Below are 72089 nucleotides of genomic sequence, written 5' to 3'. Positions count from 1 at the left end.
ATTTGACAAGGTTTTAAAATATTTTTGCTCTAGATATACTTCAAGAAAATTAATCTCTAAGAATAAATAAGGTCAGTTATGACCATGGACCCTTTTCACTATTGTTATGTTCACTAATGTTGTGTTTTACACCTGCTCACCCAAAATAAAAAGCATAAAATATTAACTACATGGAAGTGAGCTATAGTGAGTGAAAGCATGAGTACCTGACTTTTGCAGACAGAAATGTCCCTTTTTCTAATCGGTATCATAGGTAGGGAGACTGTAAATGTAAAGGTCAAGTAGCAAATTCCTTCACTAACTGCTTCATAGGTGAGGATTGGTGCCACTAACAGTTTGGTGGTAATCTTCATCTAACTTCTGGAATTACATGTGGTTTGCAAAGACTAACCTATGGCCATATAGGAAAGGCCTGAAGGGCTTATTTTCATTTATAAAGTGGTTTTAAAGGCACAAGGTTTTTTATCCTAATGCATTCTATGCAATAAGATAAAATACCTTCTGTTTGCAGCAGCCCCCTTAGCCCCCCTAATACTTACCTGAGCCCATCTCGATTCATGGATGTTGTATGAGAGACTAGGCTATCTGGAACTCTCCCTCCTAAATGGCTGAGAAACAGCAGTGGGCACCATTGGCTCCCACTGCTGTCACTCAAAGTCAGTGAGCCAATGAGGAGAGAGAAGGGGCGGGACCAAATTGTGGCTCCATGTCTGAATGGACACACGGAGCTGCAGCTTGGCTCAGGTGCCCCCATAGCAAGCGGCTGGCTGTGGGGTCGCTCAGCAGGAGGAAAGAGCCAGGAGGGCCGGCATGGGACCCGAGAACAGAAAGATCTGTGCTGCTCTGTGCAAAACTACTGCACAGAGCAAGTAAGTATAACATGTTTGTTATTTTCATGCAAAAAAAAAAACGAGACTTTAGTGTTACTTTAACAGGTTGCTTTGGCTTGCTTTTAAGCTGCTTCACGATGTCTTTAAATTAACCAATATGTTGATCTATTTGGCTCCTGAATAGATTCAATCTGCTTTTGCATTTACATTGACTTGTATAGTGGTTTCAAAACAGCTTAAATGCCAACAAAAGACCATTAGCCCTTAAAGTATATCTAAAGCCATTTTGGATAGAGTAGAAAATGGAAAAATCTAGAATAAATGAGAGAAAATCTCTTGAAAGGAAGATAAATCTTCTCTGAGACAATTGTCAATAAGTGTCCCCAATGGAAGATTTCAAACAGTTCTGGTGTAAACTCTAAATTTCATTTTTTTTTTCCCTCTTACTTTTAGTCCTGGAGATAATATTCATGAGGGTAAATATAGGTGATGAGGCTCCCCAGCTAGAACAGCGATTAAAACATGTCAGGGGGTTCTACTCCTTCCCTACATTATCCAAAGTGAATATGGCTTTAGATACACTTTAAGCATTGCCAAATAAAAACTACAATGCAAACTGTAATAACAGCCAAATTATATTGTAGATCTTCATCACCCTCCTTTGCTCCTTTATCTTTATTCCTCATCTTGTAGGTGTGATTTAAATTATATGGTATTCAAAATGTTCTATGTCAAACTGTCAGCACTGACACCATTGCTACTATATAACAAAGCTGGGCATCTCACTGTTCTCAGAGCTCAAAAGTGCCTTATCTGCAAAATGCAAGGCTGATTGTTTCTGACTTTTTTTTTATAATTTTATAGCGTGCCACTGTGAGTCTTAAAGCAGGCAGTCTTTACTTGTTTGGAAAGTGTACAGTAGTCAGTGTTCTTTCTAAAGGCAAACATTTGTTAGATTTTCTTTAACCTACCAAGGCACATTTAGTAGTATCCAACTGTTGGCAGACCATTTGCACTTTTGTAAGCATTGGGTGGCCGTCTTCTTCATTACATTCGTAGTAGCTGCATTTGTCACTGGGCATACTGTATGTCTGACCAACCTGAGACAAAGAGGCAAAGTTTTCCTTGTCAGTTTATTTATGTCTAAAGGCAACACAATATTCCAAACTTAGTTTTGGATAGTATATCCAAGCTTAAACAAACCTATTCAGAATTGTAGTTATATCATGAGTAGGGTTAAGTGTATAAGAAAATTCTGGTCTAAACATTTTCAGATGCAAAACCTTACTCCCTGTAAATCTATAGATACATTACCATTTATTCTGGGATGGATAAACAAAAAATAATAGATGGCATGGGTTAACTTTTTCTGGACACATGACAATTTGTTATGTGATCTCAAATGCAACAGAGGACCAATGTTCCCGCAAAGCTGCTGATTGGCAATTTCTGCTTGAATGTCATTAGAGGAAACACAATTAACTCTTTGGTTCCACTTTATTTATCTCACACAGAAGGGTTGATTTACTAAAACTGGAGAGTGGAAAATCTGGTGCAGCGGTGTACAGTAGCCAATCAGCTTCTGAGTTCAGCTTGTTCATTTAAGCTTTGACAAAAAGAAAACTTGGAAGCTGATCCCTACACAGAGCTGCACCAAATTTTGCAATCCCCAGTTTTCGTAAATCAAGCCCAGAATGTCAACATTTGAGTATATATCAGCTTTAAATGGAAAATTAAAGTATGGCTTTTGTACTGTAACCACAGAATGTAGCCTCTGCAAATGTCCATAAAATCCGTGCTTCCATTGGTACAAATATCAGAAGATATCAAATATCCCAATGTAAATCAGGCTGACATCACAAGACACCTGAACATTTCAATGACCTTTACATTTAGGCTGGGTTCACACTTATGCAAATTGAATGAGGGTTTCCCTGCATCCATTTTGCATGATAGGAGATTGTGACCGGCTCTCAATGGAGCCGGTTCAAACATCTCCATGGCGGCTGTGGTGTGGATTGCACAGGGGGTCATGTGTGTCTTTGGCTTCGTTTCAGGTCTGAATTCAGCCAAAAATTCGGGCTTGATTCATCCCTGAAACAGAGAACAGGAACTAACTGGACCCGTGCTGTGAGCCGCATCCGCATTAGGTGTAAACCCAGCTTTAAAAATTGAAAAGAGTTGACAGGGTTTTGTTCTTAATAAGTTAAACTCGGTACCCTATTAATATGGGCAAAAGTAATGGCAGTAACAAACTTGAAATGAGCATTTTTGTCATTCCCATAGTTGGGCCTTGGGAAAACTGTTTAAAATGAGACAAGATACTAAACGTACTGAAATATAGATTTCGGGTTTGCATGCAAATTATTTAGACGTTTTCCAGCATGCATAGTTTAGAAGCCATACTTTTGAATTGCCCTTTTATTATAAAAAGTAAAAAAAGAACCTGTTGTAGCCACATCATCCATGGTGGCCACCAATGTCTCCAGCACAGGTTTGTCAGCTTAAAATGAACATTTTTATTGAAATAGAGAGCCTGAAAAAGGCAGTAAATATTTCGGCAAAAATACAAAAACACAAGGCACACAAGCCTCACAAATCAATACTTTATGTAAATAAAGACAACCTAAAATGCATCAGAAGACTTTATTCACTAATACAGGATTTTTATTTACCGCTAGGCTGACATCAGTATTCTGCTCTCCCTTCATGGTACATTGTTTGGCCACACACTCTCCGCAGCATTGTCCACTCATTTTAGTGTATTCATAGCCCTGTGAAATAAAGCACACATAGTAAAGATATTTTTAAAAAAAGAATATTACATTTCTGATGAGTGGCCATTTGTTTACATGATTATCGAACTGCATCAGTTTTGTTTATTTTATATCTACCTAGAGTTTAGATTTCAACGTTTGCAGAATATGCTCTAGACTATTTTCTTACAATTACTTTCAATTGGCTAGATATCCAATGAAGATAGGCCCCTTGACACGAGTTCCTGTACTCACAATACTGCAGAAACAGGACCTCCAGTGTCTCCCTTCTCAGTCAGCTTCCCTGGACCTCTGGGTTCAGTTCCTCAAGACCACTCCTCCAGCCCTCAGAATGACCTCCTGAGGCCCCATGGCACTTCTACAGAGGAGGAGGCAGAGGCCCCCTCCCTCTAGGGCTGCGCTCCCCAGCGAAAGACCTTGAGCACATGTGCTCCTAGCTTTTATATAGTATCCCAACATGCACCGAAGCGTCCTGCCCTCTGCCAATCATCAGGACTGTATCAAAAGCCCATGCACCCATTCGTCAGGTTTCCTCCTACTGTCCAATAGGCCTCCCTATTGGACCAGCATGAAACACTCTTTGGACTGAATGAATTGCATACTGAGCAGCACAATGAGCAGACCGCACCAACAGATCCTGCTCTCTGGTAGGCAGAGAACCATATAGATTTTCCTGCAGCCCCTCTGGTAAGCAGACAGAGCTCAAAACTATCCTTTCTCACTAGCACCTACCTAGGAGGGTGCTACAGGTATTTTAGGAAAAGTTGTAATGCATGTAAATCACCATGCATGTTTAGGTACATGGACTGAAGTTTTAAAGGTTTCCTTCAGTGGACTTGCATAGAAACATTTAGAACAGTACACAAAAAAGGCATTAGGGACTTTTTTTTTATTCCAATGCACCTCAATGCAATGTGGAGTGCACTGGCTCGGTGTAAACGTTGGAATTTCTATCTCTATACATTTTACTTGTGCTGGAAAATGCATGACTGTTGTGAACAGGCTACATCAAGGTAATAAGAAATGTAGCAATTGTTACAGGTATCACAAGCTAGGTTGTCTAGATCCATTCCCTTTATTCAAGCATGATCTTATTTTCCTTGTCATTGAACCATTAAAAGCATTATCACGCTGTGTTTGTTTATTATAAAAGGTTTTCACAGTAAGAGCCCATTCACATTAGCGCGACTTGTCAGGCGACTTGTCAGCCTGATAAGTCGCGGTATGTCGCGGTCCATTGAGTAGTACAGGACCCATTCTAATAGGAGCGAAACAAGTCGCTCCGACTTAGAAAAAGGGTCCTGTACTACTTTGGGGCGACCTCGGAGCGACTTGCATAGACTTCCATTATGTGAAGTCTCTGCAAGTCGCGCCAAAGTAGCGGTGCACAGCGGTGCACGCGACTTCACAGGTCGCCCCCCGAAGTCGTGTCGCCTCAATGTGAATGGGCTCTTAATAATTTGGTGTTTAGTATTCAGGCATAGGCTATTTGTAATTATTAATTAATAAAAGTTGCTTTCCTGTGTATTACAACAGTTAAATAAATTCTTACGGCATTGCAGGTAGTATTGCAGACAATTGGACTGCATTTGATCGAATAGAATCCTGAACTCATGTCCATATCGTAGGAGCATTCACACTTCTGACAGGTACTAAGTGGCTGTGGAATAAGTGATCCACGCTAAAAAAAAAAGGGGGGAGGGGGAGAAAATTGTATTTTTTATTATAGATATAAACACTCAATTTGTACAGTCTTATATATATGAACAGATGCCTCAAGAAACATTGTGAATTTCACAAGACTTTATTTTCAGTGTCAACATACTATTTTACTTGCATGATATGTTTTTGTGGGATTCATTAAAAATGTGTAATTTTCTATAGCATTTAGTATAGCATTTAGTCTTGCTCTAAGTCTTAAGGCCCGTACACACGATAAGAAAATCAGAAGGGAAAATTTGTCCGACCACCGATCTGCCGATTTTCGGATTGTTAGTATGGTGCTTTCGAAAGCCACCTCCGGCTTTTCGGCTGACAAAATCCTGATGTGCAGGCTATAAAATTGTTGTTGTCCGTTATAAACCATCTGATTTTCGTCTCATTAGTACAGATTTTGACGGAAAAAAATCTTAAGAGCAAGACTAGGCATAATACTGGGCAGATAAATGCTGATCATTGTAAGCACCCCTGTCAGTGGTAAATGGCTTGTCTCAACATCCTAACTGCTACATTTGCAGGAGAGCTTGTTCTGTTGAAAAGCAATAGACTTCCTTGCTAGATCACCATGTGAAAATAAAGGAAAGAAAGCCATTAAAAAAAAAGAAAGAAAACGAATGCAGCCATCACATCTAAGAATTGGCAAACTGCTAAATAATAAATGTTTGATTTTGGGTAATACCAATGTCGCAGCCAATGAGCAATCATCTTTAATTTTTAGTGTTCTGGTACAATCAAAGGTAAAATCCTGTTAGATGCTTTGAGCTACTATACTTAATTACTTAACTGTCCTTGTGTGATACCATACAGTGTCCTAAATATTTCAAACTGCATTAAATTCCATTCCACCAAACAGTGGTCTTTTACTTATGGATGGTGTTTAATTAGTCACTACAACAGCAACTCCCCTTTGCCTACATTTCTTGACTCTTTTCCTGTCCTTTTTTGGAAATTTTGGGTGTACCCACCCTAGGGTGCCCCTACCCCTCCTGTTGCATTTCTTATAACATCAAATAAATTAAAAAGCTTTGAGAGCCTGAGAACCCATTTGTGTTTGTGGCAAATGTGCAACTATGAAGCACACTATTTTTTTTCAGTACCTGAGAGATCTAGGAAAGGTTTTGTGTTAAATGCAGTTGTAGTGTTACCACTATTACCACCACTGTAAGTAATGAGTAATAGTCCTTGTGTATAAGGGGTTTTACTATCTTTGGAACTGCTTCTCTTTTCTTACAATCCAATGGGAATACAAAAATAGCTGTAAGGAGGTTGAAGCAGTTGAGAAGAAGGTCTGCTGTAAGTCAAATGTACTTCTAAAGGCATTCAGATGCAACTCACAAGCATCTCAAACTAATCTCTAATATAGGCTAAATGCACCTGAAAGCATGCTGCTTTTGCCCATGGATATAAGCTCTTATGGTAGCAGCCGACATTTACAGCATTCCCTTATTTTTTATTTAAAAAGAAAGCCAACAAATCCCCCACAACATTAAACAGTTAGTGTGCTTCTGATAGGGTGCACCTTATTTGAGAATTATTCATTACCATAATGTGATTATATGAACCCCCACTCCTGGCCATTGCTAAGGTGCAGTTTCTAATTTCTTAATGAACTAGAATCTAATTTTTAACCATTGGCAACAAATATTTCCCCAAGTCTTTATTAATCAGCCCTAATGTTGCCACCACAAAACAGCTATTTGTTTTCAATTAGTAAAGATTGTCACTTTTTAGATTGTATTACCTGGTATACATCATTTTCATACACACAGACAGTGTCCGGTACTGTGAAAAAATACACAAAAAGTTGTAAGTAACATCTTAACAACTATATAATGTCTAATTTTTTTTTTTTTAAATTAAATTAGAGTTTGTTTGTTGCATTTGTAAAAAAATCTCCAGTCTAATTATACAGAGAAGAAAAAAAATGATAATCAAAAAAAGACAGCTGAAAAAAATAGAAATTAAACTTATGAAATGAATACAAGTTCCACTTCCAAGCTGTGAGCATATTATATATGATGCATAAGCCACTGTGGGACTTTTATCACATTGCAGTGCTTTTCAGGAAGTTAGAAGTAGGGTATATTGAACATCCTGGATTTTGGTATTTCTAAAGTGATCTGTATCTCATATTTCAGGATTGAATAGCATTGTTTGGCAGAAAATCTTCCATCGGTTCCTCATGTAGACTTTAGTGAGGGTGTATTATCAATCTGTATTTAATAACCAGTGCAGCACACATTAGGTATGTGTATGAAAGCATGCCAGGGGGTCAGTCATTGGATCCAAACAGCTATAACAAAATCCAGTTAATTTGCTTGGGATGCCTCATGTTTTTCAAAGGAGAGCAAGAGGTGTATCTCCTGTGCCACTAAGCCATTGTGGGTGGAAATGGAGAAAGCTAATTTCCTACTATAGCTTGTGAGCTAAGAATAGAGCTCTGGTTGCAGTACCTAAGTGAAATTTATTCTATCCCATTTGGCAAAATACACTGACCCTGTTACGTTGCCATAAATGGAGAAAGGATAGGGTCACTTTAAATCCTGGATATACTAAAAAATCTAGTTTTCCATTTACTTGGAAACCATTTACATTTCTTCCACTGCTTGCACAGATTGTTACCTTGAACACTGTAAATCTAGCAACAGCTTTTTGGCCAGGAATGTTTCAGAACTGACCTTCTTTAATACTTGGATGCAAGTTTCTTGGGGAATATCCAGCTTTTTTGAAAGTATGCTAGTTGTTATCTACTCCATACTCATTCCAGCATTGGGGGGTCATTAACAACTCTGCAGGTACTAAAGGAAGACTTATGTATACACCTGCAGCACTACAGATTTAAACTTTTTGAAACTTTATCTAGTACTATTCTTTGATATTATTTAATCAGAAAAAAGGATTTTAAAAGTTGGTATTTAAACGTAAGTGGTTTGCATTTTTAGTAGATCTCACATGTCATCTAGTAGTATATGTAAATTTAAAGGAGATGTCTGGAATGTAAATAAAAAGTTACTAATGTTACCTAAATGCTCTTTTTTATTTTAGAGCTAGAACATTTTGGGAATTAGGCATTAGGTCTGGTGTACAGCGTTCAGTTTATTTTTGTGAATATTATCCTATTGTATATGAAATATTCTGTTAGTTGTACTGGAAAACAAACAAAAAATACTGAGCCAGGATCATAATTTGATAAAAAACATCAAAAGTACATACCGCAAGTAATGTTGACACAGCAAGCACCAGGAGGCAAGAAAGACACTACTCGGTAGCCAGACCCACATGTTGGCATTTGACACACGCATTCATCGCAAGCTAGATGAGAAGAAGAGGAATACTTTATTTTTTCCTGTGATTAAAGCGGATTTCTGGCATCGGAAACTATTTTTCACTAAAAATACCCCCGGGACAGTCAGGGCTAGTGCATTAGACAATGGATAGCCTCTGTACTGTCCCAGGTCGCACTTACCTTTTAGAAGAAATACTTACAGTGGGTACGGAAAGTATTCAGACCCCCTTAAATTGTTCACTCTTTGTTATATTGCAGCCATTTGCTAAAATCATTTAAGTTCATTCTTCTTCCTCATGAATGTACACATAGCACCCCATACTGACAGAAAAACACAGAATTGTTGACATTGTTGCAGATTTATTAAAAAAGAAAAACTGAAATATCACATGGTCCTAAGTATTCAGACCCTTTGCTGTGACACTCATATATTTAACTCAGGTGATTTCCATTTCTTCTGATCATCCTTGAGATGGTTCTACACCTTCATTTGAGTCCAGCTGTGTTTGATTATACTTATTGGACTTGATTAGGAAAGCCACACACCTGTCTATATAAGACCTTCCAGATCACAATGCATGTCAGAGCAAATGAGAATCATGAGGTCAAAGGAACTGCCTGAAGAGCTCAGAGACAGAATTGTGGCAAGGCACAGATCTGGCCAAGGTTACAAAAAGATTTCTGCTGCACTTAAGGTTCCTAAGAGCACAGTGGCCTCCATAATCCTCAAATGGAAGACGTTTGGGACGACCAGAACCCTTCCTAGAGCTGGCCGTCCGGCCAAACTGAGCTATCGGGGGAGAAGAGCCTTGGTGAGAGAGGTAAAGAAGAACCCAAAGATCACTGTGGCTGAGCTCCAGAGATGCAGTCAGGAGATGGGAGAAAGTTGTAGAAAGTCAACCATCACTGCAGCCCTCCACCAGTCGGGGCTTTATGGCAGAGTGGCCCGACGGAAGCCTCTCCTCAGTGTAAGACACATGAAAGCCCGCATGGAGTTTGCTAAAAAACACCTGAAGGACTCCAAGATGGTGAGAAATAAGATTCTCTGGTCTGATGAGACCAAAATAGAACTTTTTGGCCTTAATTCTAAGCGGTATGTGTGGAGAAAACCAGGCACTGCTCATCACCTGTCCAATACAGTCCCAACAGTGAAGCATGGTGGTGGCAGCATCATGCTGTGGGGGTGTTTTTCAGCTGCAGGGACAGGACGACTGGTTGCAATCGAGGGAAAGATGAATGCGGCCAAGTACAGGGATATCCTGGACAAAAACCTTCTCCAGAGTGCTCTGGACCTCAGACTGGGCCGAAGGTTTACCTTCCAACAAGACAATGACCCTAAGCACACAGCTAAAATAATGAAGGAGTGGCTTCACAACAACTCCGTGACTGTTCTTGAATGGCCCAGCCAGAGCCCTGACTTAAACCCAATTGAGCATCTCTGGAGAGACCTAAAAATGGCTGTCCACCAACGTTTACCATCCAACCTGACAGAACTGGAGAGGATCTGCAAGGAGGAATGGCAGAGGATCCCCAAATCCAGGTGTGAAAGACTTGTTGCATCTTTCCCAAAAAGACTCCTGGCTGTATTAGATCAAAAGGGGGCTTCTACTAAATACTGAGCAAAGGGTCTGAATACTTAGGACCATGTGATATTTCAGTTTTTCTTTTTTAATAAATCTGCAACAATGTCAACAATTCTGTGTTTTTCTGTCAGTATGGGGTGCTATGTGTACATTCATGAGGAAGAAGAATGAACTTAAATGATTTTAGCAAATGGCTGCAATATAACAAAGAGTGAAAGATTTAAGGGGGTCTGAATACTTTCCGTACCCACTGTACCTTGAAAATTTCTTCTCCAGCGCTGCCATCTCAGGTGTGGGCAGCTGAAGCCAGCGCGTCCTCTTCTGCATCCTCTTCCGTGTCCTCTTCGGTCCCACAATGCCCTGCACCGGCCCAGCTCATCACTTCCGGGGTAGGCGAGTCATCCCTGCACAGCTTCTGGGCATGCCAAGAAGCTGTTTAGCAGGGAATGACGTGCCTGCACCGGAACTGACGAACGGGGCCGGTGCAGGCGCATTGATTCCTGGGAGCGATGACGTTCAGCTCCCAGGAATCAATGCAAGCAGGAAGTGACGGCGCGATGAGTGGCCGCAGAGGGAGGAAGTGGAAGAAAGGTAAGTATATTTTCTTCAATATCAAGGTAAGTAATTACAAAAAAAAAAATCGGGACTATCCATTTGTTTTTTAGGTGACACTGAGCAAGCCGATGGCCCAAAGTGGATTTTGAGGCCGGAACTCCGCTTTAAGGTATTTGAAAAGTAATAAAAATAGCATACTTTATGCTAAATTGAAAAGGCCAGTTCACTTTCCTTTATTTTTCCCTAATAATTCAACAAAAACACACTTCTTAAACCTTCATGTCTACACTTACTGTATTGCTCTAATGTATCTCTGGAGACAGCCATGGTTGCCATGCAGGACGCACTTCAGACATCCCTGCTTTGGTTCATCTCCATACATGGTGGATTGACAGGGCTAGGTTTTTTTTTTTCTACACAATAAACCTTATTTGTGCTTTCTTTTAAACTTACAGGAAATGACAAATGAACTCAATTTTAGGCAAGATCAACATCTATTTTCCATACTTGCTAAAATGTTCTTTGCCTAAAAGAAGAATACTAAGCAGCCACCACTAAGGACTGATCAGCTGCAACATAATACACTTTAAGGGTCCTTTCAGACAGGCTTTCCAGCCGGCAGACTCTGTTCTGCTCAGCGGGGATCGACCCACGATCCCCTCTGAGTAGGTGGATGACAGCTCCGTCTCCACTTACTTTGCAGAGACAGACCTGTAAGATCCCCGATCCCCTCTATGGGAGATCAGATGAAAACAGACCACCTGTCTGTTTTCATCCGATCCTCCAGACGGATGGAAAATAGGGTTTACATCCATCTGGATTTCACAGACCACATCGGATCGGAGAGCTGCAGGTGCCAGCAGACATATCACCGCTGACATCCGCTGCCCCATAGAGTTACATGGAGCATCCGATCAGGTCCGCCTGAAAAAACTGACAGGCGGACCTGATTGGAAAGCCTGTGTGAAAGGGGCCTAAGGATGTATAGTTCCTGAACGGTCGTTTGTAAGCTGTTGCTTAAGCCGAGTACACACAATGAGATTATCAGACGAATGAGTGTCCATTTTTTTTTGGATCCTAATCTCCATATCAAAAAATGAATAGGTTACTAAAGTGCAAAAATTCTCCTACGACAGAATACATTTTTTTAAGTGATGGAATGTGTTGTAGTATATTTGTATTGTATTTTCGGGTGAAAAATTGTACTGGTTAAACTATCTAAAAGATCTCGTAAAATCTGGTATCGTATGAGAAAATTTGTGTTTGTCCCTTCGGAAAATTTCAGATGACAACTGTGTACTAACGATCAGATTATTGTATGATTGCAGTATTTTTTGTCCAATATTTTGATCATGTGTATGGGGCCTTTATACTTACGAGTAGTGGGAGAGGATGTAGTTGATACAGGTGTTGAGAGGGTAAATGATGTGTTAGTTGTTGAACCAGTTGTTGAGGATGTCGTTGCTGAACCAGTGGTTGAGGATGTTGTCGTTGAACCAGTTGTTGAGGATGTCGTTGATGAACCAGTTGTTGAGGATGTCGTTGATGAACCAGTTGTTGAGGATGTACTTGAACCAGTTGTTGAGGATGTCGTTGATGAACCAGTTGTTGAGGATGTAGTTGAACTAGTTGTTGAGGATGTCGTTGATGAACCAGTTGTTGAGGATGTAGTTGAACCAGTTGTTGAAGATGTCGTTGATGAACCAGTTGTTGAGGATGTCGTTGATGAACCAGTTGTTGAGGATGTCGTTGATCCAGTTATTTCAGTTGTGGTTGTTGGTACAGTTGTTGACACTGTGGTTGTTGATGCAGTTGAACTAGAAGTAGAGGGTGTTGTTGTTCCTGAACAATTTTCAACAAATTTCTCTGCTTTGCATTCGCTGCTGCATCTTGCATAATATTCACAGCCATTTAGATCTGCTTTTCTGTAAATAATATCACCTTAAAGACAAAAAAAAACTATTTGCAAACATTAACAATAAAGTACATGGATCTTAATATTACAAAACCCCCTATCTTTTAATATGTATTCTCATGAAATGATTAGGTTGACCAAGATACTGGAAAGTGCATAAGGGCTATACATACCCACCTTTTAAATAATCAGAATCTATTTGTGGGCGGGAAACAAAACAATACTATAAATAAATTGGCATGGACCTGCTTTTATGTTGCTATTCTTTGCTTAAGAGCTTGAGGATACTGTAGTCACTGTTTAAAGTGATATAAAATGAAAAACCTAAAATGTATTATATTGCAGCTTACCAATCCTTAGATGTGGTGACTGCATTTGTTTTTTTTTTGTTTTTTTATGCTTTTCCTTTTGTTTTCTTTTTTCTTCTTTTTTTTGTTCTAGCCAATAATGCATCTCCTGTGTTAGGGTGCTTACACTCTGAATCAGGGACCCCAGACTACGGCCCTCCAGCTGTTGCAGAACTACACATCCCATGAGGCATTGTAAAACTCTGACATTCACACTAAGGGCTTTCTGCTGCTAAGACAAAACTAATTTGTCACAATTTTAAACTGCGTCTAATGCAAAAATGTTGTTTTTTGGTAACCTGGGATGAGTTTAGAACTTCTCTCAGGTTTTTATTCTTATCTGCGTCACCGCTGGAGAGATTTACTATCCCCCACACCCAAAACCCCTTTTTTGCTCCTGGTCCCCATTGTCACCAAAAACGGGAGAAAATCACTGTAACAGGACTATAAGGAAAGTCTTCCAATGGTAATACCTGTTCCAGTGATAACTTTCTAACCTTCTTCTTTCTCTGTCCTTAGAGTGCTATCTTCTGACCTTCTGTTATGTTTTTACATCTACAGGACAGGAGGTTATGAAACTCAACAATAAGACTCAGATGACAAAAAAGCGACAGGGGTTGTGTCAAAAACAACAACAACAAAAAAGCTTTAATGCCAGAACTGCACTGGACAGTAGATGTAAACAAATTCAAAGGAATATCACAGGAGGAAGCACTTTAAGCCTCATGTATAGCCTGGACATAAGTTCTCTAGGGGGGTTTACAAACTTTAAATATTAGTTAAAACACATTTCATATTAAAGTATCTATTTACAAATATTACAAATCGCAGGTGGTATAGAAGGAGCCACACCCTATTATTGGTTACAATCACAAAGACACTTAGGGCTCTTTCACACGGACATTCCGTATGTCCGTAAATCACCCCATCCGTTTGCGGGGGATTTACGGACATAATGAATGTCTATGGGATTGCGGATGTCAGCAGATGACGATTCGCTGACATCCGATTTTCGTCCTTTCAGTTCTGTTCCGTTTTTTGGAACGGAACAGAACCCTATTTTTGTTCCGTTTAAAAACCGGAAAGGATGCAAAATCGGATGTCAGCGGTGTCATCCGCTGACATCCGCAAATGCCCATAGACATACATTATGTCCGTATATCATCCGCAAACAGATGGGATGATATGCGGACATACGGAGCGGATGACACAAGTGTCATCCGTGTCCGTGCAAAAAAAAAAAAAAGAAAGCGCCGGAGCGGAAGAAAAAAACTGAGCGGCCGTGTGAAAGAGGCCTTAAGCACTTGGGCTTTTAAGGCACCAAGCATCAAACAAATAAAAACCACATATCAACATACATAATTTTATTTTTTACATAAAACACCTATTAAAAAGCGAACAGATTCTGATAATCATTATTAAAGGTGTACCCAAAACAAATAATCAGCCTTCTACAGACTAATTACAATTGTAAGTCAAGATAACCAACTGCTTTGCCCAGAATGGACCATATATAATGATGTAAACAAAAACATTCTTCACACAGGGGGAGGAGAAAAGGGTCACCAATCAGCTCTATGCATTTTGCAGGCAAAGCCGCTTCATTGTAACATTGTAACTCAATATATGAAAACAAAAACTGTACGTTTTTACAATAACAGAATATAAAAATATAAATACAATTGTGCATCATATTTTCTTTACTGTGTCTTTTTTTCTTACCATAGATGCATGTGGTTATCCAGGCATAACCATTAACCCAAGACCCCCTCCCTGAGAGGGATAGTCACGCCGGGGATCGTGTACATTCCTCAACGTGAAGCATACTAGGACACCCCACCAACCTCCAACATTTGCAACGTCCCCTACATGGTGGTATAAAAATATGTAGTATTCAACAAAATACTGTGGTATGTATAGACATCTCTAAGTATATCACTACATGTACTACAGTATGTAATACCACAAACTCAGTCTCAGGAGTTTATATTACTAACAATGTATAAATCAAATGCACTAATAATTTCCCATTAAACTATCTAGGTTACTGCTGGATGTTTACAACCAAACCATATAAAATATATTGTAAACATCTATCTACTGTAAACTCACAACAAGAATACCTATGGTGGTAAACTCAATAACAACAAGAATCAAGCAGTACATCAATAGCTTAACTCTCAATCTAATATATAAAACATGTATAATAACTGCCAAACCTCAGAGACAAGTGCTAAACTATGCATACAAGATAGAACAAAATTTACTTACAGGATGAAACAGACTTTTAAACCCTTTGCATATCAAGAAGATATTCAAACACAACCACCATCAGAGAAATGCAATATTGCTGAAGGAAAAGGAAATGAAGGCCCAAGATTAACCCATATATACTCCCACTGGGGTCCACCCACCGACATCATCAAATGGTGCCGATCATGTCACTTCTGTGGCAGACATTATGACACATGCTTGACCACGCACCTCAGATGCCAGTAAACCAACCAGAAGGGTGGATCAACGAGCCAGCACAATTGCCTGAGGGAAAGGAAGGAATTGACACAGTCCCACCACCCATTTCGCATCTAGGAAGGCCCATGATCCTCGCCATTTGATGATGCTGGTGGGTGGATACCAGAAGGAGTATATATGAACTGATATTGGACCTTAATTTCCTTTTCCTCTACACATGTTGCATGTCCTTGATTGCGCTTGTGTTTGAACATCTTCCTGATATGCTAAGGGCTTAACAGTCTGTTTCATCCTGTGTATATATGTCTTGTTCCATCTTGTATGTATATCTTAAAAATTGTCTCTGGGGTTTGGTAGTTATTATTCGTATTTAATCAATTAGATTGGCGGTTAAGCTATTGATGTACTGCTTGACTCTTGGGGATTAATTTACTATAACTGGAGAGTACAAAATCTGATGCAGCTCTGCATAGAGACCAATCAGCTTCCAGATTTTTAGGCAAAGCTTAAAGCGGAGTTCTGGGGAGCCTGGGGAAAAAGAATTAAAAGTCAGCAGCTACAAATACTGTAGCTGCTGACTTTTAATATAAGAACACTCACCTGTCCAGGGATCCTACGATACTGGCACCCATTGGCTCGGGGTGCAGGCACCAGCATCTTCACTAAGGGAAACAGGAGGTAAAGCCTTGTGCCTTCACAGCATGTTTCCTACTGCGCATTCGTGAGTCATGCTATGCTTTCTGCCCAGAAGACAGCGGCGGCGGGGGGGGGGGGGGGGGAGAAGGGGCCGGAAATGTCATAGATCGCCGGACAACGATGGCAGCAATCTTAGCAGGAAGTGCAAGTGGGTACCTGGTTTTGGTTTTGACAGGTATCCGCTTCCCCTTGAAAGGCACCAAATGTGGCAGCGGAGGGGGGAGAGAGCAAACAAGCGGAGCTTCCCCTTTTTGTTTGCTCTCTTCCCCTTTTTGTGGAGCTCCTCTTTAATTGAAAAAGCTAAAGTAAGAAGCTAACTGGCTACCATGCACAGCTGCACTAGATTCTGACTTCTCGAGTTTTAGTAAATCCCCTCAGTGTTATTGAGTTTACAAACACAGGAATTCTTATTGTGAATTTAGATAGATAAATATGCTATATACGCTATAGATAAATATACGCTAGGCGGTTAAAAGTCTGTTTCATCCTGTATATCGTGTTCCATCTTGTATGCATATTTTAGTACTTGTCTCTGGGGTTTGGTAGTTATTATACATGTTTTAAATGTTTGATTGAGGGTTAAGCTTATGATGTACTGCTTGACACTTGGTGTTATTGATTTAACCACCGCAGGTATTGTTATTGTGAGTTTACATATTTTTTTAAAGTCAGCAGTAACCTAGATAGTTTAATGGGACATCAATAGTGCATTTGATTTATACAACGTTAGTAATATTGACTCCAGCGACTACGTTTGTGGTATTACATAGTACCTGTGGTGATAATATATTTAGGGATGTATATACATACTAAAGTATTTTGCTGGATATCACATACAGTATATCTATGTCACCATGTAGGGGGCAAATGCTGAAGGCTGGGGGTGGGGTGCTGATGGCCCAGTCTGTTCCAGTATGCTCCAGTGATCTTGCATTGGGGATTGTACATGATCCTGGGGGTGACCCCCCCCCTTCCCTTTGGGCTGATGGTTATACTTGGATAACCACATACATATGGGGAAAGAAAATTTGACATGATAAAGAAAATATAATGTGCATTTGTATCTATATTGTTATATTCTGTTATTGTATAAACTTACCATTTTTGTTTTCATATATTGAATTACAAATCATGTATTGTTCCAGATGAAGCAGAAACACCAAGAGCTCTTCTCCTCCCTCTATTCTTTGTGAGAAATTTATTTTTTACATCATTATATATTGTCTTTTTTGGGGCAACCCATACCCTGGCGGTATGATTATGTCAGGAATTATGTAATATATGCATTTATATATATAATATAAAATGTGTTATGTGTTTGTGTTTTGTGCAACGTTTTGAATTTCCCTCCCAGTTCTGCTCCCATGCAGCATTGCTGCTGCAGGGAACGGAACTAGGAAGTCATCAGACCGACGGACTCTCGGCAGGGCTCTCGGCTGGCGGTCACAGCAATGAGAGATCATCGCTGGATCGCCAGGAGAAGGTAAGAGACACAGCTGCGTTCTCTGCACATCTACCCCGAGCGTGACTCGGGGATACCGATCCTGGACTAAAAAATCCACCCCGAGTCACGCTCGGGGATACCGCCAGGGAGGATAACATAGTTCTAAAAACTATACCAAATGTAGACTTTTCTTTAATTATTGATAGTAGAAAATAAGCACATACCTGGTGAAAATAGTGCTGTATTTACTTGGCAGAAGCAGTGAGTTGTACTAGGAATTGTTGAGAATGATGTAGAAGACAATGTGGTAAAAGAAGAACTAATTGTAGTCTTTGTACTTGTAGTAGATGAAAGAGTAGTAGACAAAGGGGTAGTTACAGAAGTAGATGATGTCATTGATGTAGTAAATGAGTTTGTATATATTGGAGATGTGGTCGTTCCAGAAGTAGAAGTAAGGGTAATATGTGTAGAGGTAGTAGAAGAGATTGAAGTTGTTGCTGGTGTTCTGCTTGTGGTTGATAATGTGGGCACAGAGGAAGTAGTGGTTGGTGTAGATGTAGTGGGTGGAGTTTTTGTGGTAGTGGTGGTTGTGGAGGAAGAAGTAGTTGTTCCACTTGTGGTTGAAGGTGTAGTGGGTGGTAGTTTTGTTGTGGTGGTAGTGGAGGAAGTAGAAGCAGTTGTTGGTCTTGTGCTTGATGATGGTGGCACAGAGGAAGTAGTGGTTGGTGTAGAAGTAGAAGTAGTTTTTCCACTTGTGGTTGATGATGTGGGTACAGAGGAAGTAGTTGATGGTCCTCCTGTGGTTGAAACTGTTGTTGAGGATACTGTTGTTGTTTCCCCACAGATTGTAGAACAACACTGTACCCTAATTTTATACTTTGAACACTCTGGCCCTCGTCGACTTGGGTCAAGACATGCAAGCCCAATATTTTCATCACATTTTGAAACAGAATTTGGTTCAATTTCTTTTAAATCTGCCACTTCACACTCTATTTGGCTTGCCATTTCCTGCAGTGAGCAAATTTCATATTCAGAATCTTTCAGTATATCCAAGGGGTTCTTTTGGTTACTGGATGTTGTTCTAGAAGGAATGGGGTATTCTTCATTGGAAGAGCCTTTTGAGGTCCTGCTACGACTTTCTTTAGAATTGTCTCTCAACCGATCGCGATTTCTTTGTGAAGAATCCTTTCTTGAAGAGCTTCTTTGACTTTCATCAGACTTGACTCTTGATGGATTGTGGTCCTCCTCACTTGAACTCTTGCTACCTCTTTCATTAGAATTGTCTTTAAATGGATTGCGATCTCTTTGTGAAGAATTCTTTCTTCGAGAGCTCTTTTGATCCTCTTTAGAGTGAAGGCTTGATGGACTGTGGTCCTCTTCAGTCCAGTTATCTCTGAATTGACTAGGGGATTCTTGACTAGAAGAACCTCTTGAACGATTACTATCAGTGTAGGATTTAATAACTGGACTGCTGTCATCAATCCATGGTGTCCAGTAGCATTTCATGGAAGTTGCATATGCACAGGTTGTTGAGGTTGTTTCAATTGTGGTTGACGGTGTAGGTAATATGTAAGGGGTTGGTGTTTCTGTTCTGGTGGTGGTAGATGAAGCTGTTGTTTTAGTCGCCGTTGGTGATGTAGATTTAGTGTATGGTGTCTGTGTTTTTCTTGTGGTGGTGGATACAGTTGAAGTCGTTGTTTCACTCTTCGTTGATGGGGTGGTTGTTTTTATTGTGGAGGTGGATACAGTAGAAGTAGTTGTTCCACTAGTGGTTGAAAGTGTAGTGGGTGGCATTTTTGTTGTGGTGGTGGTGGAGGAAGTAGAAGTAGTTGTTCCACTAGTCGTTGAAAGTGTAGTGGGTGGTGTTTTTGTTGTGGTGGTGGTGGAGGAAGTAGAGGTAGTTGTTCCACTTGCGGTTGAAGGTGAAGTGGGCGGTGTTTTTGTTGTGGTGGAGGAAGTGGAAGCAGTTGTTCCACTTGTGGTTGAAGGTGTAGTGGGTGGTGTTTTTGTTGTGGTGGTGGAGGATGTAGAAGTAGTTGTTCCACTTGTGGTTGAAGGTGTAGTGGGTGGAATTTTTGTTGTAGTGGTGGTGGTGGAGGAAGTAGAAGTAGTTTTTTCACTTGTGGTTGATGATGTGGGCACAGAGGAAGTAGTTGATGGTCCTCCTGTGGTTGAAACTGTTGTTGAGGATACTGTTGTTGTTTCCCCACAGATTGTAGAACAACACTGTACCCTAATCTTATAATTTGAACACTCTGGTCCTCGTCGACTTAGGTCAAGACATGCAAGTCCAATATTTTCATCACATTTTGAAACAGAATTTGGTTCTATTTCTTTTGAATCTGCCACTTCACACTCTATTTGGCTTGCCATTTCCAGCAGTGAGCAAATTTCATATCCAGAATCTTTCAGTATATCCAAGGGGTTCTTTTGGTTACTGGATGTTGTTCTAGAAGGAACGGGGTATTTTTCATTGGAAGAGCCTTTTGAGGTCCTGCTACGACTTTCTTTAGAATTATCTCTCAAGCGATCCCGATTTCTTTGTGAAGAATCCTTTCTTGAAGAGCTTCTTTGACTTTCATCAGACTTGACTCTTGATGGATTGTGGTCCTCTTCACTTGAACTCTTGCTACCTCTTTCATTAGAATTGTCTTTAAATGGATTGCGATCTCTTTGTGAAGAATTCTTTCTTCGAGAGCTCTTTTGATCCTCTTTAGAGTGAAGGCTTGATGGACTGTGGTCCTCTTCAGTCCAGTTATCTCTGAATTGACTAGGGGATTTTTGATCTTGACTAGAAGAACCTCTTGAACGATTACTATCAGTGTAGGATTTAATAACTGGACTGCTGTCATCAATCCATGGTGTCCAGTAGCATTTCATGGAAGTTGCATATGCACAGGTTGTTGAGGTTGTTTCAATTGTGGTTGACGGTGTAGGTAATATGTAAGGGGTTGGTGTTTCTGTTCTGGTGGTGGTAGATGAAGCTGTTGTTTTAGTCGCCGTTGGTGATGTAGATTTAGTGTATGGTGTCTGTGTTTTTCTTGTGGTGGTGGATACAGTTAAAGTTGTTGTTTCACTCTTCGTTGATGAGGTGGTTGTTTTTATTGTGGAGGTGGATACAGTAGAAGTAGTTGTTCCACTAGTGGTTGAAAGTGTAGTGGGTGGAATTTTTGTTGTTGTGGTGGTGGAGGAAGTAGAAGTAGTTGTTCCACTTGTGGTTGAAGGTGTAGTGGGTGGAGTTTTTGTTGTGGTGGTGGAGGAAGTAGAAGTAGCTGTTCCACTTGTGGTTGAAAGTGTAGTGGGTGGCGTTTTTGTTGTGGTAGTGGTGGAGGAAGTAGAAGTAGTTGTTCCACTTGTGGTTGATGTTGTAGTGGGTGGTGTTTTTGTTGTGGTGGTGGTGGATGTAGAAGTAGTTGTTCCACTTGCGGTTGAAGGTGTAGTGGGCGGTGTTGTTGCTGTGGTGGTGGTGGTGGTGGAGGAAGTTGAAGTAGTTGTTCCACTTACGGTTGAAGGTGTAGTGGGCGGTGTTTCTGTTGTGGTGGAGGAAGTAGAAGTAGTTGTTCCACTTGTGGTTGACGGTGTAGTGGGTGGTGTTTTTGTTGTGGTGGTGGTGGATGTAGAAGTAGTTGTTCCACTTGCGGTTGAAGGTGTAGTGGGCGGTGTTGTTGTTGTGGTGGTGGTGGTGGAGGAAGTTGAAGTAGTTGTTCCACTTACGGTTGAAGGTGTAGTGGGCGGTGTTTTTGTTGTGGTGGAGGAAGTAGAAGTAGCTGTTCCACTTGTGGTTGAAAGTGTAGTGGGTGGCGTTTTTGTTGTGGTAGTGGTGGAGGAAGTAGAAGTAGTTGTTCCACTTGTGGTTGATGTTGTAGTGGGTGGTGTTTTTGTTATGGTGGATGTAGAAGTAGTTGTTCCACTTGCGGTTGAAGGTGTAGTGGGCGGTGTTGTTGTTGTGGTGGAGGAAGTTGAAGTAGTTGTTCCACTTACGGTTGAAGGTGTAGTGGGCGGTGTTTTTGTTGTGGTGGAGGAAGTAGGAGTAGTTGTTCCACTTGCGGTTGAAGGTGTAGTGGGTGGCATTTTTGTTGTAGTAGTGGTGGTGGTGGAAGTAGAAGTAGTTTTTCCACTTGTGGTTGATGATGTGGGCACAGAGGAAGTAGTTGATGGTCCTCCTGTGGTTGAAACTGTTGTTGAGGATACTGTTGTTGTTTCACCACAGATTGTAGAACAACACTGTACCCTAATCTTATAGTTTGAACACTCTGGTCCTCGTCGACTTAGGTCAAGACATGCAAGTCCAATATTTTCATCACATTTTGAAACAGAATTTGATTCTATTTCTTTTGAATCTGCCACTTCACACTCTATTTGGCTTGCCATTTCCAGCAGTGAGCAAATTTCATATCCAGAATCTTTCAGTATATCCAAGGGGTTCTTTTGGTTACTGGATGTTGTTCTAGAAGGAATGGGGTATTCTTCATTGGAAGAGCCTTTGGAGGTCCTGCTACGACTTTCTTTAGAATTGTCTCTCAACCGATCGCGATTTCTTTGTGAAGAATCCTTTCTTGAAGAGCTTTTTTGACTTTCATCAGACTTGACTCTTGATGGATTGTGGTCCTCCTCACTTGAACTCTTGCTACCTCTTTTATTAGAATTGTCTTTAAATGGATTGCGATCTCTTTGTGAAGAATCCTTTTTTCGAGAGCTCTTTTGATCCTCTTTAGAGTGAAGGCTTGATGGACTTTGGTCCTCCTCAGTCCAGTTATCTCTGAATTGACCAGGGGATTCTTTACTAGAAGAACCTCTTGAACGATTACTATCAGTGTAGGATTTAATAACCGGACTACTGTCATCAATCCATGGTGTCCAGTAGCATTTCATGGAAGTGGCATATGCACAGGTTGTTGAGGTTGTTTCAATTGTGGTTGAAGGTGTAGGTAATATGTAAGGGGTTGATATTTTGGTTATGGTTGTGGTAGATGTAGTTGTTGTTTTAGTCCCTGTTGATGATGTAGATTCAGTGTATGGTGTTTGTGTTTTTCTTGTGGTGGTGGATACAGTTGCAGTCGTTGCTTCACTCTTGGTTAATGGGGTGGTTTTTTTTATTGTTGGTGTGGATACAGTAGAAGTAGTTGTTCCACTAGTGGTTGAAGATGTAGTGGGTGGCATTTTTGTTGTAGTGGTGGTGGAGGAAGTAGAAGTAGTTGTTCCACTTGTGGTTGAAGGTGTAGTGGGTGGAGTTTTTGTTGTGGTGGTGGAGGAAGTAGAAGTAGTTGTTCCACTTGTGGTTGAAAGTGTAGTGGGTGGCGTTTTTGTTGTGGTAGTGGTGGAGGAAGTAGAAGTAGTTGTTCCACTTGTGGTTGAAGGTGTAGTGGGTGGTGTTTTTGTTGTGGTGGTGGTGGATGTAGAAGTAGTTGTTCCACTTGCGGTTGAAGGTGTAGTGGGCGGTGTTGTTGTTGTGGTGGTGGTGGTGGAGGAAGTTGAAGTAGTTGTTCCACTTACGGTTGAAGGTGTAGTGGGCGGTGTTTTTGTTGTGGTGGAGGAAGTAGAAGTAGTTGTTCCACTTACGGTTGAAGGTGTAGTGGGTGGCATTTTTGTTGTAGTAGTTGTGGTGGAGGAAGTAGAAGTCGTTTTTCCACTTGTGGTTGATGATGTGGGCACAGAGGAAGTAGTTGATGGTCCTCCTGTGGTTGAAATTGTTGTTGAGGATACTGTTGTTGTTTCACCGCAGATTGTAGAACAACACTGTACCCTAATCTTATAGTTTGAACACTCTGGTCCTCGTCGACTTAGGTCAAGACATGCAAGTCCAATATTTTCATCACATTTTGAAACAGAATTTGGTTCTATTTCTTTTGAATCTGCCACTTCACACTCTATTTGGCTTGCCATTTCCAGCAGTGAGCAAATTTCATATCCAGAATCTTTCAGTATATCCAAGGGGTTCTTTTGGTTACTGGATGTTGTTCTAGAAGGAATGGGGTATTCTTCATTGGAAGAGCCTTTTGAGGTCCTGCTACGACTTTCTTTAGAATTGTCTCTCAACCGATCGCGATTTCTTTGTGAAGAATCCTTTCTTGAAGAGCTTTTTTGACTTTCATCAGACTTGACTCTTGATGGATTGTGGTCCTCCTCACTTGAACTCTTGCTACCTCTTTTATTAGAATTGTCTTTAAATGGATTGCGATCTCTTTGTGAAGAATCCTTTTTTCGAGAGCTCTTTTGGTCCTCTTTAGAGTGAAGGCTTGATGGACTTTGGTCCTCCTCAGTCCAGTTATCTCTGAATTGACCAGGGGATTCTTTACTAGAAGAACCTCTTGAACGATTACTATCAGTGTAGGATTTAATAACCGGACTGCTGTCATCAATCCATGGTGTCCAGTAGCATTTCATGGAAGTTGCATATGCACAGGTTGTTGAGGTTGTTTCAATTGTGGTTGAAGGTGTAGGTAATATGTAAGGGGTTGGTGTTTCTGTTCTGGTGGTGGTAGATGAAGCTGTTGTTTTAGTCGCCGTTGGTGATGTAGATTTAGTGTATGGTGTCTGTGTTTTTCTTGTGGTGGTGGATACAGTTGAAGTCGTTGTTTCACTCTTGGTTGATGGGGTGGTTGTTTTTATTGTGGGTGTGGATACAGTAGAAGTAGTTGTTCCACTAGTGGTTGAAGATGTAGTGGGTGGCATTTTTGTTGTGGTGGTGGTGGAGAAAGTAGTAGTAGTTGTTCCGCTAGTAGTTGAAGGTGTAGTGGGTGGAGTTTTTGTTGTGGTGGTGGAGGAAGTAGAAGTAGCTGTTCCACTTGTGGTTGAAAGTGTAGTGGGTGGCGTTTTTGTTGTGGTAGTGGTGGAGGAAGTAGAAGTAGTTGTTCCACTTGTGGTTGATGTTGTAGTGGGTGGTGTTTTTGTTGTGGTGGTGGTGGATGTAGAAGTAGTTGTTCCACTTGCGGTTGAAGGTGTAGTGGGCGGTGTTGTTGTTGTGGTGGTAGTGGTGGAGGAAGTTGAAGTAGTTGTTCCACTTACGGTTGACGGTGTAGTGGGTGGTGTTTTTGTTGTGGTGGTGGTGGATGTAGAAGTAGTTGTTCCACTTGCGGTTGAAGGTGTAGTGGGCGGTGTTGTTGTTGTGGTGGTGGTGGTGGAGGAAGTTGAAGTAGTTGTTCCACTTACGGTTGAAGGTGTAGTGGGCGGTGTTTCTGTTGTGGTGGAGGAAGTAGAAGTAGTTGTTCCACTTGTGGTTGACGGTGTAGTGGGTGGTGTTTTTGTTGTGGTGGATGTAGAAGTAGTTGTTCCACTTGCGGTTGAAGGTGTAGTGGGCGGTGTTGTTGTTGTGGTGGTGGTGGTGGAGGAAGTTGAAGTAGTTGTTCCACTTACGGTTGAAGGTGTAGTGGGCGGTGTTTCTGTTGTGGTGGAGGAAGTAGAAGTAGCTGTTCCACTTGTGGTTGAAAGTGTAGTGGGTGGCGTTTTTGTTGTGGTAGTGGTGGAGGAAGTAGAAGTAGTTGTTCCACTTGTGGTTGATGTTGTAGTGGGTGGTGTTTTTGTTATGGTGGATGTAGAAGTAGTTGTTCCACTTGCGGTTGAAGGTGTAGTGGGCGGTGTTGTTGTTGTGGTGGAGGAAGTTGAAGTAGTTGTTCCACTTACGGTTGAAGGTGTAGTGGGCGGTGTTTTTGTTGTGGTGGAGGAAGTAGGAGTAGTTGTTCCACTTGCGGTTGAAGGTGTAGTGGGTGGCATTTTTGTTGTAGTAGTGGTGGTGGTGGAAGTAGAAGTAGTTTTTCCACTTGTGGTTGATGATGTGGGCACAGAGGAAGTAGTTGATGGTCCTCCTGTGGTTGAAACTGTTGTTGAGGATACTGTTGTTGTTTCACCACAGATTGTAGAACAACACTGTACCCTAATCTTATAGTTTGAACACTCTGGTCCTCGTCGACTTAGGTCAAGACATGCAAGTCCAATATTTTCATCACATTTTGAAACAGAATTTGGTTCTATTTCTTTTGAATCTGCCACTTCACACTCTATTTGGCTTGCCATTTCCTGCAGTGAGCAAATTTCATATCCAGAATCTTTCAGTATATCCAAGGGGTTCTTTTGGTTACTGGATGTTGTTCTAGAAGGAATGGGGTATTCTTCATTGGAAGAGCCTTTTGAGGTCCTGCTACGACTTTCTTTAGAATTGTCTCTCAACCGATCGCGATTTCTTTGTGAAGAATCCTTTCTTGAAGAGCTTCTTTGACTTTCATCAGACTTGACTCTTGATGGATTGTGGTCCTCCTCACTTGAACTCTTGCTACCTCTTTTATTAGAATTGTCTTTAAATGGATTGCGATCTCTTTGTGAAGAATCCTTTTTTCGAGAGCTCTTTTGATCCTCTTTAGAGTGAAGGCTTGATGGACTTTGGTCCTTCTCAGTCCAGTTATCTCTGAATTGACTAGGGGATTCTTGACTAGAAGAACCTCTTGAACGATTACTATCAGTGTAGGATTTAATAACTGGACTGCTGTCATCAATCCATGGTGTCCAGTAGCATTTCATGGAAGTTGCATATGCACAGGTTGTTGAGGTTGTTTCAATTGTGGTTGACGGTGTAGGTAATATGTAAGGGGTTGGTTTTTCTGTTCTGGTGGTGGTAGATGAAGCTGTTGTTTTAGTCCCTGTTGATGATGTAGATTCAGTGTATGGTGTCTGTGTTTTTCTTGTGGTGGTGGATACAGTTGCAGTTGTTGTTTCACTCTTGGTTGATGGGGTGGTTGTTTTTATTGTGGGTGTGGATACAGTAGTAGTAGTAGTTGTTCCGCTAGTGGTTGAAGGTGTAGTGGGTGGAGTTTTTGTTGTGGTGGTGGAGGAAGTAGAAGTAGTTGTTCCACTTGTGGTTGAAAGTGTAGTGGGTGGCGTTTTTGTTGTGGTAGAGGTGGAGGAAGTAGAAGTTGTTGTTCCACTTGTGGTTGATGGTGTAGTGGGTGGTGTTTTTGTTGTGGTGGTGGTGGATGTAGAAGTAGTTGTTCCACTTGCAGTTGAAGGTGTAGTTGGCCGTGTTGTTGTTGTGGTGGTGGTGGTGGAGGAAGTAGAAGTAGTTGTTCCACTTACGGTTGAAGGTGTAGTGGGCGGTGTTTTTGTTGTGGTGGAGGAAGTAGAAGTAGTTGTTCCACTTGTGGTTGAAGGTGTAGTGGGTAGTGTTTTTGTTGTGGTGATGGAGGATGTAGAAGTAGTTGTTCCACTTGTGGTTGATGGTGTAGTGGGTGGTGATTTTGTTGTGGTGGTGGTGGTGGTGGAGGATGTAGAAGTAGTTGTTCCACTTGCAGTTGAAGGTGTAGTGGGTGGCATTTTTGTTGTAGTGGTGGTGGTGGAGGAAGTAGAAGTAGTTTTTCCACTTGTGGTTGATGATGTGGGCACAGAGGAAGTAGTTGATGGTCCTCCTGTGGTTGAAACTGTTGTTGAGGATACTGTTGTTGTTTCACCACAGATTGTAGAACAACACTGTACCCTAATCTTATAATTTGAACACTCTGGTCCTCGTCGACTTGGGTCAAGACATGCAAGTCCAATATTTTCATCACATTTTGAAACAGAATTTGGTTCTATTTCTTTTGAATCTGCCACTTCACACTCTATTTGGCTTGCCATTTCCCGCAGTGAGCAAATTTCATATCCAGAATCTCTCAGTATATCCAAGGGGTTTTTTTGGTTACTGGATGTTGTTCTAGAAGGAATGGGGTATTCTTCATTGGAAGAGCCTTTTGAGGTCCTGCTATGATTTTCTTTAGAATTGTCTCTTAACGGATTGCGATTTCTTTGTGAAGAATCCTTTCTTGAAGAGCTTCTTTGACTTTCATCAGAGTGGACTCTTGATGGATTGCGATCCTCCTCACTTGAACTCTTGCTACCTCTTCCATTAAAATTGTCTTTAAATGGATTGCGATCTCTTTGTGAAGAATCCTTTTTTCGAGAGCTCTTTTGATCCTCTTTAGAGTGAAGGCTTGATGGACTTTGGTCCTCCTCAGTCCAGTTATCTCTGAATTTACTAGGGGATTCTTTTCTAGAGGAATCTCTTGAACGATTACTATCAGTGTAGGATTTAATAACTGGACTGCTGTCATCAATCCATGGTGTCCAGTAGCATTTCATGGAAGTTGCATATGCACAGGTTGTTGAGGATGTTTCAATTGTGGTTGAAGGTGTAGGTAATATGTAAGGGGTTGGTGTTTCTGTTCTGGTGGTGGTAGATGTAGCTGTTGTTTTAGTCCCTGTTGATGATGTAGATTCAGTGTATGGTGTCTGTGTTTTTCTTGTGGTGGTGGATACAGTTGAAGTCGTTGTTTCACTCTTGGTTGATGGGGTGGTTGTTTTTTTTGTGGAGGTGGATACAGTTCCAGTCGTTATTTCACTCCTGGTTGATGGGGTTGTTGTTTTTATTGTGGGGGTGGATACAGTAGAAGTAGATGTTCCACTTTTGGTGGTTGTTGTAGATTCATGGTATGGGATACTGGTAGGGACAGAAGGAGTAGTTGATGCATTTGTGGTTGATGATGTGGAAGTAGTAGAGGGTATTGATATTGTTGTAGGATTAGTGCATGCTGTTGTTGAAGAACAACACTGAATTCTGATTTGATAATTGTAACAAATCTTCTCTGGCTGTTGACTATTGAGACAAATTAGACCAACATATTTGCTGCATGTCACCTGTTGACCTAAATCTTCTAAGGGATCATCTGGGTAATATTTTGCTCTGCATTCTACATTCTGAGGAGTAGCACATATATTAATTCCCTTTTTCCTAATGTTTTCAAAAGTTTCAAAATCTCCATTATCCTTATCATTGTCAGGATAGTCCACGTCAATCCAGTCCGACCAAGAGCAACCTGCATCTTTCATGCTTACAGTGCACACTGGAGGAAAAAAGAAAACATCAAATAGTGCTTCTTTTAGTGACAATATCATACTATTTTTGAAATCTGTAATCAGAAGTATATACAGTATAGTTATTTATGTTCCCAAATCCTGCATCATGAATGAACCTGCAAGTACAGGAGAATACCTGTTGATCTTTTAGAAATGCTCTCAGATCCCTAATTCGTATTGTGTGTTGACACAGCATTTTTTTGAGTAGTGTCAGCCCTGCCCATTTGTCTTTTGCTATACTACTAATCACTCCCACTGTTTCCATATCCATGTGTACTGCATAGAGTCTAAATGACTTGTAGTCCAAGATAGGGAACATGGAGGGCTAAATCGTTTTTTGAGATACCGCAGACAAAGGGCACAGGTCACAGGACAACTCTAAATTTTAGACAATATCAGCAAGATTATTTTTTTTTTTTTTTTGCGCTTATGCTTTAAGAGTGTACAGTGGTGATCGAAAGTTTGGGCACCCCAGGTAAAAATTTGTATTAATGTGCATAAAGAAGCCAAGGAAAGATGGAAAAATCTCCAAAAGGCATCAAATTACAGATTAGACATTCTTCTAATATGAAGATAGAAAAAAGATAACACTATACTAGTGTATCTCCCCGCGCCTCGGAAAAGGTTTTAAATATAAGATAAAAATATAAAAATGTGTGTAATTAGTGAGATATAAATATAAAAATATATATTGTGTGGCAGCAGCTGTAGATTTAAAATGGATGATAGAAAAATAGCCTTGGCTATATACAGCGATTGCCGCAGAAAAACAATTAACTTAATGTATGTGAACAATGTTGAAAACTTATCTTTACAATATGAGTGAAAATACAAATCAATTAAACACATGAAAATTGATAAAAAGTTCCAAGGAATTGATAAATAGATAAATAGGCCTTTTCCAGTAGCGATAAATATATGTGAATAAAATAAATGTAAAATTCAATAATTAAAGTCTTTTCAAGTGGTGATCAGGTGCAAAGTGCTTCGTGCTCAATAAATAAAAATTAGTGACTTTTGTGAGGTCATTAGTACTTTTTGCGCTACTGGTCACATTTGTATGTTTTTACATATTGCTTTGTCGCCGTTTTTATATATTTATATTTTAAGTAGCAGCACGGGGATTTGCAGTTGGGTTGTTCTAAAGCGCTTGGGGTTGTTTACTTTTATTGAGGCAGGCCGAGTGAGCACTTCTTTTATTGTCATTTATATACGTTTTAGGTTCATTAAAACAAATGGAATTCAATGTCTTACAATGTGTTTTATTTCCAAAGCATCCACATCCGGTGTAGAAAAGCCAGTTCCCTGCCAGCAGCTGCAAATTGGGAGCAATACTGTCTATTGGGAGGCAGTGGTCTCCTTGCAGAGGTCTATCACACCCCTACTGAGTCAAAACTATAGCTCCAAGATCTAAACAAGTGGTGTCCCAGACCTCTGCAAAGAGAGTCCTGTTTCTCCACAGACTCCCCACGGGCTTCTCTACTCAGGCTGTGTTCACTCCTTTTTTGAAGCACCTGGAATGTATTTGGCTAATGTAAAATGGAAATTCAATTCTCGCTCACACTGAGGGTGGGTTTGAAATTGTGCGAATTCAGCTGAACTCGCACAGTTTCAAACCCGCATTTCAGAGCGATTTCGAGGTCAATTTGACAAACATCAACATAATGACAGCTCTGGCTATCACAAAAACATGCTCCTTACATGCTCCAGTAAACCTCAGCACCAATTGAAGGCTTCAATCAATCTCCTTGAAACTTGCAGAAAGATTTGCAAATATTTTGTAATAGCTTGCTGTTCACATTGCTCTTTGTAAAATTGAAGCATCTATGTACAAGGCCTTATTTAAAGTGGTTGTAAAGGCTGAAGGTTTATTTTACCTTCCTCCATTCTATGCAAGAAGGTGAAAAGCCTTCAGTGTGGCGCTCCCCCCTCAGGCCCCCCTAATACTTATCTAAACCCGATCTCGATCCAGAGATGTGCACGAGACCGGAGGTTCGCCCAGGTCTCTCCCTCCTGATTGGCTGAGATTCAGCCATTGGCTCCTGCTGACAATCACAACCAGCAAGGCAGGACCAGGGGGGCAGGGCTGAGCTGCCCTCTCTGTGTCTTATGGACGCAAAGATCGGGCTCAGGAACAAGCAAAGCAAGGGGCCCAGAACGCCGATGGGGGACCCGAGAAGAGGAGGATTGGGGCTGCTTTGTGCAAAACCACTGAATAGAGCAGGTAAGTATGACAAGTTTGTTATTTTTTTTTATAAAACTGTTTCCTTTACAATCACTTTAAGGTGAGTTTGTCAATTGCTAGAGCTTTCTGATGTCAGCAAAAGTCAGATGTCAGTATCAAAATTAAATGAGGGCATGAAAGTGGCTTTTTTTTTCAATACATTTATCAGGAGAACCATTGCTCCTGGTTCCCAATCATTAGTAGAAGACCTGGTCCTGTAATTGACACCTCGGTCTCTGTGATGGGAGCATGCATGGCAGCGTTCTCTCAGCACAAACATGGCAGCACATATATGCAGCTCCATGGAAGAAGACATACTTCTGGTAGGCCGCATATATGCATATGCTTGGCTGAAAGTGGTTAAGTAAGACAAAGTTATCACCAAATAATACAGGCTCATAGTAAAAATATTAAATCCATAGGTGTGCGCAGTCTGTTGCATTAGGGTGTGCACCCCAAAGCTCAAACACTACTGCCTTTCTCATTTTCCTCAGTTGCACTGATCAGTGAATGAATGGGAAGTGCTTTGTGCTGAACGGCTTCCTGTTCACTCACAAACTGAAGCATGGTAAACCCAGTTTACTATGCTTCAGTTATGAATGAACACAGTGAGTGAGTGTGTTCACTGTGTTCATTTAGAAAAGGAAGAGGCCAGTCAATTACATATTTAATAGCCCCTTCCCACCATTCTCTATTCTAAAAAATCCTTTGCAGCATCTGGGGGGGAGAAGAGAGGAGGGAAGCCAGCAGCACTGCAGGGAGACGGGCGCAACATTGAGGAAAGCCTTGCCAGGAGGGGGAATCAGCAATGCACGTAGTGATAAGGGTGTGCACAGGCACACCCCCTGCACTAAACTACCTAACTATGATTAAAACTGTTTTGGCCCATAAGGAGTTTATAGGTAAGAGAGCTGAAGTGGTTAAAAAGTGTAAATTGAAGAACACTTATTATTTTTTTTTATTTTTTATTGTAGGTGCAGAAGTGCCTTCAAAGGGAAAACTGCAGTGAGGGGACCCAGAATCTAACAATCACCCATAGCTGGAGTGAGCAGTTTTACTTTCAGTATTGAACAGCATACAAAGAGGTATAATAAAGTAACCAGAGCTTTTTTTCAGTGGGAAACACGGGGAAAAGCAGGTCCGGCACCTCCAGCATTGAAAGTATGCAATGGCAAGGGGTGCTGGGGAGTGATGGAGGCTCTACTCATGCTGGCTGCTGGGGTATCTATTGCTGCTGAAGGGGATCTATTTTTGCTCATGGTGCTCAGAGATGGGTAGGGGCGGAACCAAGGGTTAGTGCTTGGAGGTGGGTAGGGGCGAAGACATAAAGTGACTTAGAAGGGGAGAGTTCCTGCACCTATTCACTGAGGAAAAAGCCCTGAAAGTAACCATTATAATAAATGGGAAAAGTAAGAGCAAAGTAGAGATATGGTGAAAGGGGGGGGGGTGAAGAAGGGAGTGAGCTGATAAAGTAATGGATAATATCTAGGTACAGAAAGCATGAGATAATCTTATCTATAGTTTCATCCCACAGATGTTGTGATATGTAAGGCCTACGTAATATACATCATAGTATAACATTGTTCAATTAAGGTAGTTCAGGAGCTAAAACTGAACTCAGGTGGGAAAATCCTTGGGTTCATGTCTTGATGGGAAATGAAAGAGGCTAATGTGAGACAATGCTCTGTATTTTAAAGTTGTAGGGTGCAAAGTGGATGGGTTAGCCATAACTGCCAGTGGCGCAAGAACTGATCTTGGGACAGATGTGCCTTGGCAAAGGAGTATTCATATTGAGCATGTTCGTGGAAGATATGAATTACGTTGGTAATGTTTGGCGAATCTGGTGGTTTCATAGTTCAATGGAGAGTCTCACTGCTATAAAGAAATGAGTAAGCAGGGCATGAGATTTATAGGGCCAGGAGTCGATGCCTATGCCCAGTAAAGCTAGTTTGGGGTCTGTAGGGATGTCCATTTTGATAACTGCGGATATTAGTTGAAATAGTTGTGGCGGAGTGAGCGGTTGAAATGTACAAATCTTCCCATACTGTGGGCAAATTGGATAGTAGGAGAAAACTGGGTTAGGCATAATGGCTGGTGTGTTTTGCCTGAATCCTCAGGTGTAGAGGTATTTTCCTGGGATAGGCTTTATTTCCTGACCATATATTTATCTTTTTTTTAACTGACTCCTGGCCCTATAAATCTCATGCCCTGCTTACTCATTTCTTTATAGCAGTGAGACTCACCATTGAACATAATTGGAAACCACCAGATTCGCCAAACATTACCAACGTAATTCATATCCTCAACGAACATGCTCAATATGAATACTCCTTTGCCAAGGCACATCTGTCCCAAGATCAGTTCTTGCGCCACTGGCAGTTATGGCTAACCCATCCACTTTGCACCCTACAACTTTAAAATACAGAGCATTGTCTCTGTGCATTGTCTCTGTGAAATAGTAAATTCATTAACAAATAACAGACACGTAAAAACAGACTTTGACTTTATGATGTATTTTGGTATTGTGTCTGCGTGTATGTTCCCATCTCCTGCATAATATCAAGTGCACTCCATGCGGAAGCAGAGCAAGAAAAAAGCACCTCACCACACACAGGTACAACACTGACTGTGACATGGCAGTTGTTAAGTGACGTGCATCGTATGTTTGTTTTTTTAACCTTTTCTTTTACCTTTTGATCTACCTTTATGTTGTTTCTTTTAAATAAATAGCATTTAATTAGGAATCATGACCATTAATGTAATAACATTACCTGGAGTGGTTACTGTAGTTACTGTGGTGGTTGATACAGGAGAGGTCGTAGAAAAGCTGAAGACTGTGGTTGGTGCAGTTGTTGTGCAGGGAGTGATAGTACCAACGATTTTACTGTCAATACAGTATCCTAAAATGCAGCCTCCCATTCCATCAGTGGTGTTGTAAACAACTTCATGAGACTTGAACATTTTTCCTCCATACACACAACATTCTGCAAAATACATGCAAATATTCTGTGAGGAAAGCTTAAAGCTGAATTGCATTGTATGTATATGGTACCTTCCCTTGTCCCCACCTTCTCCCTGATCAACATGCATTTAAAAATTTTCAGGCAAATCATTGATCATTGGTCATTGTGTTGGGTCTTTCTACTGGCCTTTGCAAGTTAGAGTTTAGCAGACTCTCATAAACCTCACATCTCCCTGCCTTGAGCATTACATGAAAGAACACATCTCCAGCATCCTTTTAGATGTGCACCTCTGATGGTTACAGACTTTAGTTGTGCAATCTGCTGTTCAGGTGCTTGATTACAATCGAATAAAGTGTATTCAAGCAAGTGATCATCAGATTGCACTGCTAAAGTCCCCAGCAATTGTTGCTGGGATGAATGTGTTCTTTCATTTAATGCTCATGAGGAGCAGTGCAGTGACTGACTGCAGCTCTAAAGATTACATCCACACAGGAAAAAAAGCAAAAAACACTGGATAACAAAAACTCTGTAAAATAAATGTTTACTTTGCTTGGTGAGGGCCTCATTCGACAGGCTTTGAGCTTGTATTGATGCTCAAATGCATTTTAAATCAGTATAGGACTTTCTATAATTATTTTTTTTTGTTATTATTATTATTATTCAAAATGCATTGACAGGTACATTCGACCTGTGGTTGACCTTCTTCTGACCTGCATTTTGCCTACTTGTAAGCTGTATCAACCTGTTTTAAGCTGCTTTTGCATTCCCATAGATTTATATTGGGAAAGAAGCAGCTCTGATGCCAAAGCCATCGGAAAAGGCCCTAAAAATTTGTATAGTATTTTTATTTTGCATGTAATTGTTTGCTTGAGTTTAGCTTTAGGGCCGGTGTTCCGTGAGAATTACCTACCCGTGAGAAAAACCTACCCTCGTCACTTCCGGTTGCACGGCACTGTATGTAATGCGGCGTTTACATTCAAACAGCTGTGTTGCAATACAAGTGATCTCCACTCCTATCCCTGTCACTTCCCTCATCTCGGCTAGAAAATATTAAAGTGGCGGCGAGTGTATGAGAACATAAATCACGGAGCCGAGACCCGCTTTTATATTTACTAGCCAAGATCAGGGGAGTGACAGGGACAGGAGCGGAGATGACTTATATTGTAGCACAGCTGTTTTAATGTAAGCGTGGCGTGGGTAGGTTTTTTTCACGGACACCGTGATAATTTCCTACTAGTGCGCATGCGCACTAGTCAGGTCCTCAGCTTTTCCATTAGGTATCCGGGGCTGGGAGCATGCGCACTGCTGCGCTGCTCAGCTGTTCCTGGCCGGAAGTGACGAGGGTAGGTTTTTCTCACGGGGTAGGTAATTCTCACGTTACACCGGTTCACGCTATTGCATTGCCAGACATCGCATGCAATTCACACTGCATTGCTGTGCAGATTACATGTGATGTCTGTGCGATGTGAACTCAGCAATACAAACTGTATGGCTAAAATCGCATCGCATTTGCATCAAAATGGTGCAGAACGCTTTTTTTGGTCCACACTGGAATCGGTTTGCATGGATGCAATCTGTGAACCGATGTGGGGGTGCCATTAACTTTACAATGACACCCCCTGCGATTTGCAGATCTCAGTGTGAACCACTGTGCGATTCTGGTGTGAAGCGGGAACTGCCACTGAATGGAAGGGTTTCCCTCATCGCACCAGTGTGATCCGGGACTTATTCTTATTTACCAAACCTTATAAATCATTAAGTGTATCCAAGTTTGACAGATAGCTGTATTTGCAAATGACAGCTTGGCCACTTAAGTGCAAATGATAAAGTCTAGTTTTATTAACAACCCCCTTTCTCCACCCTCTTACCCCCCCCCCCCCACAACTTTTTTTATGTAGGTATACAGACCTTTTTTTTTTTTTTTTGCAAGATTTTACTGGTCAGTGTGTGGATTCACAGGTTGTTCCACTTCTCGTGCAGTGGTAAAAGTGGATGGTCCGTACTGCAGCACAGTTCATTACCCACAAAATAATAAAGAGTGATTTCCTGTACTGCAGTACTCTGGATCTATGTGTACTACTAATCTATGTGATGACATCCTCTGAGGGGTGGGTCTATGACAACCTGAGCTCAGAGCAAGTGGGTTAAATAATGCATGCAATTATTCAACCCAGATAACTGGCATCAGCTAGTGACAAAAAAGGACTGTGAGGGAAAGCTCTGTGTATTGCAGCAAAAGTGGCTTTTTAAAACTGTTCTAGGCTGCATATCTTTATAATAAAGCAAAATTATACATTTTTTTTTTCTAAAGCTTAAATTAAGCTTTTAAAGAGTTGGGATTAGACCGAAAAGGCAGCAAGTCTCTTTAAAGAATATGCTTTATTTATTACATTATTAGTAATCAACATAGTAATTTTTTTCTGTGTTTTTCAAAAGGCTTTCCTATACTTTTCTTATATTTAAAGCATTTTTTATCCCAAAACTTTATATTCCTGATATGTGTCTGCTGTACCATGTACTTGTATAAAATAAAAAGTCTCCTGTTCTCTTTGCATTAATTTCTTTATGTGAAATCCCTGCTGTTCCTGCTAGTCCCTCTGCCACACCAAACAGGAGAACACACCATGATCAGTTCTCTAGCTATGCTGGGAACTCAGTTTCCTCTCCTCCATTGAACAGACTTGTCCTGACACATCCCCTGCTGTACAGCCATTAACTGGGAAGCTCAGTGTGCTGCTACTTCTTTTCACCTAGCTCTTATGCAGCTGAGAACAGAGGGAATGTGATCACTTATAAAAAAGGAAAAAAGGTATTTATCATGTATTTTTTTATATATCTATGAAAAAATGTTTTGCCTTTCATCTATATTTTAAACTGAATGGGTTGTTTAACAAGGTGATCGTTTACAACCATTTTAAGAGTGAAATCTCTATATAGTTGTAAAGGTTCCTTGCTATACAATTCCCTGCAATTTGAATTGTGAATCTTGATAAAAAAGTATACTTTCAATATAGCAAAATGTATCTGCCCCAGTTTATGGAATTCGAGTGGTAAAGCGGTTTTAAACCCAAAACCAAAAATATGTTGCAGCTTATGAAAAATGAGATGTGGTGGCTGTATGCATTTTCTTTTATTATATGGTCTGGCCAGTAACATGCCTCCACTCTGGATGAAGGAGCACAGGGGACCTTTGAACAGTAGCATTGTTAATCTATGGGAGGGGTGTGTTAGAGGTACTAGCAGATTTAGATTTCTAGATGAACTCCAGCTCACATGACTATAATTTTGTTTGTTTAGGGATAAAGGTTTTACCTAAGTGATTAAAAGTCAACCATTGTAAACACCCCTGTAAGTGGTAAATGGTTTGTCTCATTTCTCTTACAGCTACATTTGCTGGACAGCTTGGTCTGTTAAGAAATAATAGACTTACTTGCAGATTAACCAAATGAAAATAAAGGAAAGGAAGCCTAAAAAAAGAAAATGAATGCAGCTACCACATCGAGAATTGGTAAGCTTTAATATAATTAAAGGGTTTTTTTTGGGATTTAATACAATTTTTAACCAAATATTTGCCATGAAAAAGGATCATTTAATTAAAGGTAAATCATGCTAATTTTCAGTAATCATACTTAGCCAGTAACACACCTCCTGTATTAGAGTGCCTCCACTCTGGATGAACAAGAACAGGAGCACCTTTAAACAGCAGCATTGTCAATCTGTTGGGGATTGTTAGATGTACTAACAGATCTGCTAGACCAGGGGTGCAGTGCTGTATTTTGGCCTAGGCCGACAAGGCCCATGCCTAGGGCGTCACTTTGCAGGGGGGCGTCAAAAAAGCCGCCCCCCTTCCACCTTAGACTCTATTGGCAACTGATTTCTAGAGCTGCCTCTCTCACCCCCCCTCTCTCTCTCTCACCTCCCCTCTCTCTCTCTCTCTCTCTCTCTCATCCCCCCTCTCTCTCTCTCTCTCACCCCCCCCTCTCTCTCTCTCTCGAATCCCCCCTCTCTCCCTCCTCTCTCTCCCGCACATCCCCCTCTCTTTCTCTCTCTCATTCCCCCTCTCTCTCTCATCCCCCTCTCTCGCTCTCATTCCCTCGCTCTCTCTCACCCCCCTCTAGCTCTATCTCTAATCCCCACTCTCATCTCCCCCCCTCTCTCTCTCTCTCTCATCCCCCCTCTCTCTCTCTCCCTCCCTCACCCACCCCCCTCTCTCTCATCCCTCCACCCTCTCTCTCTCATCCTCCCTCACCCACCCCCCTGTCTCTCTCCCACCCCCCTCTCACTCCACCAATTTTGGAGGGAGTCACATCTATTAAAAAGGAAGGAGTGGGGCAAATTTACATAGTAGGGGGAGGGGGCACCCAATTTTAGTCTTGCCTAGGGCAGCAAAAAACAAAAATACACCACTGCAGGGGTGTCAAACTGGTGGCCCTCCAGCTGTTGCAAAACTACAAGTCCCTCCATGCATCTGTCTGTAGGAGTCATGCTTGTAATTGTCAGCCTTGCAATGCCTTGTGTATTTCTGCAACAGCTGGAGGGCCGCCAGTTTCTCCCCTAAGTGCTAGACTAACACATTGAAGCTGAACTCCAGCTAGCACTAAATAAGCAGTTACAGCTACCATCTTTTTTTCCTTTTCAGATAAAGTTTTTACATAAATAAATAGAAGTGTAAGCACCCCTGTCATTGGTTGGTCTCAACCCTGTGACTGATAGATCTGCTGACCAATGTGTTCTGTTGAAAAACAACAGACTTACTGGCCAAATTACCAGGTGAAAATAATGCCTAAAGAAAGAAAAGTAATGTAGCCATCACATCGAAGAATTGTTAACCTGCATTATAATACATTTTTTTTATTATTATTATTATAACCCAATGGATTAATGGTTTATAATGGGTTATTATAACCCAACTCTAGTTTAAAGGCCATGCTCACTTTGTTACAAAATAAGATTGTTCTAGTCTAAATGTACAAGTTGCTTATGTTTACTGTGAACTCTGTTTTTCCATGTTCAATTTTTCAATAAAATGTATAGGAAAAAAAAAAAAATGTTTGCTTTTGGGTTTAATAACTCTGTAAATATCACAGAAGGGACACCTAAATGTAAAACTTTTTATAGAAGCCTGACTGTTCTAATATTCTGATACTTTATGAGGCTATAATAGCCAAATGAACTTCAGAATGCAGCACAGGCAAAGTTTTCCCTATAGTTCAGTTTACAAGATCCCATTATGTACTAATCAAGAGCAGTATCTGTATTTTAAGCTTACCTTCCGTTTTACACACTTTTCCATTCAAGGTACACTTGCTGTAAAATAAAGTAAAATATAAAGTGTTATTTTTATACATACTATTATAACACATCTTGTATTGCATTTCCTAAAAGATGGTTTTAGGTAAGCCCATCACGCACCTTGGCAATTCAAACTAAGCATATAGGTAATAAAAAAAAGTGTAAGCAGAGGTTACCTTTAGTGAAAGCAAGGTGTCAAAATGAGATCAAAACATATAGGCAGCTACATTATTATAAAAATCTTGATTTTCTGGATCTTGTCCTTTCATGATTTCCAGACTTTCTATTGAGTTCAGTTTACATGATCACATTATGTACTAATCGAGAGCAGTAGCTGTATTTTAAATCTTAAGCCTCATACACACTATTGACAGCTCAGGTCAGAGCTGCTGTACTAACAATCTGATGTTAGTACAACAATCTCCCCTGCTGAGCTATTAGGTTCTCACAGGGGGGCATCATCCGCCGTACACACCCCCCCTCCCCTGCTGGAACACTACTATCAGAGCTCTCAGCTACTGCCAGAGATCGCTGACCGGGGGGCTGTCAGCAGACCTTTTTAGGTGATGACCGGCTGCCGTACACATGGGCTGAATTTGTTGGCCGGTTTCTTTTGAAATGGCTGATACCTCCCGATATTTCGCCCATGTGTTTTAGGCTTTAGGATGTGAAAGGGACAGGGCCAAGATCAACTTTTATAGAAAATATAGTTTAAGTTACTTATATATTGAGCTATATTAAATATTATCACTTGGAGAAGAACTTTATTTAAAACCAATATTCATTGCACAATTACATCCTCCATTCCTTCTACTGTATAGAGCAATCTACACCATTACAAAGCAGCTGCTGATGTGCATTGTGAAATGCAACAGTTTGCCTTTTTAATGGGCACATTTTATATATATATCACAAAGGGGGGGGATTTACTAAAACTGGTGCACACAGAATCTGGTGCAGCTCTGCATGGTAACCAATCAGCTTCTAACTTCAGCTTGTTCAATTAAGCTTTGACAATAAAACCTGGAAGCTGATTGGTCACTATGCACAGCTGCACCAGAGTGTGTGTGCACCAGTTTTACTAAATCTCCCCAAAAGTGACTTTTTAATAAATTATTTTGGCCGCAGTGCGATGTAATACAGTTGATTGCTTTGCACCAAGCTGTGCTGAAAAAAAGTACTGCATGACATATTTTTTTCAGCCCAACAAAGTCCCCCAAACCACCTGCTGTGAACAGGCCCATAATCATTTTTGGACCTGTTCTTGTGATAATGCCTTATTTCCTTAAATTATTTAAATCCTTTAAATGTCCTTAAAGGATTTTCCTTTAATGTTACTTGTTCGTTCTGACAGTTCTTGTGATAATGCCTTATTTCCTTTGGAGGATCATGAACGGTAATGCAGAATTGCAGAATTCGAAGTTCTGTTGTTTGCCCTCCAATCTGTCTCCACATTCCTGTGAGTGAATGATGTCATCAGACTTGAGTCCGGCATCCTAGAGGTGTTGTCAGCTACAGACAAGGTGCCAGCACTGGTTCTGCTCTTATAGTGCTATCACCTTTTCCCCTCCTCATTAGACCCTGCCCACTGCCCAGTGAGGAAGAAAGCTGATGAGGTATCAGGAGTCATATGACCATAATAAAATAAATGGTGTTAAAATGAATGCTTCAAAAAAGTTTTCTGAAAAGGGTTTTAAATTTGTCACCCTTGAGTATCTTTATATGCATATATATGCCAACTACCTTGAGGATAACCAGTTTTTCATCATATGCGGAGGGTGATTTGACCAGGTTTGCAACAGTGACCTTAAAGTGATTGTAAGTCTTGTTTTTTGTTTTTTGTTTTTTTAAATAACAAACATGTTATACATTTTTATATTTTTGAAAAGCTTATTTTTGATTATTTATAGCATTTTTAACTTCAATCGTGAGCCACATAGGTTTTATTTGTTGGAAAATTGGTTTTATGGAAAATTTTCTTTCTTAAAGTTAAAGTGATTGTAAAATCTCATGTTTTTTCTTTTTTAAATAACAAATATATTATACTTACCTGCTCTCTGCAATGGTTATGCACAGGGCAGCCTGGATACTTCTCTTCTCAGGACACCCAACCTTAGCTGCAGCTCCATGTGTCCATTCAGACACTGAGCTGTCGTTCAGCCCTTCCCCTCTCTCTCTCTCCTGATTGGCTAATTGACTTTAATTGACAGCCGCGGGAGCCAATAGCTCCGCGGCTGTGTCTGCCAATTAAGAACGAGAGTCCCGGACAGCTGAGGGCTGTGTCTCAGCCAACTAGGAGGGAGAGTCCCGGACGGCTGAGGGACTTGTGGACATTGCTGGACAGAGAAGGGGCTCAGGTAAGTATTAGGGAATGCTGGGGGGCTGCTTCACATAGAAGGCTTTTTATCTTAATGCATAGAATGCAATAAGTTAAAAAAAAAAAAAACCTTCCGCCTTTACAACTCCCTTAAGTACAGTGATGAAGTACATGACTGATTAGAAGACAATTATAACAGTCGTAAAGTTTTCCATTTACTTTACTAGTCATTCGAGAACATAGCAAAGCAGTATGATATTACCTTACTGCCTGACTTAGACATGTGAAGGATGTCTGCAATATATATATATATATAAATATAAATATATATATATATATATATATATATACACTACTGTAATACTGTAATAATGTGTATATTACTGTAATACTGTATATATATATATATATATATATATATACTGCATAGTAAATTTTACAGTACAGTTCATTTTACCCCTTTTACTAAATAATTTACAAGTCTTACCATGTGGTGCAGATGCTATCATTACTATTGCGGGGCATGACATCACCAACATTATATACTGTTCCATTAACTGAATAGCAAGGACAAACTTCAACACATTCCATTTTATCCTCATCGAAGAAAGGTCTTTCAGGTGGGCAGTTTGGATAACAACCTGTACGAAGAGACAGAAAAGGATATGTTTTAAAAAGGTAAAGGAAGAAAAGAATATGATTATTTTTTTCAATTATGGTATTAAACGCAAGGATCACTTAAACCTAAATGCAGAAAATAATTGTTGCTATAAATGGATAAGTTACATACAATATGGGGTTCAGAAGAAGAATGCAGCCATAGGGTTAAGTGCATGATTTTACCACCTGCATATTTATAAAGCAGTGAATGTGCCATTCACCCAAAATTCACAATGGTAAATCATTTTCTGTAATTTAAAACACATAGCCCAGGAAGCTTCACCTGGAGAAAATGAATATCACATTCACTGCTTAATAAATATGCCCAATTTATTTGTTCGTTGAAGAAAGGTATTAAATTGTAAAGATGTTGGTTTGTAAACATTTTTAAAGATCTTTATTTATTAGCAGGGAAGGGAATTTCCAACATTTAAATCCTCCAATCCTTCAAAAATTAAACAGTCTGTAAAGTTCCAGTAATTCATTAATATTGATGTATGTATCTCTATATTCTTCTTTAACATACCATAACATTTTTTATAAGTCATTTTAAAATGATAAACAACCTGGAAATACATAACAGCTAGTCCGTCATTTTATTTTGTAATTGGTTTTCCCATGTCACTGTAATTTGCATAAGTGTTATAATATTTCACTTCTGTACAGAACATAACAATTTTTTTTACTAGAGCCATAAACATTTTTAAAATTCAAAGAGGTCAATAACTGAATTGTGTCATTTATTCTCAAGCCACTGGCAATTTATATTTACATTATATTTACCTTCCAAGCCTGGCAGGTTGTGATAGCATACACCACCGGGGTTTCTACAGGTCTTCATGCATTGAGCACCACATGGTTTGTAGTGCCATTCACACAGCTGTTGCTGATTGTAGAAATCACAGAAAATTGCTGTTGGTTTAAAGAAAATGAAGATTATTATTAAAATAATCAATCATATTTAATAATTGTATAGTTTATACTGTTATGAGAATATAAATCTACTCACGGCACAGGGTGGGTGTCCTCCAGTTGACGCAGACTCCCTTCTCACTACAGGCTTGGGCGTATGCAGCTACAGCAGTACAGAAACACTCACAATCTCCACCAGTGTCACAAGCACATGAATCAGTGACACAAGCATCATAGTACTTATTTGGATTCACCTGTAATTGGCACAATACACAAATTTACTAGATTGGAAGCTACCTGCACACAGGTGTTCAAATCATAATTTTAAACAATATCTTGAATATAAATAATAGAAATGTAAACATAGATACAAGAAAAAATCAATCTGCGATTTTTTTTGCGGGACTGCGACATTGCAGCGGACTGATCGGACCCTTGACTGACATTTTTGACACTCTTGGGGTTACCAGTGACATTACTACAGTAATCAGTGCTATACATATGCACTGTTACTGTAAAAATGACACTTGCAGGAAAGGGGTTAACTTTATTGGTGATGCAAGGGTTAAGTGTGTCCCTAGGGGCCTGCTTCTAACTGTAAAGGAGTGTGGCTAGTGATGTAAGCACAGAGAAATACGATCCTACATAGTAGGATCGTATGATCTCTGTTCTTACATCAGGGAGAATGACAGGCGGCTTTGTTTACATCAGCCGCCTGTCTTTCTCCCTCTCCACGGGGAGATTGCGAGTGGCCGGCGCACATCGGGTCCGCCGATCACACACGCGGACTTGTTAGGGAACGAGCGGGGGCGGGAGTGCGCCTCCAGCCGCGCGCGCTCGCCCCCTAGAGGCTCACAGGCTAGTGATGTAGTCCTACGTCACTTTGCCTGTACGGGGCTAACCGCCACAGTAAATATCGGTCGGCAAGTGGTTAAGAAGTAGATTTGGAAATAACATTAACACAATATTGACTTTCAGGTAAAAATGAAATATCACAATTTACAGAAAACATATTTTATGTGCCATGGAAGATTCTGAGACCCAGGTAATATTTAACCACTTAAGGACTGGAATGTTTTACCTGCCTTAATGACCAGGCCATTTTTTGTGATACGGCACTGCATTACTTTAACTGACAGTTGCAAAGTTGTGAGACACTGTACCCAATAAAATTGATGTCCTTTTTATCCCACAAATAAGGGTTTCTTTTGGTGGTATTTGATCACCTCAGTGGTTTTTATATATTGCGCTATAAACAAAAAAAGAGCGACAATTCTAAAAAAACAAAAAAAAAAAAAAAAATATCTTTTACTCTCTACTATAAAACATATTCAATAAAAAAAAATAAAAATTTTTCATCAATTTAGGCCAATTTGTATTCTGCTACATATTTTGGGGAAAACAAATCCCAATAGGTGTATATTGATTGGTTTGTGCAAAAGTTATCGCGTCTACAAACTAGAGGGTAAACGTATGTGATTTTTATCTATCAGGGATTTTTAGCGGGACTGCAACCTTGCGCCGGACAGATCAGATACCTAACTGACACTTTTGACACTTTTGAGGGGATCGGTGACATTAGTACAGTAATCAATGCTAAAAATATGCACTGTTACTGTACTAGTGACACTGGCAGGGAAGAGGTTAACACCAGGGGAGATTGAAGGTTTAAGTGTGCTCTTAGGGGGTCCTTTCTAACTGTGTGGGGGATGTACTCAATTGATGAACACAGAGACCTGTGTTCCTAAATATTCAGTCTCCATGGGGAGTGAACGCGGGTGGCTGGAGGACATTGCGTCCGCCGGCCCTGCTGATTGGCCAATCGGTGCACTCTCACTGTCTGTTACATGAAGCGATGTACAGGTACATTGTTTTGCATTATAGAGCTGACCTGCCACAGTAAAACTACAGCGGCTGGCCAGCAAGTGGTTAATACGTATATTTTTTATATGGAAGGTCCATGACAGTCTGGGCTCAGGACAAGTGGGTTTTCATGATCCTGGCTGTGATTTAACCAAGAAGTTTAAATAATGACTGGGCTCAGAAAAAAGCACAATGGAGGATAGCTCCGGATTGATGGTGTGTACTGCTGCAAAAGCAGTTTTTTTTTGTTCTATGGTTTGCTTATTCTTTTTATTTATTATGTTATTTTCTGGAATTCAGCTTTAGGGGGATGTAACCTTTTAGTGAAGAAAAATTGTGAAAACAAAATTTGATATACTTTAAAGAGGATGTAACATTACAGTTGGCTGATTTAAGCATAAGACCTACCAGGGAGTGACAATCTGCGAATGCTACACTGGTGAGGATACTGCACTGTTTCTGGGACCAAGCTTTTCTGTATGGGTTGCTAGAACAGGCATCTCCTATATTTGTAACATCCAAACAACTTGGAGACTGCTTCCAGCTGTTGGCAAACTCCATCACATCTCCAACTACAGCCAAACTTCTGGTGGTATAGTCATTGACAAAATTGCCATCGTAGTTACCGCAAAGACCGCAGACTTTACCCTAGAACGAAAAACAAGTTTTTATAACAACCTACTTGTAGATAAACTTTTACTAATTAAATATTTAAAGATGAAGTACCTGGAAGCTTGGATCCAACTTGATGTATATGCTAGTTTGCTTGTCCCACACCAAGACCAGACCATTGAGTGCTTCAATCACCATGTAGATACCCATTTGGTGCACCTTGTATGGCACATAATTTCCAGTATTTTGTTGCACAACCTCAAATGTTTTGTCAGCAAGTATGAGTTCGTAATTCTGAAAACCAAAAGAAGTGAGCTCATAATGGATTTGTTAGCCTTTTTGGATTGTATTGTTCTCATATTAATTATGTGTGGGAATACGGGATAAATACAACATTAGTAATACATTTTTAGAAAAGAAATATACTCACGCCAATGAAAACTTTAATTGATTTGGAGCAGGTGGTTCCAGTGGTACCACATGGGATATTCTCAGTGATGATTCGGAAAGTTCCATTGCTAGTGTCACTGCTGCAGTAGTCCTAAATTTCAAAGTTAAGAAAAACATTATAATAGTTATTTTAGTAGTTCAGACTGTTAAATATAACTAAGAAGAACTGGTAAAAGTAAAGAGTTCAACATGGTATTGTAATGTCACTATACATTTACAGATGTTCCGGTAAAAAAAATGTCTTAAGTAGTATGTACTTCCTTTAGATTTTTTTTTTATAGCAACCAATGGTGAAGATTAACTTGGAGGATTTGGTGATATGCACACCTTTTAGCCTTGTGTGAGATTTGTGTGATATGCAGGGAATCCCAGAATTCCGGCAGTAGTGATATATGAATTATACATTTGGACAAATCTGCAAATCTACTGCATTCTTCAAAAGCATGAAACAAATCTGAAGCTTTCTAAAGCATATTATTTCATAAACATGTAATGTTTAATTCTTATTATCAGTCTTTTTTGTTTTTGATTTTGGCCCAAAAGCTATTTAGAAGCAAAAGTCATAGAACTGAAAGTAAAAGGTGCCAATGGTGAAATTGTCCATCCTTAAATTGAACACATAATATAAAAGGGGGCACATTATGTGGCCACTTGTGTGGGATTGTGGCCACCCCTAGCAGCATTAGTTAGATAAGTAAGGGGTATAAGGTATGCAGTATTAGGCTATTATTGGGTTAAATTTTACCTGTGCACTGCAGCAGGTATCAACCAATAGGGGTATGAGGAAGGTTCTAGCAGGCTGTAGCAGAGGCTATATAAGCTTGGTCCGGTCTGGGGGGCTTCCCTTTGCACCGAAGAGCAGGAAGAAGAAAGTTCCCCACCCCCCCTCCCTTTGTCGCGAGCACCTTTGTGTGGTTGGGTCACCCGGTTATCCTAGGGGGGACATTGTATTTTCATAATGGTAATTTATGTTTATTGTTGCTCGCGTTGTTTATTACTGAGCAATTAAAAGTTATTCCGGTATTTGAGTGGTTTTTACAAGCAATTAAATGTTTATGATTTCATTTATATTAAACCAATAAAGTGTGTCGCGGCCTTTTCTTGCCAAACTGTGAGTCAGCGTTATTATTTAGTAGGTTAAGCTAGTTCATGCGGGAGTGTGGCCTACAATTCCATAGAAGGAGGAACATTTACTAATGCTATTGCTTGTCAAATTGCATGTTTATTTGGAGTGAAAACACGATCGTACAGCCAAATAGCCATTGTTCACCACCAGTAAGCGCTAAGGATCATTTTTTAAATACAGATGTGTTCATTTATATAGCAGAAAATGTATTATACAAAGTATGTATAAAACAAATCTGCTAACTTGCATTAAAAACAAATGAAGCCAACAAATTAGCAGCCACATACAAAAACAGTTTTGATAAATGTTCCTCAATCTCTACAGCTGTTCCCAACCTCCAAGCCCTACACTTACTTTTTCCCCCCTGACATGTCTATTTAAAGCCTGAACATTTAGACACTGAAATCCTGACCCTGTATCTTCAGGTTGTCCTAGGACCCATGTGGTCGAAAGGCAGATGACAGCTAGAAGGTATAGTGAAAATCTCATCTCAGACCTCCCATAGGCTCTGACTACTATGACTCCCTATCTTGTTAAGAATTACATTGGAATTCCCTAACCTAACTGATCATCCTAATAACTGTGAGACCAACCTTTGAACTCAATTTATATTAAAGAGTCACTTTTTTTCCAACCTGAACACAATTGACATAAACTTGCCCAAGCGATGCCTTAAAGAGGAAGTAAACCCTCCTCAGGAAGTTGTACCTATAGGTAAGCCTATATTAAGGCTTACCTATAGGTACTGTAAATATCTCCTAAACATGCACCGTTTAGGAGATATTTACCTTTAATGCAGCCAGTGATGTCACTGGCGAATGCGCTCTGAAGGAACGGCGGATCGTGCCGTTCCTTGAGAGCCCCGTGCCGTGACCGTCGGCTCCCGCGCGCGTGCGCGGGAGTGACGTCACCGCGGCTCCGGCCAATCAGATGGCCGGATGCCGCGATCCCGGAAGACGGGCGACTATACATGTCGCCCGTCATACAGGTAAGCGGACGGCACGGCGGGGGCTCGTTCTAAGGTAAGTATTTCATAATGAGCTACTATGCGATGCATACTAGCTCATTATGGGTTTCTCTTTCAGGATGTAAAGAAGAGAAACATTTTTTTTCTCGGTGTACAACCTCTTTAACTACGTTTGTACAATGCTAATAACATTTTTATGATTATTACCTCCTTATTGAGCAGTTAATTCAAGTTTACTTACCTGAGCCAATGTATATTCACAGTTTCCATCAAAGTTGTATGATCTGCTGTCAAAAGTAAGATAGTGGCCATCTCCATATACAGCACAGGTGGCCATGCAAAGCTTACTATCACAGTCCCACATTCTGTTTTTACAGGTGCTGCAATTAGACAGAGTCGTATATTAGAGTTAATTGTCATAAACAATCAGTGTACATACCTGGCATTTTGTCATCGTTTTATGGACTTACCAAGTGTTGCATCCAACCTTAATTGTGTTTCCAGGTGAGTATGGGTTGTTGTTATAGATGCATGGGCACTGTTGCTCTTGCACACATCCTCCATTTCCATCAGCAATCAGTCCATCTGGACACACACAGCCAGACATGCATTGTGTGCTGTACTGTAATGGAAAGTAAAGATGTTGAAAGATCCCAATATGTAATGAATGCCACAAACCATAATTATGCCCAGGTGACAAAATCTTTTTAAAAAAATAGATTTTTTTTGTAATGCTGAAAACAGAAGCCAGCCATAACCTTTTGTTTGTGTTTCAACTGGAGTATGAGGGATTTGGCAGTACTATTTGCCTCACCACTGGGGAGATTTTGTTTTTTTTCCCTTTCACATGACAGTGACAGTGTCAGTGTCACCCAGACAGGAACTGAGGTCATAGTTCTCCCAATGGGGATACATTCAGCAAGAAATAACAAGCAGAGGTTCTTCTATGCCTTTGCTCACTCTTTTTTAAAACAAAACAAAAAAATTCTCTGTTAGCTTATATTTGTAAGAAAAAAAAAAATGCAACGCCTAGAAAACATAAAAAAATTGATTGCTGAATACTTATGCTGTGTAGTGACTGGCAGTGCTGGATTTCTGGGTAGGCCACATAAGACATGGCTTAGGATGCCAAAGCTGCCACCCTAAAGTGTGATGTAGACATTGTTAGTGGCACCTACACAGCATTAGCAGGGCTAGTTATGGCCATTTACATAGACTCGGTCTGTCCACTCCTATGTTCCTGAAGTAACTCCACCCCCATGGCTTGTAGTGATATCATCCACTGAATGCTGTTCCACTGGGGTACAATCATTTGGAGGATAATTTAGAGATTCCTTCTGCATGTTTTTGTCCCAATTTATAATATCAGCAAGGTACTAATTTTGTCTCGGACATGATTCTGGTTGTGTAAATATGGTACTGACTGTGTTTCTTTTCTGGTGGTCAGTATGGTCCTGATTGTGTCTCTGTTTACATGTTTCTGATTTTCAGCACAATTCTGATGGTATTACGCATGTGTGTTTCTGCTATTGTCAGCAGAGGTCAGATTTTACCCATGTGGACATGTTTTTGGTAAGTGTCGTGGCTCTTAATTTAGAGTGTTCTATTTTTTTAACAGTAAATAATAATAAATCATCTTAGTTGTTGTTATTATATTTATTACATTCGGGAACAATATTTATAGGGAAATAGGAGTAGGTGGCACAAGGAAGAGGGGAAGAAAAAAGTATACATCCGGTCCTAGTGAATGGTTGTTTTAGATTTTTTTTTTATGGCAACTGCTATCATTGGTATGCCAGCAACAAGAATGGTATCTTGCTCTGCACTCTCTCTTGTTAATACAAGAAAACCAAAAACCTGTGTCTTGAATTCTGCTTTGTGATATAAGACTGTACTAGTAATGGCAGCAGTAAAGCAGAATACAGGGCTAAACACTTGATATCATGGACATTTCTTTAACTCAACATTCCCATGGTATGAACATTGCCTACAGAGAGCCAATAGATCTCAAAGATTGAAACAAGCATCCATAATCATTCACTCTTCTTCCCTACACCTTGGCTATATCATCCAGTCCATTGCAGTTAGGTAAATCACTTGTAGCAATAGAAACATGTAGTGAGGAAGTATGGAGGCTGCCATTGCAGATGTCTGGAAGTCACATGAGTCACTAACTCCTTGTCAGTGTCTTAATGTATCTAAGCCAGTGACAGTCAGGCAACTAACAATTTTAGAAGGAATTCACCAATTTAAGCTTGCATATTTTTCCCAATGCCGGTATCCTATAACTATAATATATGGACCGCATTAGTAAAAAAAAAAAAAAAAAATATATATATATATATATATATATATATATATATATATATATATTAATAGGGTTTCTCTAGTGGATTACTTACACAGTTCATGTCAAGGGTCTGGCAACTCTTCTGACACTCGGATCCCTTTGTGCCGGCAGGTTGATTAGCACAGTCAAAGTACACCATAGGGGAGTGACAAGCTGCAGAATTATAACACAACTAATTAACACATTACAAAATATTTCTAACTTTTACACTTTTACAATGAACCTCTCTATGCCCTAAACGTGTACACAGGGTGGCTTCCTTTTCATAAGCTATTTCAAATGCACCCTCCTTTCTTCAAAATGTGAGACTAACCAGCATGGTTTCTGTTATGCAAGTTTAGACTCTTTATCAAAAGTCAACAGCTGAGCCCTTATCTCCATCTCAAACCACTAGCTACACTGCTAACATTTGCAGAGAGTAGTGATACATGACAAGTATATGAAGAGCAGAGGGGTCTTTGACATGGTGTCTGTGACTGACAGCCTGACCTCACCTTCTCTGTGCTGTGTGAGAAGTGAAATGGTGGTCCCCACAATAGAAGCTTTTTTATTCACTTATTATGCAATGGTAAGTTGTGTAATGTATATGCCGAATTATTCAAAATTGGTAGCATTGTTTTTTGTAATATTGATAAAGGATAGGGTTGCATTAAAATATCATTACAAAACTCAATGGAACAAGCGTATCCGAAGCCAAAACATTTTTATCTTGCTTTTATTTTGCTTTGGATAGAGTAGGGACTAGGGCTAGTAAGGGGCTTTCCCATCTGTGTCTCATTTAATTACTTTCACCTTTTCTGTTATACTCACAACAAGAAGTGAGATGAAATGTCTCCCAGATAATTATCACTGTGGAAGATTTCCCCTCTATTCTTGTTCTAGCAGCAACTTACAGTTTTGGATTTTAATTCACTTTCAGTCATACACACATTGAAGAGCGGAGATAGAAAAAGACAAAGTGTCCACCGAATCTGTCTCTTTTTTTTTTGCAGTTTTTTTTCTTTTTTTTTGGTAACCTATATAGCTCTTTGTTTCAAATGAACTTGCTGTTGACTGACTCACAACCACTGCTGGAAGTTTTTTCCAGGCACCAACTACTATTTCAGCCCTACTGACATAGTCACAATGGCACAGAGATAGGGTGAATTTTCCCAGTAGAGAAGACAGCAATAAAAAAAAAAAAAAAATTACAGTGGTTCCTCATCCTTTCCTACTGTGTCCAAAGTAAAAAAAAAAAAAAATAGTTTTGGATTTAGATGCATGTTAACAGTCCTGTGCTATCTAATTTGTCACGGATGTGTTATAAAACAGACTATATTCATAACATTTTCATAAGCAACAGAAGCTTTTTAGGCAAAAACAACTTTGTTCCATGTTGCTAAATCAATATTTATATATATTCTTACCTGTCTTTGGGGGTGTTTGCCCAATGCAGTCTAGTTTGCCCATTGAACATGTGCTGCAATAATAAAATGAACAAGTTAAATCTGGTGTATTCTTCATGTATGTACATTTTTGGACAAATTTTATCTCCAGTGGCATAATCTCCACACAAGCGGATTTAATGTAGGGAAATACTCTTTTACGCAATTACAATTAACAAAGAACAACATTTTGTGGACACAAAGGGCATGACTCATTCCCACTTGTACACGATGGTATATGCATGCACAGCCTTTAAACAAAACATAAGATAACATCATTAAATGCATTTTAAATTAAAATAATTACCAAAAAAATTATCTTTACTTTGATTAGTCTTAATTCTTTGCACATCTGAAATCAGGCTGAGAGTGGAAACAGCAACACTGTGAGCAAATTACACTATTATACTGCACAGTGCCATCATCCTAACATAAGGTGTGGAACTGGCAGCCCTCTAGCTGTTGCAGAACTACAATTCCCATCATGCCTCAGCCTATGGGAGTCATACTTATAACTGCAAAGCCTCATGGGATTTGTAGTTCCGCAACAGCTGGAGGGCCGCCAGTTTGACACCTGTGCGGGAGGGAGAGGCATTTTAGGTTTACAAGAGGTGGGAGAGCACATGCACATCTTTACTAGTTTGGCAATGGTCATTTATAATGCTTTGAGGTGAAAAATCATAAAAGGAAGCTGTAGGCTTTGAACTGTGGTATCACCCTTTGATTACACAGTATGAAAGGTTTATGCAAATCATAAGAATAGCTGAATTGAATTACACATGGTTTGGCAGGAAAAATATAACACATTTCAGTATTCCAAATGGGAATTGAAGTGCTTGTCTGGGGTTACAATTTAGCATTAGTTATTGCATTTTATAATAATTAAAGATAACACCCACTTCAGTAAAAAAAAAAAAAAAAAAAAAGGCATCTTAAATAGTTTACCAAGAAATGCCTCTATTCTAAACATCACAAAATATTCAACTGAAATGGCTGATTCACAGTTAATGAATGAAATGCTTACCACTGAGCTCCACTGTCATGAACCACCTCTCCGGGTGGCACTGCGGTTCCCTTGTAATAGCAAGGACAAGATGACTGAAGTACGCAGACTCCACTGTCATCCATGTAGGTTCCATTTTGACAGACACAGCCATCAATAGGTGTGAACGAGATATCACAGGTGATGTCAGGATCACTCAGGGAGCGGCAAGTTGGCTGGCAAGCCTCAACATAGTAACTGTAAGTCAGGGACTTGGGGCAAGTAGTTGTGTAGAGTTCTAAGGTTTAAACAGAAAAAGAAAAAAATCTTTTTGGTGTACATATTTATTTTGGGACAATTGAGCATGTACTATCTCTTTAGAAAGAACATGGATAAAATGATCTCTTTTTCTTATACTAGTTACTAAGTTATGATACTTACGGCATACATTCTTTCTCCATCCTCTCAGATAGATTCCCTCTGCAGCACAAGCATGTACATAGGAGGACAGGGCGGCGCACAAGCATTCCTCACTCTTCTCGCAGTTACATGAATCAAACATACACCTCTGCGGAAACAGAAGCATTATTGAAATTTCTTATCTATAAAGCACTGGTTATTAGTACTGGCACCATTTCAACTAAAAAGGATATTACAAAAGTTGACCCACTCCCCTCCCCCCCCCCCCTTTCAGAATATTATAGGGAAAGTGTAGTGAGTCGTATAAAGAATAATTGGGTGAAAAGCATACCGTTTTGTAGAGCACTGGATTGACTGCTAAATGACAATCTGCAAAAGGTCCATTAGGGTCATTAAGCATTGAACACCAGTGGGAAGCATATTGCTCTGCAGATGAAAAATAAGGAAAGTTAATACAATAAACCCATATCAATAGTAAAAATCACAATAAACTTGATTTACCGCTTAGCTTGAACATTTGTTTAAGTTAGCAAAGACTACAGTGAAATATTATTAAAATGTTTACTTTACATATTTTCAATACATTTATCAAAGTCTACTATTTTCAATAAATCATATAATGAGCAGTTGTTTTTTTTTGTTTTCATTAAAGACTAAAGTGTGCCTGTCCATTCAATGGTAAAGATGTAGTAAGGGGAAACACATTTTTACTATGATAAATCAAAGTACATTTTTTTAGTATGGGGCATGGGAGCAGGTGTACAATGTTGGCCTCCAAAAAGCTACACATTTTAAGTGTAGTGTGGGTGCAGTGTACTAAAAAAAAAACCCTGGTTTCTGCATCTTTGATGGGGTTACCAACAAAGCACAAATTGCATAAAGTTGTATGGTAGCATATGAAAAATGCATGGACAATGCACCTATAACAAGCTGCATGCATGGATTTTGGGGGATTTACTAAAACTGGAGAACATAGAATTTGGTGCAGCTGTGCATAGTAACCAATCAGCTTCTAGGCTTTATTGTCAAAGTTTAATTGAACAAGCCAAAGTTAGAAGCTGATTGGTTACTTTGCACAGGTGCACCAAATTCTGTGTGCTCCAGTTTTAGTAAATCTTCCCAATGCACTGAACCTAAAGTATAGTGTTGAGAAGGGTGACTCAAAGACTAGAGCACCAAATATTACTAGCAAATGCACTTTTGTCATATAGGGGTTGATTTACTAAAGCTGGGGAGTGCAAAGTCTGGTGCAACTCTGCACAGTAACCAATCAGTTTCTAGGTATTTTTCAAAGCTTTGTTAAAAAGTTGAAGTTAGAAGCTGGTTGACTACCATTCACAGCTTCAACAAATTTTGCACTCTCCAGTTTTAGTAAAGCAACCCCAAGACAAGTGGATGCCTGGAGTACTAGGTATATATAGCATGTATCAGAAAGTCAAGACACTACATATATGTACAAAAATGTAACAATATACAAGATAGTTTACTCCAACAAATCAGCACAGTGGACAGTAAAAAATAGGTTTCTTTATTCAATGTTTTTGGGGTATTGGACCCCTTCATCAGTAGAGGTCTATTATGATAAAGGGGCCCAAAACCCCAAAATGGTGAATTGATTGTATGTATAGAGGTGATAGGTTTGCACCTCTTTTTTTGCATTGTATCACCCATTTTTGCTTTTGCTTGTGATAGATGTATATATACGTGATGTGTGCTAGGGATAGTCATTATCACAAGGAGTCCTAAATATTCACCCTTCTGACATAGACTCATGCAATAATGCCATATTTTCACATGACACATACCAGACCAAGTAATGCCAACCAGCTACTTGGGGTAAAGAGAACAGCCACTACACACAATATAATGGATTATTTGGTTTATAAACTTAAATGAATATTTTACTACAGATCTGGCAGCCAAGTTAGGTACCTTTCACAAATAGTGTGTATTGTGAATTATTTAGCATGTTTAGTAACTTAAGAGCAAGGAAAGGGGAGGTTTAACCTAAGTTATGAAGGAAAAACGAATCTGAATTGGAGACAGGGACTTACCATTTTCAATGCTAAGAGAGCAAGGGTCCTCGAAACTGGTGTTAACATTGGAACAGCTAGCTTGGGTCTTCCAGGTGTTGGCAAATGCTGCAGCATTTCCTTCCACCACTCCACTGAGTATTTGGAAATCATCAGCTTGAATGTTGTTGAAGTTTCCACAAAGACCTACATTACAAAAAAATAAACTGTTATTTTCTCCAAACACTTTTTTTCAGTTTAATAAAGTTTAGCTTTTCATGCTATTCTATTTCATTTTCAGCTTAATACCTGTGAACATTCTTTAAAAGATCAGGTCAGTCAGGATCCAAACCTATTTCATCCTGATGGAGTCTAGTGACTCTTAGTGTAAGTACTTTAATCTGTATCTTTGCTGCTAAAGCTGAATGCCGGGCACAAAAACTTGCATTGATATATATTCCTCAATAGATACACAGGATTTATATCTGACAGTGCTGGGCCAAACAGCTCTACCAGTGCCGAGCCAAACAGTTGTACCATTCAGGCAGTCCATAACCCTGTGTAACCTATGACTTGTAGCTTTAAACTGGCGACTTGTAGCTTACCCAGGATATTCCTCACTCCTGTGAGCTTAATGGAACAACAGGGGAGCAAAAAAGGTGATCATTAACTGCTGGGGCAGGCTGATCTGAAGTTCCTTTGTGGAAAACAGAACAACTACTCTCTATGTTGCAGAGCTAAGTAGATTGGAAGGGATTTAGTCATTTATCAAATGACAAATAGGCAGGGCTGACACCATTTCTTGTTTTTTCAGTCCACAAAAAGGTTTAGCGTTGTCAGCCCACAACAGGAAATTAGTACAGAATAGCAGGTATTGTTCTACACTTGCAGGGAGTCTGTAAAGAATTGTGCATGTATTTCAAAGTTGTACTGAAAATGTTATGTAACTGATATATACTTTAACAAAAATGACCCCTACCGAAGAAGCCAAACGGAGCCCACGCTCCAGGCGTAACGCGTATAGGGAGGCGGAGCCTGCGTGCCTGACGCCGATCGCTCGGGTGCTACTCTCCAACACTGAATGCCATAATAGCAGGCACGGCTGAGTGCCCAACAAATGTGAGTTACCCCTTTATGCTCAATAAAAGCTCATTATTTACATTCAGAGAGCACTAGATCTTTGCTTTATCTTTATTTTATGTCCTGGCGACCCCCGGAGGTGAAGGCTGGAGAGGTTACCTGTGATAGTCTGTTTATCCCCTGATATGCTCATGCTGGCCCTTTTGGGTCTGGTATCAAGGTGAGAGGCCAATCTTACTGGTGGAGGGAGTTCACACACTGGTGGTTCCTGCTTGATTCACAAGGGATTGAGGCTGTCCTGTCATCACCTGGATATACTAATCATTACTTTGGAGCACTTTATATGAACATTTAGGTTTCATCAGAGCACATATGATGGACACCATATTTTGTTGATAACACTTGTTGATTCATGTAATCACTAATTATTTTTGTGCACTTCTGGCGCAGCACGTTTTTTGATTTTTAGTACAGAATAGCAGGTATTGTTCTACACTTGCAGGGAGTCTGTAAAGAATTGTGCATGTATTTCAAAGTTGTACTGAAAATGTTATTTAACTGATATATACTTTAACAAAAATGTCTCTGGTTGCTAGTAGTGTCTGATAGGGCTTTAAAGGGAACCTGTCACAAGATAATATATTTTACCTTCCTCTGCCTAAATCCCCAAAGCTAATTCAGGACAAACGTTTGCTGCATCACACACAGCAATGCAAGCTGCTTTGAAGGGGATGCCTCACAGTTGATGGCAAGTTTCGGAGCAGGTTAAGAATAAAGATCTTTGGGCAAAGCATAGAGGGATTTCAGTTTAGCAGTGGGACAGGACAACAGGACCCATAATATTCAAGCTGACATCTGTATAGATAGATATATAGATAGCTACACCTTATACAGACACCATATTAGCTCTTTTGATCAATTGATCTTTTACATAAAGTATATTTACATAATGATGCTACAGCTCCAGGTCAAATTAGGACATAGAGCTGCCAGTTCAACACAATAGTAGTATAATAGTTGCAATAAATATGTAGCATAGCCCAAATCATCAAAATTGTGTTGAAATAAAAATAATGAATAAAAGTATTTTGTATTTGGATGCATACTACATCAAAAGGTTACATACCTTGCATTTAGGCCTTCATAAGAGAGCTTTAACAAGGACAATTTGAATGATCGTAATGTGCTGTAAGACATTTTCTTTGGTTTGTTGCCAGTTTTATTTTTTGTATTTTAATTATTATTACTCACCGCACACTTTGCTCTTGTAGGATGGATCAGCATTGATGTAAAGTTGCATAGTGGGGGTGAGCTGGATTTGGAGTTGGATTCCAACCTTGGTTTGCACAATGACGTAAAATGATGACGGTTGGAAAATAGTAACACTGGCTGTGGATCAAACATATATATTTATATTTATTAATGCACAAAAATTAATTTAGTGGGTCATTTATAACAGTATGTATGTTAGAGGGTTGCTCTAAGAGAAGCGTAGTTATTATCTCGCTGGAGATTCTCATAATTCATGGTTCTCTTTTAGGTAATTGGATGATTATAGCTCAAATAAAGAGAGAGAAGGGCGTGAAAAGGGGTAAAAAAGAGAGTGAAAATGCAGTATTTTGCAAATACCTAAAGAGAGTTATTACTCCTTAATATTGTTAACAGTAGTCAGAGGCAACTGCTCTTTTAATAACATCTTCCTTCATTTACAAGAATCAATATTCTATCATGAATGTGTGCTAAACATTTTGGATACTTTTTGGTTGATTTACAAAAGGCAAATAAACTTTACACTTTGCAAAGTGCAGTTGCACTCTGCAAGAGCAATTGCTCCAGAGCTTAGTAAATGAGCAGAAGCTTTGCTGACTTCCATCATCCAATCATGTGAAAGTAAAAATGCTGTTTTTTTTACTTTGCTTGCACGTGATTGGGTATTCTTTGCAAAGTGAAGATTTACCTAATTTACTAAGCTTTGTAGCAAATGCACTAGCAGGGTGCAACTGTACTTTGAAAAGTGCACAGTCTATATGCCTTTAGTAAATCAACCCCTGTATGTCAGGGGCATTATAAGTAGTTCTGTCTATTGAGGGGTTTGTAAATAAGAAGATGTATGTGTCTGGGAATAAGAACTTAATAATATGAAACTAATACAGTGACACATTTTTTCCACATTCATGTTAAATAAACAAAGAGGGGGGATATGAAAGTTTGCATGGTGTTAAAGCGGTTGTAAACCCGAAAACAAAAAACAAAAAAAACCTGCAAGACAAAGGCATAATGAGCTAGTATGCATCGTATTACTTACCTTAGAACGAAGCCCCGACACGGACCCCCGGACATCGCTGCGGGTGCTGCCATGATCCCTCGGCGTCTCTTCCGGGTTCGGCGGCTCCGGCGCTGTGATTGGCCGGAGCCGCGATGACGTCACTCCCGCGCATGCGTGGGAGTGATTTTCCGGCAAGCTCCCGGCAAGGAAAACTGAAGGTCCCCCCAGACCTTCAGAGCGCATGCGCCGCTCGCGTGAGCGGCTGCATGCACTGCAAATATCTCCTAAACCGTGCCGGTTTAGGAGATATTAATTGTACCTACAGGTAAGCCTTATTATAGGCTTACCTGTTGCTAAAAGTGTCAAAAAGCAGGATACTACCGCTTTAAATTGTGTTATTATCTGGGCTTTGAAACATACCTGTAGAGACTGGTAACTGAGTGTACATTGAGTTGACATACACACTGCCACATGGTTTAATGTAAATTACCTGTTAAGAGATTAAAAACATGAATAAGCTATTTTCATATATTCATTGTTGAAGGTTTTTATTTTTTTTTGTTTTATTATCTATTGACAGGGTATAATGTATATATGAAACTATCACCAAAACGTGGGGGCATTATCTCATTGAACTTACATCTTCTCCATCATTCAAACTGAGGGCAACGCTCTTTAAACAGGTTTCGGTGTTAGAAAGACCGCAATTCAATAGTTCTCCCAGAATAGTGAATGCATTAGTGTTGCAACTCTAAAAAAAGCATAGTGCATTAATGAAAGTAGCCATACTGCAAATGCAGACACACAGAACCACAAGATATTTTGCAAGAAATTAAAATGAATAATATTTATAATATAACCCAAATCTGGGCATTTGTTAGTGGGAATTATTTGTTAGTTTTAGTAAGTATTATATATTTAGAACATACCAATAATATATATATATTGTTTTTGTATAATCAGTGCAGAGCGTGTTCAGCTGAAACAACCATAAGTGTCGGTTCACATTTCTGCGATGACAGAGATCGCATGTAATTCGCAACGCACTGCTCCTAAAATTACATGCAATCTCTGTGCGGTGCAAATTCAGCCATACAGTTTGTATGGCTGAATTCGCACCGCAATCGCACCTAGCTCGCACAGGACCCTTTTTTTGGTCCGCAACAGAATCGGATCACATGTTGGTTTACACTAGTGTGATCCGATTCTGTGCGAACTTTCAAATTGCACTGCGATATGCGATCTGATCTGGGGGTTGTCGTTAACTTCTAATTGACACCCCCAGCGTATTGCATATGGCAGTGTGAACTGCCAGGGGTGCAGATGCGATGCAGGAACACGCTGTATATTTGCAGCATTCCGGCATCGCAGAAATGTGAACCGGCACTAAGCCTCGGTTCACATTTGTGCGATTGCGGAGATTGCATGTAATTGGGAGCACACTGCTCCTAAATTACATGCGATCACATGTGCGGTGCGAATTTCAGCCATAAACTTTATATGGCTGAATTTGCACCGCATCCACAATAAACTTGCACATGAGGCTTTTTTTTTATCCGCAGCAGAATCGAATCGCATAGTGGTTCACACTAGTGCGATCCGATTCTGTGCAAACTTGCAGATCGCACTGTGATATGCGATCACACTACGATATGCGATCGCAACTGGGGGTGTAGTTAACTTCCAATTGACACCCCCTGCGTATCGCATATGGCAGTGTGAACTGCCAGAGGTGTGGATCGCAGCGTTCCCGCATCGCAGAAATATGAACCGGCACTAAAGCCATTTTAGCTCTGACAGGTAGATACATTTGTATAACAACATGTACAGCTGGCCCTGAGCGCCCATTCAGACTGGCGCGACACGACTTGCTGGGGCGACCTGCGAAGTTGCGGTGCATAGCGTGACTTCATATAATTGAAGTCAATGCAAGTCGCCTCCAGGTCGCCCCAAAGTAGTACAGGACCCTTTTTCTAAGTCGGAGCGACTCGTGTCGCTCCTATTAGAACGGGTCCTGTACTATTCAATGGCGAGCGACCCACCGCGACTCGTCAGGCGACCAAGTCGCCTGACAAGTCGCGCTAGTGTGAATGGACCCTGAGAGGGAAGTTACACTAATATAACAACATAACGTTTTAACAAAATGTTATTATTTGTCTAATTTAAGAGCTTTAAGAAAGCTACCAAATTTTGTTAATTTCTTTGTAAATGTTTGCTGAAATGATTGGCATTTCCAAATCAAGAATAACAAATATCTATGTTTTTAGGAGTTTATAAAATTGAACTCGTGCTTTAAAGTTGTACTACTTTCAGATGCTAAATTGTTAGGAAGTGTACCCCTTTGACAAACATTCTTCTATAATTACATGTGATCTAAGGGTTCTTGGGACTTTGAAAACTGTTGTTATAGGAAATTTTTGTTCTTAAAAAATGTATCATATTAAAAATAAATTTGCCTTCCTTACCACTCTAAGTTATGATTAGTGCACGTTAAACTATCTGAATGGTTCAGTAATTTGATGGCATAGTGTGTAACCAGTAAATTTGTATGACAATGGTTTGGTAAAGGATATTTTTTACATTATTGACATCCCTTTATAGAAATGCTAGTTGCCTGCTTGTGATGGCTGATCTATTGGTTTAAATACGTTCAACCAGTGCTTTAAGTGGGCCGGTATGCACTGGTACTCAGTACCATCACTTCCACATATGGCTCTTGAGCATACCGCCACCTCTCCATGAGCCTTAGCATACCAGTACGCTCATTTTGGACATCTGCGCCCTCAGTTGCCCCCCCAAGAATATTTCCCACTCCAGAGCCAGACCAGTCACCACCAGTGAGTCCCCCTGCTCCGGAGTCCCAGGCCAGGGGGGGTGCTCTGTGGGGACCCTGATGTGGGATGGGGGGGGGAATTTATAGGCTATAATTGAGTACCGGCACCTCTTTTGGGCTACTTAAACCACTGCGTTCAACAATTATGCAGATTAGAAATTTAAACATCACTTCTATCTGCCCTGGTGCTGCACTTTTTTCTCAGGTTAGTAACTTGAATTATTGAAGTCAGAGACAGCCAGGCACTAGCACAAGGAGTATTTACAGGGGTCTATATGGTTTCATAGATACACAAGAGAACATCACATAGAACATCTTTACCTATTACCCGACATTGCCTTAAACAATACTTTGTTAATCAGCCATTACGTATTTAAGACACCATCCTTTAATATCACATTTTCTTACCTATCTCAACATATTCACTTGATTTCGGATATAGGCACAGTCTCTCTTTGATTCCCTCTACTCAACTCTTATTTACTAACTCCTGCTCTCCTTATTATTAGTTGTGTTAAACACTTGTACTTTACATATTGACTGACCCAAGCTATGTACGTTCATTACACCAGCTGGCTGATTGCCGCATGTTTATTCTGCATTGTTTACTTCTTTGTTGACTTGCTGTATCAATACTTAAAACCAATAAAATGTTTGAAACTAAAAACATAAAAAAAAAAGACACCATCCTTTTTCAAAGTATGACAAGGAAGACTGTTCTCTGCAGTTAATTTATTCATTTTGTATCATAGTGGTTACTTTACCTACCTTAGACAGGACATATGAGCAATCACCAAAGAAGTTGTATTGGGTGGAATCAAAAGAGGTGATATGAGAACCTCCCTCAATTGCACAGATTCCTGGACAGTTGTTTTGCACACAGCTCCATTTTCCTTGAAAACAGGTGCTAAAAAGTATAACAAAAAATGTTAGCAAATAGTATTAGAAAATGTCTGGTTAAGGCCGTACAGAAAACTTTCCAACACTAACTAACTAACTAAATCTAACCCAAAAACAATTTTTGCAGCTGTCAGGCCAGCTTCAGGGCTAGTCTCTTGTACAAATCAGATTAACCTCTCACATATCCCACCCTTGCAATTCCTGGCCAGTCTCCAAAGGCTGAACTGACAGAATCCAGATTCCAGTCCAAACTACCATCTTATTTCATTAAGAATTGAAGCTAAACAAGTCAGAGTGTGAATTTACCACCATCCAAAAATCTAGATTCTTACAGTCTCCTCTATTGGTACAAAAAAGCAGAAATCCTGGTGTATATTCTAACATAGGTGGCACACGACTTGATCCAGATTGGCTTTTGTGCTTCCCGATACCCCCCCCCCCCCCCAGGTGCTGGAGAGGATGCTCACATGTACTCTACATTTCTTCATATTGGGTAAAATAAACAAAATTGGAAATCCATATAACCTTGAATAGAGAGGACCAGCCTCAAACCTATTAGGTATGATCGTCTCCAATACTGCATGATAAACTCCTTCTTTAAACCTTATAAAAAGTAGTGTTACCACATTTACTAAATACCACCAAAAGCCTTATCCCCGGCTATTGAAAAAAATGTCCAAATGTTTCAGATTGGAATACAGAAGTAAATAAGATTATGGAGGTTGAACAGTTGGTGTTTACAGTACATCCCAGGATAAAACTTACAACATATGGTCTGGCTAGATATATTATTCCTCAATGATGGTAAGGCATTGTAGTCTCTGAAAATGTGACTAGCCCTTGCTTTTACTGGCTTGGTTTTGTGACTGCAGTCTGCATTAAGAATACGGATATGTCCTTTACCTATTGAAATGAGGTACAGATGGTAGTGCCTTTTATAGATAAAATCCAGGCTCAGCCTGTAGCTTTTACTACTACACCCCAAAAGCATTACAGGGGAGCTATCAGCTTACTATTTATCAATGACTACCAAAACTCTTGCTTTCCTTCCCCTTTGGCTTCTTCCTCCTATGTCCTTGTCTACAATTAGCATTACACTTTACAGGCCCTAATGTTTGGGTGTGTAGTAGGAAACAAAGTTAATATGATTGTATATTTCAATCTCTTGGCCCACTTAGCCCCTTTCAGAAGATGCACAAGAAAACAATGGAGTGGATTTACTCAAATAAAATAAAATGTGCACTTGCAAGTGCAGTTGCACTAATTTTCTTTGGTAAATGTAGATGTGGCAAAGCTTCACTTTGTACATAATACCTAATCAGGTGCAAGGAAAATAGAAAAACAGTATTTTGCTTTGGATGATAAAAATCAGCAGAGCTTCACCACATTTACTAAGCTCTGAGGAAAATGTGTGCAACTGCACTTGCAAAGTGCATAGTCCATTTGCCTTTACTAAATGCACTCCACTGATGGTCTTTTGTTTTTCTGGCTTATTGTGTTACACAAACAAAAAAACACCATCTTCCATTAGGGCACCATGGCATTGGTGGCTGCTATCTCCTGTCTCAGATCAATCCCTGGACTTCCTGGGGCTGTTTGTCATAATATAACTAGCAATATATACTGTGTATATATATATATATATATATATATATATATATATATATATATATATATATATATATATATATATACATTTAATACTATTATGATTTTGCTCTGTATATGTTGTGGCAGATTATTACATAAAGACTAAGTCTCGATTCACCCTAGCGCGACTTGTCAGGCGACTTGTCAGCCTGACAAGTCGCGCTCCCTCGCTGTCCATTGACTGCTACAGGACCCGTTCTAATCGGAGCGACACAAGTCGCTCCGACTTAGAAAAAGGGTCCTGTACTACTTCGGGGCGACCTCGGAGTGACTTGCATAGACTTCCATTATGTGAAGTCCATGCAAGTCGCTCCGAAGTCGTGGTGCATGGGAATGCACAAGTCGCCCCCGAAGTAGTAAGGAGTGTGAACCGAGCCTAAAAGTAATCAATTAGAACTTACCATGATTGACATTGTGAGGAATATCCTGTGCCTGACTTATAGATATTTCCATTGTATGTACAGGAACACCTCTGTACAGGGATGCAGCCAGAATTGTTAATGTCATCAAAGACAGTCCCTGAAAAAGAATTTACTCACAATAAGCAATGCAATTAATTAACTCAGTAAGCAAAGCATAATCTAATAACAAACCAGGCTTTTACCTTCAGGACAGAAGCAACCATCGATGCAGTGCGTTTCACAAACTGATGAGTGGTCAGGGTTGGTACACGTGTTGGGGCAGAAACTTCCACACTCTCTGTATTCAAGGTTATAGCTACACTGAAGAGCTGCAATAAAAAATACAAGATTTTACTCAATGAAAGCCCACAGGTTAGTTTACTAACTTCACAACAATTGTAAAAATTTTACCTTACCTTTTGTACCTTAATTTTACCTTAATTTTGATTAAAATTAATTTTACCTTAATTTTGATTTCCAGATAACAGGTAACAGATAACACTTTGGGGTGGACTTTAAAGGATGTGCATTTTGCAGGTGTAGTTGCCCTCATTTCCCCTAGAGCTTATGTTAAAGCTCTGCTGATTTCTATCGTCCAATCATGTGCTTTTTTTTTTTTTTACATTTTTGTGCACGTGATTGGGTATTCTTTACAAAGTGAATTGGTCATAATCTTATGGTTGATCAGTGTATATTTGACTGCTTGGAAACTACCATCTTTATATAAGGCTGTTGAAGAGAGGTTTTATATATGGTTGCTGTGAGGGTTGAGAGCTGCTTATAAGGCTGTTGTGGAGGTAGGGGAAAAATGAACTGTATATAATTCTACAATGCAGGAAGGAGAAGAACAAATTGTCTTTTAGGTAGCAGCGGGGGTTATAAAATATAAACTATTTAACTGTGTGGGGTATGAGAACTGTAAATAAGGCTCATATGGGGGTCAGGGGGGAGCTGTATATGTTGAAGAAGAGAACTTCATGTATGTCAGATTTAAAGCTACATTCCTGGCTTCCTATTTTTAGAGGTGGCTCCCAGATTGCTTAAGTACGGATAGTAAAATAAAGTAACAGAATAAAGGAAGACTTACGGCAAAGTGTATCAGTTCTCCAGTTACTGGGTGTCCCACCAGCATGGGCGCATTGCCTAGAATATTCTGTAAATGTACTACAAAGGCAAAAGCCAGTTGCATCTTGAGCACATCGGCAAAGATCCTGTACACAGGCATCAATGTACTGACTGGGGTCCACAAGGTGGTTGCAGGATAAAAATGGCGAGCTGGTTAGGATCACTTCACACATTCTTCTCTGTAAGATGAAAAAAATAAATGAATAATTAAATGAGTGTTCTAATACATCATTGATTGAATATTACAAAAAATAACATAAAACAAATGTTGGCAATGCATATAAGAATATGTGCACATGCAGAACAATGATATAATTATATATTTTAACTAAAATCTGTTCAAAATTTCGGGCCCCCTTTATCAAATATGCATAATATATCATAATAGCATATGCTCTTACACTGTCTGAGCAGTTGTTCAGGGGCTGGATAGTGAGATCTTGACACATTTCAGTTGGTCCATTCAACCTTTGCTTGTTTCCATACTGGATGGGTGACATTTCAGCATCTAAAAGAAAAAAATACTTTTGGTGCCTCATTTCTCAGTAGCATATTAAAGTCTCCTAAATTAAGACTTTAGCTTACTGTTATAAATAAATTCGTTGTAGATGGGAATGCCATTGAAGTCACCGCATAAACCACAGGTCTTATTGGCAAACTTTGGATCCAGCTCCAGCTAAAAAAAAGAGAAATACCAGTTCAGATTTTGAAAGTCAAATGCAAATATAAAACAACATCAGTGTATGACTAGCTTAACAGACATATGTATTATATATACATTATATTGTACATTACGCATTGCTGAAAAATATACATTATATTGTGTGTTAGACCCACATTTCTCAACAAGTGTGCTGCAGCACCCTGGAGTTTCATCTGGAGTTTTTCAGGGGTTCTTTGACAAAATACCTATAACATTGCTCTAAATTGCCCCAACATTAGTAACAAGCTAGCAAGTGGATAAAGCCTCTCCTGTTACAAAAAAAAAGCAACTGTTTTTTTTTTTTTTTTTTTCATGCAGAAGTATATTCTTGGGGATCATGAAGGAAATGAGGACATCCTTGTTTGCTTCTCCCAGTCATCCCCCACTCCTATCTGTCAGTGCAGGGGTCAAGTTAGCCGAATGAGGGGGAGAAACTGAAAAGAAACGCTGGAATACTTGTCAGACTCCTGCACTATATACTGTATATATATTGTACGTTACACACTCCTCCTGCACTATATACACCATATTGTACATTACACACTCCTCCTGCACTATATACACTATATTGTACATTACACACTCCTCCTGCACTATATACACCATATTGTACATTACACACTCATCCTGCACTATATACACTATATTGTAGATGACAGACTCCTGCACTATATGCACTATTTTGTACGTTACACACTCCTGTACTATATACACCATATTGTACATTACACACTCCTGTACTATATACACCATATTGTACATTACACACTCCTCCTGCCCTATATACACCATATTGTGAATTACGTATTCTTCCTGCATTATATACACCATATTGTACATTACACACTCCTCCTGCACTATATACACCATATTGTATATGGCACACTCCTTCTGCACTATTTACACCATATTGTACATGACACACTCCTCCTGCACTATATACACTATATTGTATATTACACACTCCTCCTGCACTATATACACTATATTGTACATTACACACTCCTCCTGCACTATATACACTATATTGTACACTTCAAACTCTTGCACTATATACACGATATTGTACATTACAGATTCCTGTACTATATACACTATATTGTACATTAAACACTCCTCCTGCACTATATACACTATATTGAACATTACAGACTCCTGCAATACATACCCTATATTGTACATTAAAGACTCAAGCACTATATACACTATATTGTACATTACAGACCCCTGTGCAACATACACTATATTATACATTACAGACTCATACACTAAGTGTTTGTTGTTGCAACAGTTGTTGGTTGCCAAGCAGTCCTTAACGATTGTATTAAAGTTCTTCTATAAGGTAGGCTGTTAGCTCTCTGTCTATTTTCAGTGCACACAAAGTTTAATTTTTACATTACAGACTCCTGCACTATAACTATATTGTACATTAAAAAAAATGATTGTGGTGAGGTGTATATATGCTCTTTAAGCCTCTCACACTTAACACAAATTAGCCACACCCGTTATGCACTGTGATGGGAACCATTTGTAATAAGTGATTTGCCTTTTCACCTAGTCAGGTGAGTGACAAGAGCCAATAATTTGAAGGAATAGATAACCTAGCCCCCGTTCTATAAAAAAAAAAGTGGACTTACAGCAGCCATATTGTGGTTGAGTATTGGAGTTATAAAAGTTGTGTTTAGGTACAGATGCTGTGTTGTTTTTTTGTTTTGTTTTTTTGTTTAACTTTTGCTTTTTTATACTTTTTTGTTTGAGAATAGTTGGCTTATAAGCCCTAAGAAAAAAAAAAATCAGAGTGTATTATCCAAGATCCCCCCCCCCCCCCCAAAAAAAATGGGGTTCACTGCAAAATTCAGAAACTTTGAGCAAGATTTGCAGAACTGTTTCCCAGCCGAACCCAGGCAGATCTGCTCATTCCTGCTCCTCAGTAGCAATTTATGACCCTTGATAATAATAAAGGCATTTACTGTTTTCTAGTTAACATTACCAAAACTGCATCATCTTCGTTCCACATGAAATTTAGACCCATCTTGGCCACAACTGTGATGTATATGCCATTCCTGTCAATCTGGATTCCTGAGAAGGCGTATGGCAGATTCACTCTGGAAATAAACAAAAAAAGTCACATTAGTGTTGTGATTTTGGAACAGAGATGCATGTCTAACTTGTTGAAAAGCAATATTCAAAAAGTGTAACTTACGGTTGTCCATTGAATGTAATCTTTCCATTGAGTATTTCAATAGAGACCCCGTCGAGTAGCATTGTAATGTGGCTGATGGTGGGAAGGCCATTGACATTGGATCGTCTTATTTGAATATTGAAATCCTGATAGATGTCATTACAGTCTGATGCATAAACATAGTTGCAGGTGCCAGGGTAATAGAAGATGTCACCATCAAAGGTTTTAAAGTAACTGTTACCCCATGTGCTGCAAACTCGTCCATTGTGAGCGAATGAGACATCTGTGTTATAATAAATACTTATAATTAGCCCTTATGCTTCACTTTGATACACATTTTTTCTTTTTTTTAAATATATAACTGAAAAAATAGAACAGTAAAACCACAAATCTTTACAATGAAGTATATCTCTGTATCTCAAAAGAGTACCGGAGTACCTGTCTCCAGCCTAGAGTACCTGAATACCTGTCTCCAGCCCAGAGTGCCCGAGTACCTGTCTCCACCCCATCAGAAAAACCAATTACCTCTCTGCAGCCCTTCAGAGTACCCGAGAACATGTCATCAGTGTACCCAAGTACCTGTCATCAGCCACTCAGAGTACCCAAGCACCTGTTATCAGAGTACCCGAGTACCTGTCACCAGCCCATCAGAGTACCCGAGTACCTGTCATTAGAGTACCCGAGTACCTGTCTCCAACCCTTCAGAGTACCTATCTGCAGCCCATCAGAATACCTGAGTACCTGTCTCCAGCCCATCAGGGTATCCAAATACCTCTCTGCAGCCTATCATAGTACCCGAGTATCTCTCTGTAGCCCATCAGAGTCCCTGAATATCTGTTTCCAGCCCAGAGTATCCAAGTACCTGTCTCCAGCCCAGAGTAACCGAGTACCTGTCTCCAGCCCAGAGTACCCAAGTACCTGTTTCCAGCACATCAGATTATCCGAGTACCTGTCTCTAGCCCATCAGAATACTCGGGTACCTCTTTAAAGCCCATCAGAGTACCTTTCTGAAGCCGATCAATGTACCTGAGTACCTGGCTGCAGCCCATCAGAGTACCTGAGTACCTATCTGCAGCTCATCAGAGTACCTGAGTACCTATCTGCAGCCCATGCCTCCTACATTATGTGTTGGGGTGTTTTCTTTCCAAAATGGGGTCATTTTGTGGGGGTTTCCATTGCCCTGGTGCTCAAGGGGTTTCAAAAGTGTGATTGGTTGTAATGAAATTATATGTGTAAGTTATGCTCCTAGAACACCTGACGGTGCTACATGTATGTTGGGCCTCTGTATATGGCTATGCTGTGACAAAGCCCCATATATGTGGTATTGCCATACTCAGGAGGAGTAGCAGAATCTATTTTGGGGTGTAATTTTTGCAATACACATTCTATGTGTTAGAAATATCTTATAAATTGACAACTTTGTGTAAAAAAAAAGTTTTCATTTTCTTTCCACATTTTCCAAAAACTTGTGGAAAAAAATGACATGTTCAAAAGACTCATTGTGCCTCATAGAATATACGTCGGGGTGTTTTCTTTCCAAAATGGGGTCATTTTGAGGGTAATTCCATTGTCCTGGTGCTCAAGGGCCTTCAAATTGTGATAGGTTGTTAGGAAATGATATGTGTAATTTATGCTCCTAGAACACCTGACAGTGCTCCTTGCATGTTGGGCCTCTGTATGTGGCCAAGCTGTGTAAAAGTTTCACACATGTGTTATTGCCATACTCAGGAGGAGTAGCAGAATGTACTTTGGGGTGTAATTGCAAGTATGCATATACTGTGTGTGAGAAATAACTTGTTATTATGACAATTTTGTGTAAAAAAATATATATTTATATTTCCTAATTTTCCCAAGAATTGTGGGAAAAAATTACAACTTCAAAAACTCACCATGCCTCTAACTAAGTACCCTGGAATGTCTACTTTCCAAAAAGGGGTCATTTGGGGGGTATTTGTACTGTCCTGACATTTCAGGGCCTCAAGAAATGAGACAGGCCGTCAGTACATTGGGCGTGATCAATTTTCAATTATTGACACCATAGCTTGTAGACTCTATAACTTTCACACAGACTAAATAATAACCACTAATTTGAGTTATTTTTACCAAAGATATGTAGTAGCATAAATTTTGGCCCAAATTTATGAAAAATTACTTATTTGCAAAATTTTATAATAGAAACTAAAACAAAATGTTTTTTTTTTTTTTCAAATGTTTTGCCCTTTTTTTACTTATATCGCAAAAAATAAAAACTCAGTGGTGATTAAATACTTCCAAAAGAAAGCTCTATTTGTGTGAGAAAAATGATAAAAAATTTGATTAGGTACAGCATTGCATGACTGAGCAATTATCATTCAAAGTGTGAGAGCGCTGAAAGCTGAAAATTGGTCTGGGCAGGAAGGGGGTGTAACTGCACTGTATGGAAGTGGTTAAACAACTAAAGTTACTTACTTCTTAGTAGAGGAGGTGTTGGTGGTGCAATAAAGGTCACCTTGGAAGATTGCTCTGCACCTATACAAGGATTATAAGTATGGTATTAAAAGTGATGATATCATGAATTTAAAATGATTAACATACAAGAATGAACCTAAAGATAAAGCCCTCCTTAAAGCATTTGTTTCCCAACACTTCATATCGTCCTGATATGTGCTAGCTGTACCATGTACTTGTATGAGAAAGTATCCTGTTCTCTTTGTATTGCTCCCTTTATGTGAAATTGCTGGTTTTCCTGTCAGCCCCTCTGCTTTCCTAATAAAAACTGACCACACTAAGCAGTAGAATGCTCAATGGTCAGTTCTCTAGCTATGCTGGGAACTCAGTGTACTCTCCTTCATTGATCAGACTTGCCCTGACATGATCCCACTGCACAGCAATTCACTGGGAAGGTCAGCTATGAGGAAAGATTAGAGGAACTGAACCTATTCTCTCTTGAGAAGAGGATATTCAGGGGGATATGATCAACGTGTATAAATACATAAGGGGTCCATATAGTGAACTTGGTATTGAGGTATTCACTTTAAGGTCAACACAGAGGACAAGGGGGCACTCTTTACATCCAGAGGAAAAGAGATTTCGTCTCCAAATACAGAACGGTTTCTTCACCATAAGAGCTTTGAAAATGTGGAATAGACTCCCTCCAGAGGTGGTTCTGGCCAGCTCACTAGATTGCTTTAAAAAAGGCCTGGATTCTTTCCTAGGTGTACATATTACACATTGGTACTAATATTTATAGGTAAAGCTGATCCAGCGAATATCTGATTGCCTCTCGGGGATCAGGAAGCAATTTTTTTCTCCTGCTGTTGCAAATTGGATCATGCTTTGCTGGGGTTTTTCCCCTTCCTCTGGATCGAATGCGGGTATAGGATTGTGTATATGGGATTGCATGGTTGTGTTTTCTTTACTGTTTTTTGTTTTTTATTGGTTGAGCCAGATAGACTTGTGTCTTTTTTCAACCTAACTAACTATGTAACTATGCTTCTCCTCCCATCAGCTCTTATGCAGATAAGAACAGAAGGAATGTGATCACTTAAAAAAGGGGGGGGGATATTTAGAATGTTTTATTATATCTATACAAAAATGTTTTGCCTTTCATTTCTATTTTAAACTGAATGGGTTGTTTTACAAGGTGATCGTTTACAATCACTTTAAGTAAGTGCTGTTTTACTTATAATGCAATTCTTTTAAAACATTGGGGGAGATTTACTAAAACTGGAGCACACAGAATCTTTTGAAGCTGTGCATAGTAACCAATCATTGTCTAAATTCAGCTTGTTCAAACAAGCCTTGACAATAAAACCTAGAAGCTGATTGGTTACTATACACAGCTGCACCAGATTCTGTGTGCACCAGTTTTAGTAAATCTCCCACATTGATGAATAT

The sequence above is a fragment of the Pelophylax lessonae genome (genome assembly GCF_965119305.1).
Source record: "Pelophylax lessonae genome assembly, chromosome: 10".
Taxonomy (NCBI): domain Eukaryota; kingdom Metazoa; phylum Chordata; class Amphibia; order Anura; family Ranidae; genus Pelophylax; species Pelophylax lessonae.
This window is presented reverse-complemented; position numbering follows the sequence as displayed.